General features: G+C 38.3%; 1 protein-coding gene across 1 annotated transcript; it reads right to left on the reverse strand.

Moving 5' to 3' along the window:
• Window positions 1-3,558: 3,558 nt before the first annotated feature.
• LOC135213344 (mucin-2-like) lies at window positions 3,559-14,949 on the reverse strand. The gene is made up of 8 exons (XM_064247321.1): window positions 14,905-14,949; window positions 11,663-13,037; window positions 10,704-10,754; window positions 7,586-7,642; window positions 6,166-6,567; window positions 5,454-5,506; window positions 5,116-5,226; window positions 3,559-4,892 (listed from the first exon to the last, which is right to left on the reverse strand). Exons 1-7 carry the CDS (start codon window positions 14,947-14,949, stop codon window positions 5,158-5,160), a joined length of 2,052 nt encoding a protein of 683 aa, XP_064103391.1. The 3' UTR covers window positions 3,559-4,892; window positions 5,116-5,157.
• Window positions 14,950-56,356: the final 41,407 nt, after the last annotated feature.

Here is a 56,356-nt window from a genome sequence, read left to right on the forward strand (position 1 = left end):
CGACTCGTGAACTACAAAAATACATTATTTAAGAGCAAGGCATAAACTAAATAACTCAGGTTCTTAACAAAATGATTAAATGAAAGATTGAACTCAGATAACCCACTCCATATTTCTCCTACATTAACCCACATTATTTTAGTCATAAAACTGGGCAAGTCATAATACAGTCTCCATAGTAACACCACGTAACATCACTTAAGTTCCCATATCAATTCCCCCTTGTCTCAGAACCGCCTATAAAAAGACAGGAGAAAATATCGATAAGCAAAAGATTACAAATCAAAATCAAAAGGTCAAAATAAAATAGAACATCTTTGAAACAATATTCAAAACTACAGCCAAACCACACTTTTGGCTAAATAAAGAATAAGTATGCTTACCTATTCAACACAATTTATACACACACTTCACACAAAAGACTGTGCAGAGGCCATCTTGTCTCTGCCGATTCTGTAGCGATCTCTCATCTTGGTTACCTTACTATCTCATTATATAGGGAAGAAGCTCGCACACACGCACAAACTAACACACATTGTTCACTCCCAAGAAACCACCTCCAACCAGTTTCAGAAGGCGCCTCTGCATCCGCCCGTGCAGAGAGACAGGACATTAGGCACTGATCTGCTTAGGCTAGGCAGCACTTCAACATCACGCCACCCGAACAAGATATGTCAGCGTTCCGAAGCTTGTCACTTCGGGCACTGTCTCCAAGGAGAAGCTAAACTGATTATTATTACATTCTAGGAATGTCACAGCACATCACCCTTACAACGGTGTCTTAAAACATATTGTCTTAATCATATTCCCTGTTGCATATTATATATATATATATATATATATATATATATATATTATATATATATATATGTGTGTGTGTGTGTGTGTGTGTGTGTGTGTGTGTGTGTGTTTATATATATACGTATATATATGCATGATTGTAAAACTGTCATAATTAGATCAAAGGAAATGGTGTTATGACTTGAAAAATCAAATAACAAAGTGGCGGTGAGTAATAGCATAATCCCTTTCTGTTGATAACGGCCTGATAATAAACGATGATTTTAAAAGCAATGTATCATGCTCTGTCACATATTGCACGTGACACATTAAATTCATATATTTAATTAGTTTACATTTGCTCATACATAGGCTTCCATTTAGATGTTTCACATATTTCCATTTTACTTGCAGGTGCAAGCTAAATCTACCAAGACAGATCTCAAGAAGACCAGGAGAGAGGATCCTCAGGCGGTTTAAAGATAAAAGAAATTAAGGTAACGTCAACACGAATTCAAGTTTGAATTGCTTTTATTCTATTGAAAGCAAGTTGGTGTGGACTGCGTTATAATCTTGACTGTTTTTTTTTCTGTTGAGATATTCGCAAGAGGGCTATAGCGGCATAAATGTGTAAAATATATGCATTTAAGTGCCACATGTTACAGTGAGATGTGTGTGTGCGTGTGTTTTCCCTACGATTTGTGACTCATTTGTGAATACTAGTTGGCTATAATTGAATTCAGCACTGAAGTCGGGGTTTTCCCAAGGTTTTTGACGCGATGTAAACAGTTTTGCCATATGTCTCTCCCCTACAATGGGTGACCTCAGTGGGAACCATTATTTTGGGCTGAAAATGCAAAAAAAGAAAGAAAGAAATTAAAAAATTAATGAAGCAGGGGATATATTATGAAAATTTCAAATTCTCTAATTATAATCGTTATTCTCCTGACAAGAGTGATACTAATAACGTTAGTGTCCTATGGTCTGCTACTTTAGTTAGGCTCGTTGAGCATACCATGTTTTGTAATTATTAATTTCCCTCCCTATCCCTCGAAACCCCTTCTCTTTCTCCTTTTTTTTTAAGTGTCCTTTGAATATGGGAGGGAATGTTACTCATGGATGGGGTTGGGGGGTGGGAAGTCGTGGAGGGACGGACCAACTCGAAGCATCGAATCGCGCAGCCCGCCCGGCTTCGAGTCACCTCAAGGCAAGCTTGGCTCGAACTCGAAGGAGGCCACACACTGAAGAGCCTTGTTTCAGTTAAGCACTTTTTCCGCACAGTGAGATGTCATCCTCAGACCTAGACACAGACGATTTTTTAAGCATTGCTGTTGCTCTCGAAGAAGATTTGTATGAGGGCCTGAACCTTTTAAATTCTTTTCTAAATGATGCACGTAGAGATTAATCTTACGTAAACATGATTCACGATCAGCATTAGGGTCACATTCTTTCATTTTTTCTACTAATTTGTGTTTGAGCAATTTGTTTTGCCGTGTTTGTTATAGTAATCTGCCGATTTAATTTTCCACAAACACGGGAAAGACTGGTATAGGTCTATAAGTCACTTAACACTTCTCTTGAATTGGCGCTATCCAACTTCAGTTTCACTCACATACAAAAATAATGAGCCTTCCTCGTGTACCAACAAATTATCACTTGGCTCGAAGCTCCGCCCACAAAATATCAGGAATGTCTTGATAGCGTCGAGCCAGCTGCGAGTGGCTCGTTGCACGATGCGCAAGCCCCCATACACTATGAAAACTCGAACGCGTTGCTACGAATGCGATTCGATGCTCGATAGTGTATGGGGTTAGAAGGGGGTGTGGTGATAAAACGGTTAATGAACACAGATCCAACCCGACCTGGACTTATAGCAGAAGTATACACAAAGATATATTCTGACGCAACTTGGAAACATAACATAGCCTCGGATGTCAGGTTCCACCTGGTACCCACTTTGAATTTTTTGGAATTTTGTAATCATCTTAGAAGGCGTCAGGGCCCGCATTTATCTCTGTTAGAAATTGTGGGTATGGATGAGGTTGGAACGTGGTGGGGAGTAAGTTAACAAAGCATTTTTGACAGAAAATAAAATCATGTGAAAAGAAGTCTTCAAATATTATAAGATGCACTGTATTGAAATTTGCTTTTTAAAATCCATTCTTCCTCTACTTCTTCTTCCCAGCTGGTTCCCATTTTTATATGGGGTCGCCGTTTCGGATGTGCCGTTTCCATCTATTTCTATCTTGCGTGTCTGCCTCATCAGTTCCCTTCTCATGTAAGTCTCCTCTCACACAGTCCTTCCATCTCTTTCTTGTTCTCCCTCTTCTTCTTCCTCCTTGAACCTCCATCCCCAGAGTATGTCTCCAAGCGTGGTCCTCATCTCTCGCCAACAGGTGTCCATACCATCTCAGCCTCCCCTCCTGCACTTTCTTTGATACTTCCACCACCTTAGTCGACCCCCTTATGTAGTCATTTCTGATCCTATCCTCTCTTGTCACCCCCATTAAAAGTTTAAAAATGTTAAAAATATTCTCTTGTTTCCAAGATGTTCAGCTACAGTTTGTACTGAACAGTTGCATGTTTGGTGTGCATTCATCAGCCATGAAAATCAGAAATCGATAAAAAAAAATGCCAAATCAAATAAACAAAATTATACACAGGACTGAAATGTACATTAAATATGCAGTAAAATCATGTAAAAACTTTAAATTATTGAAAATATCTTCATATTTAATGACCTGTGGAAACCATATGCACTGCATGTACTGTTGTAAACATGTAGTTCCAGCTTTCACCCATCAGTTATGAAAATACGAAACTCAGTTGTTTCTTACAGGATGATTATTTTTCATTACACTTTAAAATTAACGTGTACAAATTTACTGTATTATAAAGACAGCTACCTGTTTAACATACTAACGGCTTATTGTACATTAACAGTACTAGCAATGTTCAGTGATTGCTTATGCTGTATACAGTGTGACTTACATAAAAAAATTTTGTTACAATGTATAAAATTAATTTGTACAAATATATATTGTTTTCAAAACGAAGCAAAATACTTCACTATCAAACAACTTATTATACATGTACAGTATTAATGATGTTATAATGTTGCTAATATGAGTTTGTAGTGGGTCTTGGTAGTTTTTTAAAGGGTTTATTTAACCTATGCCATTTTTTAGACATGCATCTTGGAATGAATAAACAACTTAATATGAGGTATTATTGTACAGGGTATACACAATTGATTTATATACTTTTGGGCAACTTGTAAAATGATGCGTAGAAACTTCCTCTCATATAATTTATCTGCCAAAGTCTTTCTGGGCTTCAGAACCCATTATTGCAATGATTCTGTGTAGGGTTTAGGTTACAACCCCATCCCTTGTATGTAACAGTTATTCTACAGTTGACTTGATTGCAGGCAATAGGAGGTAAAAAAAAAGTGATCTAGTGTTGTTATTGTAATATAGCTGCTAATTTTGGCAGAAAGCGTTTAAATTACAGCAGAATCACAGAGAGCAACAGAAGTTTAACCCTTCTTTCTTACATCGTGGGATTTGTTGTTCATAGCATAAATTTGGTCTTGGACAATATGAAGCATGGCAGAATATGAATCACTCCTTGTCAGGGAAATAATGAATGCTATGATATTCTAGCCAATTTATTCGTAACTTGTTCCATGGATTTCACCATATTGTCGAAAAGTTTGAACTGAAGTTTCCAGTACTCCTTGTCGATGTGTAGATCACATGTTAAAATTTTACTAGATAAATTTTTTGTGATAAAGAATGTGAAAGCAGTTGAAGATTTCGTACCAACATCTAAGAAAAAATTGATTGGAAATGCTGAATTTACTTAAGAAAATTCTACTAAAAATCACTTAAGTTTTTCTTCTTTTTTAAATAAGGGTACTAAAAGTTACCAGAGTTTTTTCTAACAAGATAGAGAATGGAAAATGTTCAAAGTCACACAGGAAGCTGATAGGATTTGTTGAAAAGCACACATGGTGCTCAGTGGCTGCTGAAAAACGCGGTTTCCAATGCTCTCTGGTTTGTCCAAGTTCCCTAAGTCCCTTAAGATAATGCGGTCCATTCATTGTTTGCCTGAAATATAAATGACATACTGTACTGTATACGTTTGCTTTGATAACCTGGGTTAATACGCTGCAAGTTCCAGTAGCAAACAAGGAAACAAGTCAGTAACTAGAGCGTTCTGGTAATAAGCTGAGAGATTTATAGAAATGAAGAAAGCTGAGGGCACAAATGTGCAATTCACTATAGACTGTGGATATGTAAGATGAACTTTTAACTGCTAATGCAAATTTACCTGTTGCTCCGTCTGGATGGAAGGGAAAGTTTGTTTTCACTTCTATGGCAAAGCAACATTCTGTATGATATGTATAGACAGACGATTCGTTTTGCTCTTTGGTCTTCTTGCCTGTAATGGAGATGTCAATGTCAGCAAATGAATGCAATAGACAGCTTCTTTTTCTAGATGTTAGTCTTAGGGGGAGATGAGCAAAGTAGCTAAAGAGGCTTCGTTATGCACAAGACTTCATAAAAAAAAATTAAATTTTTAATATTTCACTTTAATGGAAAGCCTCTCGAGTAGACTGGACTAGTGAGTGTATACACACACGTGTAAGAAAGGATTTGGTATGGTACCTCAGGCGGCGGAGTCTCCTCGTCGGGTGTTACAGAAGTCTGCGTTCTTGTTGCTGAAAAAAGGGTTGAGAGTTACAGGATGTCCTCGTTATGAAATAATGATCCATTCATTACCCATAGGCAAACCTATTAGACACATGTAAAAGTAATTTTGGTGATCGAAAATCTAGAGTGCAGAACTGTAGTGGATCAGTAATTATTAAAGGATAAAGCTAATTAGTCATACTATTAAATGGGCAAAAGTAGATGATATGAATCTAAGTTAGATTATACTTCTAGCTAAAAACTAGACTTGACTGGACAGTCGAACTTTGCAAGTAAACTTGGCCATGCTTATATTTAAGATATGCGCATGGATTAACACATGTAACTTAACATAATTGACAACTGGGAGCAAAAACATGTACCTTTGCTTTACCACATAGTAGTTTCTGACTGGGTATGTTGGGTAATTTATGGAAGTTATGTGTGTGTGCTTGAAGACTTAAAACTCACTGTCCTTTTTACTGGACTAAACTACGTAAACATAGAGGCTCAGTGTTTGCAGCTGGTGGAAACTTATGCTTTGAATTATTCCTGAAATTGTACTGTTTCACCCCTGAACATCATGCGTAATACCATTGACTATATATAAGAAAAAGTGATAAAATAAATGTTCTTTCCATTACCGGAGAACAGGTAACAGCTACGCCACAAAGAGAGATCTCCTTACTTGTTGACAGAGATATATCCAATTCATCCAAGAGAATGCCTATCTGCTCGATAACGTTTTCGGTGTCATTTTGGAGAATAGGCATGTCGCTAGGGGGGAAGCTGACCGTCCCGTTCTCCACGAGAGCCACAAACTCGGCGAGCAATAAGGTCATACACAGGACCCCTGAATCACTGCTGGTGTTCAAAGATAAGTAGTAGTTCACCAGGTACGTGTAAATGGTTGTTGGAGTACCCATCATAGAGGTACCTAGTCCACAGTAAGACGAGAGGACTATCGTATTGTTGTCGGGCACAGTTATTGAGTATGAGGCAGGGCGTTTTCTTCTTATTCCTAGTGCTTCTCCCAACGTTTCGAAAAGGTCAGACGCATCTTGGAGAACTCTACGGAGCCAGTCGCCCACTGCAAGATGAAGGACATAAACAAATCTATATAATATTAAGGAAGAAGCTTAAGAGAGAACCAAACACTTGGATTAATATTGTTGAATTTTTTTGTTGAATTAATTTGAAGGTTACACTACTTTTTGTATCACTCTTGTTCTATTGCAGCTGTGGCAATCACTAGCAGACAAATGTGGATGCAAAGATTTAGGCAAACTAAATCTTTGTACAAATAATGGTAAATCACTTTTTAGTAACATGTTGAATGTTAGATGGCGGAATTCATCACACGGAAACATGTCTGGAGAATGCAATCTTTTCTAGTCAAGGCTAAGTCATCTGAAGCTTGTGTTTTTTTTGAAGGGTCATTTTATGCATTGCACAAGATAAAGCCTAAAAAAAAAGAAACGGTTAAAATGCTCTGGAAGCGTCAATATCTATAACAATTGATAGAAGCAGTCAGTTAACCTTTATGATGCGCTCATGGGCTTCAGTGATCCAGATAACTATCAGGTTAGGCAACATTCGTTAAGAAGATGAGAAACACGTTCTAGTTTTGATCACAAGCTGGTTTCGAATCATATCCTCCTCATAAAAATCATGAAGATTTTATGAAAACCATGTAGATCCACGTCAGAAGAGGTGCCAAACGTTTCCAGCCAACATGAAATAAAGTTGTAAGTTCTAAAGACAGTATGTGGTGACAACTTTGTCATCAAAGTGAAAAGGGCTTAAACGCAAAAATTTATTTCTAGCCGTTTGAAAAAATGAAGGTTGTTTGTCATTACTACAATGTTCAGATAATATCTGCGTTGAAAAAAAGAGAAAAAAATCACGAGCTCCTGTTACCTTCAGTAATTCCATCCCCAAGACACAGGTAATGCTGATCAAAATTTGGAAAAGTACACCTGTTTCAGAAAATGATTTTGCAAGTTTCAAGCATTAAGTCATCATATTTGAAATGATATGGAATTCAAAAGACAAAGAACTTGTTTTAAGCAATGTATAGAAATTTACATTTCTCAAGAGATACTTACAGCTTTTCATCCATCCTGATCTAGTGCAACTGAATCCTACTTCCAAGCGTCCTTTTTCTAAAGAAGATAATAAGGGAAATATGTGAGAAGTGGAAACAAACAACGAGTAGAAAATAAAAAAGACGAGAAAAACAGAAAATTTGTAATGAATATACTTTTCCATTTTCCTCACGTGCAACCTGTTCACTTTTGCAATTTTGCCATAAATATGTATTATATATATAATATATATATATATAGATATAATCATATATATATATATATATATATAATATATATATATATATATATATTCACTGTTCTGGTCGATATCATTTAAAAAAGAATGGGAAAATTCTGGTTTTGGAAAATTTCGGTCAGATTTGTCTTTGTGAGACTTTCCTTCGATGGGAAATACAAATTTCTTGTAAACTGTCAACCTTAACATCTGCGTGTTTCAGAAGCTGGTGCCAGAGCAGATAAAGCTAGATATATCTCCTTACCTGTTCGAACTGGTTAGTCTGATTGGGTTTCTTTATAACTATTATAAGCATTCGTTGGCTTCTAGAAAGAAATATGTTTTCCCTCAGGTTTATTTGAAATGAATATCGGTGCGCTCCGAGCAGCAGACACAATCTGGTGTAACATTGAATAAGGACTCCCTCAGATATTACACGCACTACCCATCGCAAGCCTATTTTTTATGCATTTTATTAAGAATCCCTTAATATAAAAACATTTACATGTTAAACAGTCAGGACTGCGTGGAATATTGCTAATCCTAATGATAAATTTTTTTTATTGATAAATCCTTACACTTACAAAAGAACTGCAGAGTGATTATACCATTATTACACTGTCAATATAATTTGCTTTGTATTCTGTCATCCTCGTCTATGTTCCATCGACTTAGGAAACTGCAACAACGCAGTGTTTTCCAAACACACCATTAGATGTTGCCTCATCTTGGTATTGTCAAATAGACATTGGATTCCCATCCTCCGATAGGAATTCTGTTACGTTTGCAATTGCATACAGTCCACAATCTTTCATATTTGTTTGTTGATCACTAATCTGTATATCAAAACACGAATGCAACACTTGAAGAATCTTTCTGTTTCGGCGGTTTTGCTTCAGTCCATTTCGAAAAATAGTCAATAGCAACAAGCAAGTATTTGTTGCCATTGATTTTTGGGAGTGATCAAATGTGTATTCTAGTCTGTTTCATGACCGTATCAGGAACAAGTACCCTGTGCAGCTTGCAGCTTTGGTGCTTCATTCTGTAGTTTGGGGTTTACTCTTTGACACCGAGCACAAGATTTTTTTTTTTTTTTTTTTTTTTTTTTTTTTTTTTTTTTTTTTTTTTTTTTTTTTTAAGAAACCACATCAGCTTCAACACAGCGCCAATAAAAGCGCTTACTGACTAAAGACATTGTAGCTGCAATTCCGTGATGTGCAGGGTTTCACCAAATCCTTCATGAATTTCCTGAAGCACAACTTCACTTTTTGATCTTTCCACAAAACTTGCACTTTTAGTGGGTCACCATTTTTCTGTTTTCCATGAGTTCTTCGTTGGACGAGTGGTTTATGTGTCGCTTACCGATTCGGTAGTCGCGAGTTCGACTCCCCTCTCTGCAAACGTTGAATCAGAGGAATTTATTTCTGGTGATTAGAAACTTATTTCTCGATATACTGTGGTTCGGATCCCATAATAAGCTGTAGGTCCCGTTGCTAGGTACCCTGTTGGTTCCTAGCCACGTAATAAATATCTAATCCTTCGGGCCAGCCCTAGGAGAGCTGTTAATCAGCTCAGTGGTCTGGTTAAACTAAGATATACTTAATACTGCTTTCTATTGTAGTATAATTTGCTATAGACAATGCAAAATGGTTTACAAGCACGTTGAAAATGAATTTTTTTTCTTTATTAAGTAAACCCTCAGGATATGCATGGTTGCTTATGAAGGTAAAAATATCTTGAAATGCAATAGTGCTTGCTGTAGTGTAAATCCATGGCAGCTGGGACTAGGCCAGAGTGAGAGGAGTGTGCACTCAGCGACATGGCCTGCTGGACTGACCACAGTTAGTGCTGGCAGGAGTCGACTTTTACTTAAAATCAAAATGAAAAAGTTTCATTCATAATAGCTATTTCGATCATCTCTGTTTGTCTGTATGCAGTTATTTAACTACCAAGCATTTTTTTAAACGATAATATGCAGTGAATTGGTTATATGATTATTTTCTTTTATGGTATGCCTCTTCAAAATATTCGAAATGAGGTCAAGGCAGGTAGGGGAGTGCATATTACACGTATAATATACACAGGGAGGGGAGTACATATTATTCAGAGGGAGTGTATATTACACATGTAATATATACTGGGGAGTGTTATTTTCATGTATGATAATGACTGGGGAGTGCAAATTATACGTATAGTATATGTAAACGATTGGGTGAGTGATAATTCAGGGGAGTGCATATTAGACGTGACACCGGTTCTGACTGAAATATCTTGAGACACCTTACGTGACTAAAGGGAAAGTCTTCCTACATACAAGTGAAGTTGTCTTCAGTCGATTCTTTGGTTCCTGAAAAATCTTAGAGAAATAATGTTGTTGGTCTCCCTTTTCCATTAAAAGTTTGTCATTATGTAAGTTAAAAAATTAATTTTTCTCACATGATGAATGAAGACCATGTTTTTAGGTCAAATAGGGTTTATTTTTAGTGTTTGAAATAATCCATTTAAAATGATCAAGAGCAAGTCTGAGTGAGCTTAGCAGCAGAGGTCAGCATATTGTCTCTAATATGCGCAGTAAGAGTTCTGACGCATCACATGCAGCAGTCCTTAAAAATGTTAGCACACTTAGGTTTTGGTTATAACTGGAGGCGGGTTGGGGGTGGGCGAGCGAACTGTAGTGATGTAGTGGCGCTCTGATACGTTTGTTTCCTTATCAGGGTGCTAATATATATATATATATATATATATATATATATATATATATATATATATGTGTGTGTGTGTGTATGTGTGTGTGTGTGTAGCTAACTTCCTAACGCTTGGAACTGTCTTAAAAATCTTGAAGTACATCCACGGAAAATTGCGTACGAACAGGAAGAAAATTAACTGTAAAGCTTTACTCACCTCCTATAATGATGCCTGCTCTGCACTTTATACAAATACTTTCCAAACAAGCTGAAAAAAAGAGAGAGGATTATATATATATATATATAGATATATATATATATATATATATATATATATATATATATATACGTATCCGCTCATACATGGTTAAAAGTGATTCTCTACATTATTCAGGGAAGCAGTTTTTCAGATTTTTTTTCCAATAAAAGCCACACTAAAAGCCACACAATATCTCTCTCTCTCTCTCTCTCTCTCTCTCTCTCTCTCTCTCTCTAGATTTATATTGGTTTGTATGTATACATAGCACCTTGTCTCAAACTGTCTATTGCCTCTAAAGTTTTCTGGCAGTAGTCTTTATTAGTCCAACTAGCAATGAATAAACAGCTGTTTTGGTCGCGTGATGCCTTTGATGCGTTCTTTCACATCAAATTATAACATAACAGCAGAACGATATAGAATCTTTTTATTCGTAGAACAATTTTTTTCCAGTTTCCATGTGTTCTGTATATAGAATTAATCCAAATTTTACTTAATAATTTTGAATGCTCTTATATTTTTAATGAATGCCACCTCTGCAAGACCGTTTGCTTTATACCCGTTGCTATCCATAGGCTGAGGTGTTGGTTGTCTGAATGCATCTCCTCCTTTTTCCTAACCCTTCCTCATATCCTTCTTATGCGTCATGGTTATTTAAGAGATCTAACTAATGGCATTTGTAGCTTAGACAAGGTATGTCGTAACTGTTCAATGTCGTGAATAACACTCTTCTCCATTATATGCTGTCTACACTTCTGCTTTATGTTGTTATATCAAGAATAAACAACCTCCTGGTTATAGAGAGAGAGCTAATGTATATACGTTGATCACAGATTTAGTAATACTGTTAGCTTATACAACTAATTTCTAACTTATGGTGATGAGCTCAAATACACAGAAGAGAATTAATTAGTGTTTACCTGGTGTTATTGTTGTTGTAGTGGAGGTTGAAGTTTGAGTTGTTGTAGTTGTTGTTGTGGTTGTGGATGTAGTTGTAGTTGAAGCTGTGGTTGTGTTTGGAGTTGTGGTTGGAGGTGGAGTTGTTGTTGTTGTTGTTGTTGGGGGTGGAGTTGTTGTTGTTGTTGTGGTTGGAGGTGGAGTTGTTGTTGTTGTTGTTGTTGTTGTAGTGGAGGTTGAAGTTGTTGTGTTTGGAGTTTGAGTTGTTGTTGTGGATGTGGATGTGGTTGGAGTTGGAGTCGTGGTCGTGGTTTGAGTTGAAGTTGTGGTTGGAGTTGGAGTTGTTGTAGTTGTTGCGGTTGTGAATGCGGTTGGTATTGGAGTTGTGGTCGTGGTTTGAGTTGAAGTTGTGGTTGTGTTTGGAGTTGTTGTTGTTGTGGTTGGAGTTGAAGTTGTTGTAGTGGTTGTGGTTAAGGATGTGGTTGGAATTGGAGTTATAGTTGTGGTTGGAGTTTGAGTTGTTGCAGTTGTTGTGGTTAAGGATGTGATTGAAATTGGAGTTGTGGTTGTGGTTGGAGTAGAAGTTGTGGTTATGGTTGGAGTGGTTGTTGTTGTTGCTGTGGTTGTAGTTGTTGTGGTTGTGGAAGTGGTTGAAATTGGAGTTGTAGTTGTGGTTGGAGTTTGAGTTGTTGCAGTTGTTGTGGTTAAGGATGTGGTTGAAATTGGAGTTGTGGTTGTCGTAGGCGTTTGAGTTACTGTTATTGGAGTTGTTGTGATAGGAGTTAGAGTAGATGGGTTGAGAGCTTCTGTGATTGGAGTTAGACTAGTTGTAGCTGTAGCTGTAGTTGATGTGACTGGAGCTGTAGTTGTGGTTGGAGTCAGAGTTGTGGGTAGAGCTGGAGTTGTGGTTGGAGCCTGAGTTGTGGGTAGAGCTGGAGTTGTGGTTGGAGCCGAGTTGTGGGTAGAGCTGGAGTTGTGGTTGGAGCCCGAGTTGTGGGTAGAGCTTGGGAGTTGTGGTTTGGAGCCCGAGTGGGTGGGTAGGAGAGGAGTTCTGGGTTGGAGCCCGGAGGTTGTGGGTAGAGCTTGAGTTGGGTTGTAGCCCGAGTTGTGGGTAGAGCTGGAGTTGTGGTTGGAGCCTGAGTTGTGGGTAGAGCTGGAGTTGTGGTTGGAGCCCAGTTGTGGGTAGAGCTGGAGTTGTGGTTGGAGCCCGAGTTGTGGGTAGAGCTGGAGTTGTGGTTGAGCCCTGAGTTGTTGTAGCCCAGGTTGGAGCTTGAGTTGTGGGTAGAGCTGGAGTTGTGGATGGAGCCTGAGTTGTGGGTAGAGCTGGAGTTGTGGTTGGAGCCCGAGTTGTGGGTAGAGGTGGAGTTGTGTTTGGAGCCGCTGTAGAGGTAAACTCTGCTGTGGACATAAACGAGAGATAAATACATTAGCAGTTTTATTTAGTATTCCCGTTTAGAAATAATTAATTTTTCCATTCTAGTTTTAATGACAAAGTATTCATAAACTAGAGAAAATTTTACAGTGACTTGAAACAGTTTTGACAACTTTTCAGCAGTGTAAAAATTTTGATTCATTATTTGAACTGTTAGATTTTTTCTTTAAAATGTAAAATGAAAAAGTATTTTTAATAATTTTAAATGAATGGTGGCGGCATATCAGGGATGGGTAATTATGTATTATATACTATATACTATATAGATATATATATATATATATAATATATATAATAATATATATATATATATATATATATATATGAATAACTTGATCACGAAGTATATAAAACGTGATGCTATGTATAAATAAGGTTTTTTTGCCACGAAGGAAAAAAATGAAAAAGCGAGATAGCCGAGTACTTCGGTCCTATTCGGACCCTTTACTGAGGCAAACTGATTTTACAAAGAACACATAGTCAAAAGAAGGCTTAATATACAAACTGACTACCAGATTAGCCATAAGGGCAATTTTCACTCTACAGAGAGGAGGAGTCGCCATAGGCTAGCCACACCTTGAAGGATACCCGCAGTAAACAAGTGATTCTTCCAGAAAACAGTACATTTTGAAAACAACACGGGAGCATATACAATTTAATTTCATGAATTTTACACAAATTTTCCCAACAAAAATTATTATTAATGAAAAGACGAAAGAAAATATAATATATATATATCGAGCAAGAGAAAGAGGGAGAGAGAATATCGAACCAGAGAGAGAGAGAGAGAGAGAGAGAGAGAGAGAGAAAGAAATAATAATTCTTTATATATGTGGGACTAATTTATTAGTTGTTCATTTATTTTGAGGTCCTTCATAAACATCTTACAAATATATGGGTCCAAATGGTACATTCCCAGACTAAGATTTAGGTTGTTTTTATTAGTGATTTGTATAATTGCTGATTCCAGTAAATTTCTTGAAACATAATCATTAGATCTAGCAATTACCGAGGTATCACCCCAATTAATACAATGAGATTTTTCACTCAGATGGATAAAACAGTGCATTTGAAGTCTGGGGCTGTTCTAACTGATTCCCACTGATTGGAAACCACACATTAAGGCAAGAAATATATGGAAAACTTCATAGAACTACAGACACTTTGATTAGAAAACTGGACAGAAAATTAAACAACCTTATCAACGACAGTGATTGGACCATAATGCTAGAAGTGATTGTGTGGTGAATTTATCGAGCAAACAAATAAGTGATAATGCAGTGCGCGCATTAGGCTTTGGGCTATCTTTTTTCATTTGTAACAAACCCTCAGCTTTATCAATAGCGACATCTCTATATAAGTTTGAAAAATACTGTGACCTACCACAAAATCATTTAGACATTATCAAAGGCATGACATATAGTGCTACGCATGCCTACCATGAAGATAACTTCCCCGCTCGCTACAGAAAAAGTTTAAAAGAATTGAAGAATGATAATAGCTTACACATTACCAAGGCTGATAAATCCAATAGTTTAGTGGTTCTTGACAAAACTGACTACATATCACGCATGCATACTTTACTAGAAAGGATGAATAACTTACAAAAAAACTCGCAAAAAATCCGTTGGACCAAGTAATAAAAAGCTTTAATATCAATATCAAACAAATTCTTAAAGATAAAAAAGGACTTTTGAGTCAGTTAACTGTAAAGTGTCCCTCATTACCTTCCTATTTTATATGGCCTAGTCAAAAATCATAAGGAAAACAAACCTATGCGCCTAATTATTAGTATGTAGGATCAATTGCTTATAAACTATCTAAATATCTTACTAAACTGTTTATCCCGTTATTAGGAACTGTATCTAATTCACACATCCGGAATTCTCTTGATCTTGTGGAAAAATTAAATAACAAAATTATACTAAACCCTAGCAATATTTTTGTCAGTTTTGATGTATGTTCTTTGTTTACAAAAGTCCCTATTGACTCTGTGCTAGAATATTTAAGTAATGAACTTGTACTGCATGAATTGCCTATGTCCGTTAGTCACATAATTTCCTTAATTAAGTTATGTATTTGTGATTGCAGATTTATTTTCTAATGGAGGAATATTACCAACAAAATATTTGGTATGGCCATGGGTAACCCTTTATCACCTCTCCTTTCAAACTTATATATGGAATTTTTTGAGAGACAACACCTCCCGAATATCACACTTATCCCCTTAAAATGGTACCGATATGTCGATGATATCTTAGTAGTCTTACCTGGTGGTATCGATGTAAATGATTTACTGTCTAAATTGAATCATTTAGTGCGCATCCATAAATTCAAAATAACAATGTCATCCCTTTCCTAGATGTATTAATACATAGAGAAATCTTTCCAATGCAAATTCAGTATTTTATAGAAAAACCCAACCCCAAATAATTTAACATATGTACATTTTTATTCTGGTCCCATCTTAATATTAAAAATTTCAACTTTTTTCTTCTATGTTCCTACGCGCTTTGCGTATCACGAGTCCACAATACCTGGACCAAGAAAATAGAATACATAAAAAAGATAGGAAACGATCTCTGCTACCCACCTCATTTAATTGATTTATGTTATCAAAAAGCTCATAAAAAGTTTTATAATGTGCTATTAATGAAAAAGAAATGCCTAAAAATGTACTTAGCTCACCTTATTTTCGTGGATTTGAAACCATAAAATCAATATTTAAATCGTTTAATGTTAATGTAGTGTTCTCTTATAACAATACCATTAAAGATATGCTAATTAAGAATAGTCCGGTAACAAATAACAACATCATTTACAAAATTCCTTGTAAGGATTGCCATCGTTTTACGTTTTGGTCAGTCTAGTAAAAAAGAAAAATTTATGTGTTTCGGATTAAGCAGCATATGTATTCAGTTAGAACAGCCCAGACTTCAAATGCACTGTTTATCCATCTGAGTGAAAAATCTCATTGTATTAATTGGGGTGATACCTCGGTAATTGCTAGATCTAATGATTGTTTCAAGAAATTTACTGGAATCGGCAATTATACAAATCACTAATAAAAACAACCTAAATCTTAGTCTGGGAATGTACCATTTGGACCCATATATTTGTAAGATGTTTATGAAGGACCTCAAAATAAATGAACAACTAATAAATTAGTCCCACATATATATAATTATTATTTCTTTCTCTCTCTCTCTCTCTCTCTCTCTCTCTCTCTCTCTCTCTCTCTCTCTCTCTCTCTCTCTCTCTCTCTCTCTCTCTCGTTCGAATTTCTCTCTTCCTCTCTTTCCCTTGCTCGATATATATATATTTATATTTTCTTTCGTCTTTCATTAATAATAATTTTTGTTGGGAAAATTTGTGTAAAATTCATATTAAATTGTATATGCTCCCGTGTTGTTTTCAAAATGTACTGTTTTCTAGAAGAATCACTTGTTTACTGCGGGTATCCTTCAAGGTGTGGCTAGCCTATGGCGACTCCTCCTCTCTGTAGAGTGAAAATCGCCCTTATGGCTAATTTGGTAGTGTCAGTTTGTATATTAAGCCTTCTTTTTGTTGACTATGGTGTTCTTTGTAAAATCAGTTTGCCTCAGTAAAGGGTCCGAATAGGACCGAAAGTACTTGGCTATCTCGCTTTTTTCATTTTTTTCCTTTGTGGCAAAAAACCTTTATATATATATATATATCAGCAAAAGCCACAGGGAAAATTTTTTAAAAAATTTTTTAAAAGACAGAGTGCCAAGTACTTTCGTGTATTTACCACATCTTCGGGCACAAAGTGCCCGAAGATGTGGTAAATACACGAAAGTACTTGGCACTCTGTCTTTTCTTTTTTAAAAATTTTCCCTGTGGCTTTTGCTGGTAAAACAAAATCACGTTGCTTCTTTTGTGATTTTATAGTATATAAATATATATATATATATATATAATATATATATATATATATATATATATATATATATATATATATTAATGTAGGTATAATATATATATATATTCCCCCTCTATTCCCTAAACTACACAAACTGGGAACTCTTACCTGTTGCCAACGGTGCCCTGTCTGTAAGATGTCACGAGGCTTATTAAGACTGCGTAAATATACAAAAATATCATTTATTTCCCAAAGCAATTGGTTATAACAAAGAACAAATGATTAACAAGTCATAATGGGCACAAATACCCAAATCTGCCCATAAAGAAAACCAGTAAGATAACATCTACCTTCCGGACTAAGGTTACACTCTCAAACCCCAAACAAGTCACACTGTCTAGTATTAGTCAATTAGAGAATCCCATTCCTAATCAACCATGGAATCGGACCCATCTGTAATAAAGATAATTAGTTAATATAGACACCCCCCCACGTCACTCTTTTCAAAGTATTTACGTAAAGAGAATATTTCCACACTTCTCTCTCTTTCTCAAAAGTAACAGATTTTCTAAGTTTTTAAAGAACGTGTCTTAACCTTTTCGATGGGCGTTTTCTCCCGACCACTTAGGGCAACCGCTTGTTCTCTTCTTTGCACAAAGAATGCGTCTTCCACAAGTACCTGGAACCAGTAGGCCTGTAATACGCGTACAAACGAATGCACATGCCTCGCAAACGGGGAACGACCTCTGAGACAAGTTGCTTGTTCAGCAAATACCATTCTCTCTCCGCGGTGAACTTTGCAGTGTACCACCCCTTGTCTCTAGGCAAGCAGAAGCTATGTGACTTTATTATTATATAAAACACTTTAAACATATTATTAGCCAGTTCCCCCTCTTTTCACCTCTTAAGAGGAGCTCGGCTACCCCATGCTAGCACCCGCCTAGCTCTAGACACACAAGCGTCTTACAATATATATAAAAACCAGAGGCTGGCTCAAAAAGAAAAAAAACAAAATAATGCACTCCCGTCTCACACCATATCGGCAACTAATGCCCAATGTATCACTGTACCACATGACTTAGAGCCACCTCCTGTTGCCGAGCACTTGTGCTTCGTCGAATGCATAAAAGTTTAAGGACTCCAAGTACACAAATGGCGATCAGTATAGCGGCTAACATGATCATTACTATTGGTATAGTATAGCGGTCATCGAAAAAAAAGGTTCATCTTCACCACTATCTTCGAGTGGCGGGACAGTAATGGACTCCACTGTAGGCGGGATTCGAACCGCCTTATGGCTTCCGTGAAGGTGTCTGTGAAACACCTTTATCGACGATTGTAGACACGCCGACTAAGTACCTATGAAAGAAGTCTGTAAGAATCCTGCAGGAACTGTCAAACAGCTGGGATCCCTGTAGAATGAGCGAATTGTTGTCTCCGTTGCACATAGTAGAAATCTTGCATCTGATGCAAGAAGACCGCTGTCGTCATCTCCGTCCGATATTATACTTGGTATGAATCGGGGAATTCTCTAAAGTCACAATGAGTCGGTAAGTCCTCGTGAGCTAATTCTAGTTCGCAACCTGACAGGTCAATACGTCGAAGAGTAAATATCCGACTTTCACACACATATCTATCGTAAACTAACACACATCCCAGTTCATAGTCAACTGCTGAGGACTGGAATTCCTCACCTAATATATACAATAACCTCTACCCCGTCCACTAACCGTCCCCTGGAAAGAACTAGGAAATGGCCTAAGTATATAAACTGTGAAATGGTTTTTTATCGCAACAGGTATGTCAACAAGTAACCCCTTATCAGATAACTGTACCTTTAAAACCCCATAGTATCTATGAGTAATTCCCCCGTAAAAATTATTTGATCCCATTCATATGCTGCGTCTTTTAAGGTTGACTCCAAAGTTCCCAACGGCAACATTTCCCTCGAAATTTTCCCGGGTGAAGCTGCTATAATTGCTTCTACTTGACTTTTGATCTCATTCAACAAAGATTCTGTTTCTTTTTCAATATTCAACAGTGTAGTGTGTATAGTGAAAAATGTTATGGTGACGTCTAGGTCTTCTCGGATCCCTTTTACTGTCGCGTGTAATATGTTACTTGATTTCCTCAACTCATTAAATCCGTTTTCTAATTTTCTCATTTCTCCCTCTTAGAGAATTCAGAGCTTTCCCATGTTCGGCGAGTTCCGCCTCTAATATTCCAACCTTCACCAAACTCGCTAACGCCACTCCTGCTATGGCTGCAATAGCTACACCCCCCGCCGCCAACAACTGCACTGCCCTTTCTGTCTTCTAGGCGGGTCCCTCCCCCCAACTGGTTTTGTCTCTGGGACCCAAGTGAGTGTTTCCCCGATCTTGCCTTGGACCCTGTTTGCAGTTATTTTAATTTCCGTTAAGAGACGTCCCATGATGCAGACAAGTTCTTGTAGTCTCAAGTTCGTCTAACGTGTTTATCAGTCCTTCGACTCTGCTTCGCGATCCTTCGAGTTCTAACCTGGCTGAACCCAAACTTTCGAACTCGATGCTCAGCGTAATTTTATCAGATGATAACCATACTAAGTGGTCTTCTTCAATTAGCACTCCGGGACCCAGGCGTACTTTCGTCTTTGCAAGCGCCACTAAACCCAGGGCGACGATTAAACAATATTTCAGCATCTGACAGAACGAGAAAGAAAAGCAAAGGAAAGCTGTCAGTGTTTAATCATCTCAGACGACGTTAAGAAAGAAAAAAAAAACATATATAATTCAACATCTTTTCCCAAAAAAGAATGTGTACCGTTACAGAATCTGCTAGCGCAGCAACCCTATCGACAAGAAAAAAAAAAAATCCCCTATATGACACGTTCTCGTGAAATGTCATAATCGGCATCTCCGAAAAAAAACCGTGCAAATCCCCGAGTCATCAATTCCAAAGGGAAAGGTTCGCAACCGGACTCCTTACAGCAACTTCAGCAAAAAGAAACCCACCTATGAACACGTCAGGTGCTGAGCATTGCAGCATAATCAGACTCGCGACGCTAGAAACTCATGATTCTCAAAAAAAAAAATGTTTAGTACTGATCTTCGTAAGCACACCCCCCCCAGAACCATCTACATTACATAAACCATCATCTTAATATAACACCACTCAGGTGACATAAATAATTCCTCTATTTAATTACTGACCCCACGCTAAAAAAAAACCATCTCGTTTCTCACGCTAAAGCAACATTTGCCGAAAATATTAACCCCGAAATCTTACGCCAAAACGCCGCAGACTTACATACAATAAGAAGAGAAAACATTCGAAGGAAACAAAGGAGAAGGAAAAAAAAAAATTTCAAAGCCATTCTGTCATCAAATTACAAAAACAGATAACAAGAAAAAAAAGGAAAAATGAATGCAATTGGTTGCGCGATCATATATTAATTGCCACAACCAATTCTTTTCAATTTCGAGATATGTGTTAGCTTCGACTGACCTGTTCGTTCATTTAAAACTACAAACCTATTTCCAATTTTCTCTTCAATGACTTTAAAAGGACCTTCAAACTTTGGGCCTAGTTTGTAATTTAACTCATTTCTCACGTTAAGTTTTAAAAATACCTTATCACCGACATTGATCTTGGGATCAGATGATTTACTAATACTCTTTTGAACCATATCTCTGGTTGTGGACTCGAGATTACGGCTAAGACATGCGTGTCTCTCTCTCGCTGTGGATATCAGCGCTTCAACTGTATCCTCCCCCTGGTGAGGCGTAGTTAACAAATCAAATGTGCCTCGCGCTGGATAACCAAACAAAGCTTCAAAAGGGGACATTTTAATTGAATCGCTAACCATGGTGTTAATGCTATGTCTAACAACGTTAATATATCTGTCCCAATTTCTATCATTACCACCTACCGTTTTTTCTGAGCGCTTCGAGCACTTTCCTGTTCGCTCGTTCGCACAACCCATTAGCCTCGGGTCTGTATGGAATAATTGTTACTTTCTGTATTCCCATGAATTCAGCTAAACACTCCAAGGTTTTGTTCACAAATTCCCTCCCATGTCGGTTAATAGAACTTCGGGTGAACCGTATCTGCAAACGATACCATTGAAAAATGCTATTGCTACTTCTTCGGCTGTTTTATGCTTAAGTGGGAAAATTTCTACTATCCTTGTAAGTTCATCTATTATCACTAGCAAGTACTTGTTCGCGTATCTAGACTCACAAAAATTCCCTAAGACGTCCATATGTATTCTCCTGAAAAGGTTTGGTTTTACTCGGGTAGTAGGAATTACGATCCTAACTTTTGCATGAACGTTTGTTCTAAGCGGAACAATATTACATAGCGTTGCCACACCGCACAATTCCTTACGAAATTTTCCACATCTTTACCCATATTTTTCAAATGTATTTAGCCCGAACCTCATCATAAGTTTAAAATTTTTTTCTATTCCCAAGTGAGGACTACCGAACCTGCAATGAACTATATCTAAAACCACTGGAATTAAGACTTTCGGAATTACGATCTGTGTCGTATCTCCTTTACTTTCACTGGTTCTCAACTTATATTTAATTTTCCTAACCAACAGATTTCCTTCTAACTCCAAACCCGAAAAAGGCAAGCTATAACGTTTCTGACTAATTCCCCTCTCAGAAATGGCGTTTCGCATCTGCTAACGACCGTCGTCTTCATTTTGCTTTAGCTCTATGAGGGGTATATCCCATTGTATGGCTTCGTTAGTGACCTGCGCGACTTGGAAACCTTCCACGTCATGAAAACTCCTGCTCAAAGCGTCCGCGACAACATTAAATTTGCCCTCTATATATTTGAGCTTTGCATCAAATCTCTGATAGTTAGAAACCATCGAGCTCTTTTGGGAGACAAATCGGGTTTATTAAAAAGATCAAGTAACGGTTTGTGGTCTGTAAGGACTTCTACTTTATTCCCCATCAGTAACATTTTAAAATGAACTAAGCTCGACACTATTGCAAAGGCTTCCTTATCTATGGTGGCCATGGACTTCTCGTTACTGCCTTTTGTCCTGAACTTCCTGCTATAAAAAGCATAGGATGAAATTTCCCATCAAACTTTTGCATAAGGCATGCACCTATGCCTTCCTGGCTTGCATCAGTCACTAATGTAAAAGGTTCCTTAAAATCTGGAAACTTCAAAACCGGGGGATTCATTAGCGCATCTTTAAGCTTTTGAAACTCTCCGCCTGGGATTCCTTCCATTGAAATTGAACGTCTTCCCGCAACACATCAGTTAGGGGAGCTGCTATGTTAGAAAACCCTTTACGAACCTCCTGAAGAAACCGGCGATACCCAGGAATGACTTAATCTCTTTCTTTGATCTGGGGATGCGAAAATTCGCTATTGCTTTGACTTTATCGTCATTTACTCTAACCCCTTCCTTAGATATGACGTGACCTAGATATGTGATCTGCTTTTTCAAGAACGAACACTTGGCTAACTTGATTTTCAACCCCGCTAATCTAAGCCTCCTAAGTACTTCTGTAAGCACTTCCAGGTGTTGCGCGATCGTGTCCGTTGCGATCAGGATGTCATCCATATACACAAAAACATTTTGCCCAATAACCCGTGCAAAACTGTGTTCACCAACCTGGTAAAAAGGTCATCGGGACTGCCGATAAACCGAAGGCATTCGCGTAAAATTCATAGTGTCCCTTGGGCACTGAAAAGGCGGTATATTCCTTGCTACTCTCGCTGAGAGGGACCTGTAAGAAACCTTGCGCCAAATCAATTGAGCTATAAATATTATGTCCCCCAATTTCGACAAAAAGATCTGGTATGCACGCAACTGGGTAGCGGTCAGGGATCGTTTTCTCATTTAAACGTCTAAAATCGACGCATACACGGACCGAACCGTTGTAAGGAGACACACTGGGTCTAATGATTCCTTCTTCTTCCCATCTATTAACTTCTTTCTCTACCGGTTCTCTGATTTTGAAAGGTATGCGATATGCAGGAATATAAATAGGTTTTGTGTTGCTCTCCAAATTTACCTTATGCTCTAAGACATTAGTCAACCCCAATTTATCACCTTGCAAGGCTACCGTATCCCCAAATTCCGCCAAGAGCCCGCTTATCGCTTCAACGTGTTCGCTATAATCCGCATTACACTAAATGTTTGTTTCCTTGATTGTATTTCTGCCTCCGAAAACTCAGGTTTCCCCTCTACGATAGCCACCAGAACCACTATCGCAGTTCCAATCATGGAAGTCTACTATATATGTATTTTTCTGGTATCTCCTAACTGTATCATTACAGTTTAATAGCTCCACCCACGTAACCCATTCTTGGATACACTGTTTCACCGATGCCGTGCTAACAACTCCCCTGAGCTTTTCACTGTTTTCAATAACACACACATCTGTGGGTTTTCTCATTTCCTTCAATTTAACTTTTACCATAACCTTTGAACCTGGTAGTAACATAATGTCTTCAAATAAAACACCTCTATATTTGTGGTTAGTATCTCCCCTTGCCACCGCCCCATACAAATTACCACCCTCAGTATTATCCCCAGCATTGTTAGTATCAGAAACAACATCCATATTAGTATCATCACCAGTATTGTTTAGTATCATTGTTACCCACGATGAACTCTGATAGAAACCCCCGTAATCATCTCCCAGATCACCAACGTGTGTTTTAACATTACCTTTCCCCATAACACTCGTATCACCGCAATTAATACCACCGAGCACCTCTCCTCTTTCAATAACCTCCATGTCCACCATTCTATTCACGTCCTCATATGGTATGAGGTAATTCATTTTCCCGATTGTTATCCCATTAGCACCCGCATGGATCGAATCTTGTGTCTTCTACAAGCAGGATGACCCAACAAGATTTTATTACCTAAGGCAATTCCTTTTATTACCAAAAAGGTTTCTGTTAACACTCTGTCACCGAGAGCAAACCTTATTTGTACACAACCCAGGGTGTTTAATCTATAGGCTTGCACATCACACACCGTCTCCGTAGAGGGCTGCAAAGGGTAATTGGAGAACATGGATTGATACAAATTATAGTCCATTAGATTTATTGATGCCCCAGTGTCTATGAAACCGGGATATCCACATCCCCTACTGTTCCATAGACTATGGGCTTGGGCTCTGGGGCGTCCCCCACGAGACCACAATGGCATATACCAATCACCTGTACCCTTTTTTGTTGATCGGGCTTCCAAAAATTTCGCCGATCCCTTTGCCCTCTGGTTTTGACCCGCCTGGGAAGTTCTCACATTATAATTACCAGAACCTTGCGGTGCAGGCCTCGCCTCTCTCCGTATCTGAGACGGACAAGACTGCCAATAATGCTCAGTACTTTTACACATTCCGCAATATTTAACCCTACACAATTTCTTTGGATGTCCTGGTTTATTGCAGTTGAAACAACGCAACTGCTGTTGCTTTTGATCGAACGATCTTTTGTTATACTCAACTTTTGCACACAGACGATGAGAAGAGAGTTCCGTGTCTCTCTGTACTCTATCCCTCGGGCCTGTCCCGTTAAAAATTGTGCTATCTACGGTGGGACATTTAGACCTGTGTTTATCTATTTGGGTATAAAGTAATTCTTCGTCTGAGGTAGGCTCAACCTTTTCATCAAAGCTATCCACTATTGCATCGGGTACCTCGTGTAAGAGCAGGGAAAAATAGATCAGTTTATGAACATTATTTAGAGGGAGATTATCCCCTGTAACCCATTTAGATGTTTTCAATTTTCCTACCCAATCTGCCACTGCGTCAAACAGCTTTGAACTATGTTCTACAAGGCTATTAGTGCCTTTCCGTAGTTTATAAAGACCTCGAAGGTCTCTCACCATATCTCCGTGTTCCTTTGAGCCATATGCTGTTTTCAAAAATGCTTGCAAGTCTGTCCAGGTACGACATTTCGTAATTGGAAACTCCTTGACCTATGACTGAGGTCTCCCTTATTGAAATCTACAAAGCTTTCGGCTCTCTGAATGCCTCTACATCGTCTACTATATTCTTTCCCGCTAAATAGTTATTAACTCCCTCTATGAAAATATGCAAAGGTTGTGACAAAGCGCCATCCACGATCCCTTTGAACGGGCTGACCCCGCAGAAATGTTCGTCACGTGATGTAGTAGCGTCGTCGGTTTGGTATCTGCCATTTTATCTTGTTTCCCAAGGCTGTTCCCCGATCTCAATAACATCAATGTACTTATATACACTAAACCCAATCAAGGAGAAAAAAATTTTTTCCCAACAACAGATAACAAAAGGTAAGCGTGCCCCGTCCCCAATCACAAAATCAACCCCACGAAAATGACAATAAAAAAAAAAAAAAAAATAATAATAAGAAAGGGATAGGAAAAGTAAGAACGTAAGGTGTTTCCGAGCTAACTCGCCTCTCTCTCTCTCTCTCTCTCTCTCTCTCTCTCTCTCTGGGACGACTTGCCGCAAAAATCCCACTCAGGCAAGTTCGCCACACACAAACACAAGGAACATGAACAAGAACAAAAAGTTAAAGAAAATCCACAAAACAAAAAGAGGGAAAAAATAAGAAAGAAAAAAAAACTCGAAAATACACTTACGTCTTCATATGACCGTAAACCGAATTCACATACACCGCAAACATGCGCGAACTGCGAAACACTTTAATATGTCGAAAACTAAACTTTTCCCCCCCCCCCCCCTCCTTTTCTCTCTTTTTAAACACCTTTATTCCGTAATCTCAAGAAATCAACTGGCTTGGCTTGGGAGAGGAAGACTGTCTGAGGAACAGCTTCTCTCTGTCGAATCAGCAGTAATGACCCTGAGTTGCCTGTGACATGATTAATAACCCCTTCTCCTATCAAAATAAAAAACGAAACCCCCCTATTTCTAACTGGTCACCAGTCCTTCGGAGCGTACCTACAGCTTGAAAAATATATAAAAAGCCTTTACCGCTGCCACCACTATTACCCCCCCTCTATTCCCTAAACTACACAAACTGGGAACTCTTACCTGTTGCCAACGGTGCCCTGTCTGTAAGATGTCACGAGGCTTATTAAGACTGCGTAAATATACAAAAATATCATTTATTTCCCAAAGCAATTGGTTATAACAAAGAACAAAATGATTAACAAGTCATAATGGCACAAATACCCAAATCTGCCCATAAAGAAAACCAATAAGATAACATTCTACCTTCCGGACTAAGGTTACACTCTCAAACCCCAAACAAGTCACACTGTCTAGTATTAGTCAATTAGAGAATCCCATTCCTAATCAACCATGGAATCGGACCCATCTGTAATAAAGATAATAGTTATATAGACACCCCACGTCACTCTTTTCAAAGTATTTACGTAAAGAGAATATTTCCACACTTCTCTCTCTTTCTCAAAAGGTAACAGATTTTCTAAGTTTTTAAAGAACGTGTCTTACCTTTTCGATGGGCGTTTTCTCCCGACACTTAGGGCAACCGCTTGTTCTCTCCTTTGCACAAAGAATGCGTCTTCCACAAGTACCCTGAACCAGTAGGCCTGTAATACGCGTACAAACGAATGCACATGCCTCGCAAACGGGGAACGACCTCTGAGACAAGTTGCTTGTTCAGCAAATACCATTCTCTCTCTCCGGTGAACTTTGCAGTGTACCACCCCTTGTCTCTAGGCAAGCAGAGCTATGTGACTTTATTATTATATAAAACACTTTAAACATATTATTAGCCATTCCCCCTCTTTTCACCTCTTAAGATATATATATATATATATATATATATATATATATATATATATATATATATATATATATATATATATATTGGAAAGTTGTAAACCCATGGTAAAAGGAAATAATCCATTTGATGAGTTTTTATACCTGAGGCCAACAATAGTCTGAGGACAATGAACTTATAATATTTGTGTTTTGAATTTATGTAGGTGTGAAGAAGAGTTATATTTTATAACAGATTTATCTGAGGAAAGAAAACTAGATGTTTCGTTGTTCAAGACAGGACACACAATGATAATGAGTATGGTAGCTTTAAGATGGAGAGCTCAAGAAGGGGTAATGCTTGCAAAAGGAAAAGTTTTGGGATTTGTGAAAGTTAGTCAAAGAACTCCTTGGATAAAAGTGAGGATGGAAATAGAACAAGTTATGGAAAAGGATGAGATTACAAGTTTCTAAGGGAATTTGTATCTGACGAGGTTTAGAAAATGAATAAGGATGGTTGAGCTTGGGGATTTGAGTGATGGAAATTTAATTGAAAATAAGAGATCGCATATGTGGAGGGGATAGAGTTTAGGCGTTGATTTTATGAACATATACAGGTTGCCAACAAAAACTTTCTTAATTAAGCTTAAGGAAAAACAAGTTGTTTTTGTTGGTGTTGTATTAGTTGTTTGAGCTGCAGGTGTTCCAGTTAGAACTGGAAATTTTGTAGATAGTATTGGGGTGGTTTGTACTACAGTTCTTTAGGTTTTTTTTTTAGTTTTTTTTTTTTAGGTAGAATTGTTGTTCTAGAGGTGAATTAATGTGAAGGTTACACGAATTTTGATATTTGTCTTTATATTTCAGCTTTGACAGTTACTAGCTGACAAATGTTTACTAGGATTTTGATGTAAAGAAAAGATGACCCTTCATAGTAATAATCACTGATTTACTCAGTTCGTAGTTTTAGTGCACAACAAATCGGCAAGAAAGTCAGACAAGTTCTTATTTAGATCACAAGCTGAACATTTCTATTTGATCTCATGAAATCCATTTTCGAATGATCATGCTTGTGGATGTACATCTCTGTTTTCATGATGGTGACAGTAACTGCTTGATTCGCATGCATCGAGTCTACCTAAAATATACATCTAACGTCACCATAGGCTGCGTGACTCACTTATAAAGGAAAGGGGCATAAAAGTCTTTCCTGCTCAACTTAGCTAACTGAATTTGCATGGTTGCCTTGCGAGGGGTTTTATTGCATTTCTTGGATCTGAATAATGTTCTCATTTCGAAAAGATGTTGACGCCGTTTTTATCATCATGAAAATAATGAAGGTTGTGGCCTCATATTGTGCTCATTAGAAGGCCTGCCAAACCACGTTTCATCCACTCAGGAAAGTAGATTGGGCGAGTTGAAAAATTCAAATCAATATATCATCATAATAAAAATTATGGAAATATTGTATATGCGAGTGATAAAACCGAATGAACAAAACTAAATTTTTCATGTTAACAAATGGTAATACTTAAACAATAAAGACAACAACGCACAATTAGCGAAGTGTTCTATAGCGTACAATCAAGCTATGATTAGCTGTACTGTAACTGTCTTGGGAAAGATCTTTTGAGTATTTAAAAGACTGCCTGTGTGACAGAAAATACTGTGTACAGATTGGAAACCCGTTTATCTTATGAAACACTAAAACCAGCCATACCCCAAGGAAATTATTTAAATCTAACCCTAATTTTCGTAGGCTATATACGACTGGATTGTCAGAGATCCTACAGAGTCATGGTGTCCAATTTTATTTCTTCATAAACAGTGTTGGGTTACAAATAAAAAGAAACTAAACGATTTTCTTACCAGTGTTATGGAATGGATGACATTTAAGCAGTTAGAACTAAATAAAAGTAGAGGGAATTTATACCGGGGGAAAGTTAAGTAACTTAAGTATCGTCTGTGATATTCGGCTAAATTTAGATAGTAATCTAGCTCTAATTGCTGACGAAATTGGTGACTTTAGTATGTTGCTGGATAATTTGTCCCTTAGTGCTTAAATCAGTAAGGGTTACTGGCCATCATCTTAGAAATATTGCTTGTTGTATTCTACCAAAGATACAACTTAGGAAACTGCAAAATACTTTAAATAAAGTGGCAAGAATACATGATTACCCCTGTATTGTTCGTGTTGCATTGGCCATCTATCAAAGCTAAAATAAGGATTAAAATATGTATAATGACCCATCAAGCTGCCAAGACTGGATTTCCCAAATGTTTCAGATTGGCTGTGCATACTGCAGCCAGTGGCTGAGATATATATCTCCAGCTCAGAGATTGTCCAATAAGCTACCTGCTTGACATCAAGAGGGCGGGAACTTTCAAATTCGAGAAAAAACTGGATTTTCTTGTCCTCTGAGTGTCATGATGGTGTGAATTTAACAATTAATGCAGAGTATGCTGTATAAATCCCAGAATAGTTCTGCACTATTATATCTATATATTATATATATACTAGATGTATATATATATATTATATATCTATAATATATAATATATATATAATTACATATATTAATATTATTATATATATATAATATATATAATACTATATATATATAATAATATATAATAGTATATAACCATACTTTACGAGTGCCAAGTATCTGGTTACCATTTATCAATTATTACCTCACCAAAAGCCAGACACCTGAACCCTCATAACACGTTTAAACGACTGAATACTCTAAAGGCAACAGTGATCCCTTAACACTTACCAGTATTGCAGAAAATCAGACTAAGTTCATCAAAACAGGTGTGGAGGTAATCCTTGTAAGTAATTAAATTAATTAAAGGGTATCACTCCATCAACAACTTTCAAAGTCTAAGTATTTCCCTGATTTGCAGAAGTCTAAGTACTTCCCTGGTTCTAAGTCACTTCAAGTAAATTGAAGGAAAGCAAATCAATTACCACTCTATGTTTCTACCTATCATCAATATAATCATAATCATATATACTGGTATAAAAATAAAAACACTTATAAAAATTTTAAATACAAAAATTTATTATTAAATTCAAAATTTATAAGTGAAATTCACAATATCAGGGAAAATTACTGTTACTTGAAAACAAAGTAAAGTTTAATTAATTCTTGAATCAAAATTAAGTAAAATTAAATCAAAATTAATTTATCACAAAATTCAAGAAAATTAATTCAATCAAATTCAAAAGTGTTAGGCAATAATTGAAAATTTGAAATTAATTCACAAGTGCTAAACAATAATAAAACTTGAAAAGAATTCTAAGTAAATGCAAATTAATTCACAAATGTTAAATTTAATTAAATGTGCAATGATTAAGCAATGAAAATAACTAAGTCAATTAAATTGTGAATGCAAATGAAAACAAAATAAAAAGACACACTCCAACAAGAAAATGAACAAGTGCACAAACAATGGAACAATCACAAACACAAAAATACGCAATGTGTAAAAGTGTAAATCTTTTTTCACTCAAAACACTGTAACCAACAGTTTTTACCAAGCCTTCACACCATCTGTTATTAGTTAACCACAGTTCCTATCAATTATTAGTTAACCACACTCCCTATCCATTATTAGTTAAACACAATTCCTATCCGTTATTAGTTGCAACTAATAAAATATAACACTACTTTTTGGTATACCAACTTCTTTTTCTCTCTTGCTGCAGCTTGTCTTACACAATTTCACAAAAACCAGGCGCCGTTACGAAATGATGTTTGTTCAGATTCCACAAAAGAAACTAAATAACACTAAATAAACTCTAAGAAATATCAAATATGAAATTCTAAAATGTTACGGTGACCAATTTACGTTACGTTAATATAATCTCAATGATGTCGAGGGAGAGAGAGAGAGAGAGAGAGATCTAACCGCCTCGAGGTTCTATGATCTAATAAAATCTTCCCTTGCGAAAACTGGACAGAGGTGACAAAAAACGTATTTGTCACGAATGCTTCCAGTAGCTTTGAAATCTGATGCAATCTTCATAAAGAAATGTGTAACATGCACGTGGTTTAGATCAAAGATATACGCATACGAGTCCAGTCTGTTAAAAAAAAGAAAGATGTACTCTACTCGATCGAAACGGAGGCTGAGCGACAATTAAGTTTGACATGTTTTGATAACAACGCAAGAGTCGAGCTTGCTATCGAAAGTGTTGATAGATTTAGGAAAGCAAACGGATCTCGCAGACCCTCTAATCTTACAGTGTTGACATAAAAGTTAAACATTCGTAGTTTCGAAAAGACAAAGTAAATCTCTCACTTATTACATTCTACATTATAATATATATTCTTTTACAACATGCAATGCGAAATCTGAACACACATTTAAAACATTCTATTCTAAGCTATCTAGGAATCTGAAAAAATGTTACACAATCTACATGACATTTCAAAGAGGGGAAACATGCATTTTGAAAGTAGCAATATAATAATTATATATATACATATATATATATATATATATATATATATATATATATATATATATATATATATATATATATATATTTGTGTGTGTATATATATATATATATATATATATATATATATATATATATATATATATATATATATATATATATATAAAATGAATCTGCGGGTCTCAGAAGAGAGTTTTTAGTGGAGTGGGGCAGGAAAAAAAGCAGCAGACTGTAACAGTAAAGTGTAGATGAAAAAAAAAAAAGTTTTATTCACTTACTGACATATTTCGGTTAACAAGCACCTAAAAAAAAAATTAGAGAAGTGTTTCTTTCTAACCTTCGCTCTGTGCAGTCACTAGATTGACGCAAAGCCAGAGGACGAACGGAAGGAGCCGAAGACGAGCCATGGTGTCCTAGTGGAAGTCGTTTACGTTCTGAGACTTAAGACGGCCACAGAACACTATTGCTGATTCTGGGAGTAGAACTGGATACCCAAGGTGGCCCCTTTATGCTCAGGTGATCATAACAGATGCGACGACAGGTGTTGCATGTTACTCTCAATTATAGTATAACCCTGATTGTGCATTATCTGCTGTTTTGTGTTTCAAATTATATGTTCCTCACAAATCCCCAAGTTACCATTGTTATAATGAGGTTCTTGTATCTACTTTTGCCGCCACTTCTTATTCATCAGTTCTAGGGATTACCTAGTTTCCATCAGGAATTCGTCATACGAACCGTCAATACCTAAAGGTGATAATACTGGGTTAATAAGAAGTGGCGACAAAAGTAGATGCAAGAATTTCATTATAACAAAGGTAACTTGAGGATTTGTGAGGAACATATAATTCAAATCTTCATTTATTATTTTTTATGGATGGTTTTCTAATTTCAAAACATTTTGTTCAGCAAACACATCTTACAAGTCTACATGATTTTGACGGTGACCACAACATTCAAATCTATTATTTTACAAAGAGCACAATATTTAAGCTGTATTATTTCTTAATTTATTGAACAGATCATTCGATTTTTTTTCTAAACGAACATATTAAAATCTCTCATGAACACTTCATACAGATCATTGTCTCATTTAACAACCACCTCTCTCAAATCTTGGCTGATTTTTAACAAGCACATCATTCTGATCTTTGATTATTTCTAAAGAACGTAGTTTTTTCTGGTTTTTAGTATATTTAATAAAGCATTCATGCCATTCCGAATGACTTTTTATTTAAAACCTTAGATGTTGCTTACTATTGTTTTTTTTTTTTGGGGGGGAGGGGGAGGTTTTATACCATACAGTTGATCGTATGCTTTATGTGTGGCTTTTACTATTGCACTGTTTGCTTCTATATTCTTTTCCTTGTAGATTATTGAATCTTTTTCTAACTGTCTCTTCCCATATCTTCTTCGCTTTCTTCTTTCTTATTGTTGCGATGGAACGTCCACAGAAAACCACCGAGTTTCTTTATTTTTTCATATTTTCCCTTTACTTTCTCCCACGATATCTTCATTCGTGTCTTGACATGATTTGCAAGTCCTGGTTCCAACTTTCGTTGATGTTATTCCACCGTTCACTGATGGTATTTGTCTCCTGAACGATCTCTTCACATACGCTTGCTTTCTTTCAATCTCGTTCGAGGGTCGAACTCAGTTGAAGCCCTTGATTTCTAAGTCCTTGCATTTTCCTCTTGGCGTTTTCTCTACATCTCGGATGCATGTCCTTAACTACTATAGTAGACTCACAGCAACCGTGCATCTGATGTCTAGACCAGTCTCTTACGACGCTCCTGATCGGCATTGATAAGCCAATCACAGGGCTGGACACTCACAGTCTCTCTCGAGAGTTCACATAGGCAGGATGTATGTTCCACGGCTCCGGGGGATACGTCTTTCAGAAGTATCCCTCAGGAGAGGTGGAGCATACATCCTGCCCATGTGAACTCTTGAGAGATACTGAGAGTTCCCAGCCCTGTGATTAGCTTATCAACGCCAATCAGGAGCGTCGTAAGAGACTTCCCTAGACATCAGATGCACTGGTGATGTGAATCTACTATAGCTGATGATGCGTGTCTGGGTCTTTGACATTCATCAGCTCCACCAAAATCTCTCCTTCCGTGCCAAACGTTATCACTCGGTGGCAAAGGCATCCGACATGATTTCTGGTAAGAAAAACAAATCAACCGCAGATTCGGGTAAAAGATTTGTTCTACAGATTCCATAACAAGGAGATGTTATATTGGCCAAGTGTATCTTCTCCACTGGCAGATGTTTGTGGCACAGATGAAATCATAAGAGATATCAAGCGAAACACTTGGTCAAGAGAAATTGAATTCCATTTCGATGTAGCAGAGTTGATTGCTCAACCAGAAATATTTTTGTCGACCGGGTTTCACCTGTTGCAGTGAAAACCCTCTAAATTCTCGCTCAAATTACTGAGTCTACATGAAGCAGGCGCATAATTGGCTTATATATACACAAACACATAATATATATATATATATATATATATATATATATATATATATATATATATATATATATATATATATATAATATATATATCTGTGTGAATATACCTCCAATTTCCGGAGTAAGAGCTCGAAGACCAATCCAAGGCGGGTCAGGGTGAAGTATTATCCATTTGCATTTATTTTATTATAAGATAATATATGCGGACGTTTCACAACTCATCATAATTGCATCATCTAGGGTGCAAACAGCGAGCATGGCAATCAGTCAACTCATAAAATTAGAATGGTAAATTAGAGTTACAATAAAAGATTCAGAATAAAATGACTGAAGCCTTTACTAAAAGAACAAGCAAAAGGGCTAAAAACAAACTACTGTGTTTCTGAAACTCTGTCTCTGTTTGTTTATTATTTTTGTCTTTTGCAATAGTGAATGCGAGCCCAGTTGTTTGTTTTTGTTAGCTTCCTTCTGGGTCGGTCGTTACCAGCTTTTTACTTGTTATTTTAGTAAAGGTTTTAGTAATTTTATTCTGAATGTTTTATTGTAATTCTGATTTATAATCTATCGGCTATATATATATATATATATATATAATATATATATATATATATATATATATAGATTATATATATATATATATATATAAAATATATATGTATATATATATATATATATAAAAAATTTTATTATAATGAAATGCAAATGATAGTGCCTTTTCCCTGACAAGCCTTGGATGATATCTATATGTATGTATATAATTATATTCATGTATTTGCGCGATGTGTATATATACGTACATATATATATATATATATATATATATATATATATATATATGTATATATATATATAATATATATATATATATATATATATATATATATGTGTGTGTGTGTGTGTGTGTGTGTGTGTGTGTGTGTGTAGTGGATGTGCATGAGTATGCATACGGTACATACGCATGGATATCTTTACAATCTTTATAGAAAAGGCAACAGTTAAATAAAAAAAACGCATTTGCTATAATGAAGTTCCTGAAACTGTGATGAAAAAAACGAAATGAGTAATAGAATTTTGTTTTTAAAGCGGAGTGGGTTACATGCAGACTCGTTTCTTTCCTAGTCTCAACTTGACTATAAAATGTGTATTCATATTTTTTGTTGATGTTTTTTATTATTATTAATATTATTATTATTTTTTATTTATTTTTTTCTTTTTTGCTCTATCAAATTCCTCCAATTCGACTGGGTGGTATTTATAGTGTGGGGTTCCGGGTTGCATCCTGCCTCCTTAGGAGTCCATCACTTCTCTTACTATGTGTGCCGTTTCTAGGATCACACTCTTCTGCATGAGTCCTGGAGCTACTTCAGCCTCTAGTTTTTCTAGATTCCTTTTCAAGGATCTTGGGATCGTGCCTAGTGCTCCTATGATTATGGGTACAATTTCCACTGGCATATCCCATATCCTTCTTATTTCTATTTTCAGATCTTGAAACTTATCCATTTTTTCCCTCGTTTTCTCTTCAACTCTGGTGTCCCATGGTATTGCGACGTCAATGAGTAATACTTTCTTCTTGACTTTGTCAATCAACGTCACATCTGGTCTATTTGCACGTATCACCCTATCCGTTCTGATACCATAGTCCCAGAGGATCTTTGCCTGATCGTTTTCTATCACTCTCGTGTTTGGTGCTCGTACCACTTATTACTGCAAGGTAGCTGATGTTTCTTGCACAGGCTCCAGTGGAGGGCTTTTGCTACTGAATCATGCCTCTTTTTGTACTGGTTCTGTGCAAGTGCCGGGCATTCACTTGCTATGTGGTTTATGGTTTCATTTTTCGTATTGCACTTCCTACATATGGGAGAGATGTTATTTCCGTCTATCGTTCTTTGAATATATCTGGTTCTTAGGGCCTGATCTTGTGCCGCTGTTATAATTCCTTCAGTTTCCTTCTTTAGCTCTCCCGTGGCAGAGTCGGTTAGGTCGTCAATGGACTGAATAAGTTAAGTTAAGCAACATTGGGGCTGGTCAGTCGTTGGATGGGTGACCGCTCTCCTCGCGTTGATTCCTTGGGAAAGGATCTTTACCATAATTTCCTCAATCTACTCAGCTGTAAATGAGTACCTATTCCTGATGGGGTAGACTCCAGCTATGGGTTAAATAGCAATGATGGAAATAAATGAAGGATTAAACGACAACGACGTAAATGGAACCTCTGGCAACAGAGGAGCTTCGTCCGGCAACCAGGTATTCAACCCAATTGAAGGGGAAGACGGTCAGGTACTTGGAGTTCGTCATCCAGCAACTGATCACCACAACGACAGTAATCAACAGCCTGAGATTGGAGCTACAGAGCAAAAAGGAAGAAATGGACAAGAGAAGAAAAATAAGGAAATATGGAGATGCTACATCCGGGAAGCACAACGCCCGACGGGATAGGAGGATATAGAAAAGAAGGTTGGTCAACATCTGGAATGAGAGGACAAACACCCCCCAAACAGAGCAGAGGCTGGCAGACCAATTAAGGAACATATTATTATTATTATTATTATCTTATTATTATTTTTTTTTTTTTTTGCTCTATCACAGTCCTCCAATTCGACTGGGTGGTATTTATAGTGTGGGGTTCCGGGTTGCATCCTGCCTCCTTAGGAGTCCATCACTTTTCTTACTATGTGCGCCGTTTCTAGGATCACACTCTTCTGCATGAGTCCTGGAGCTACTTCAGCATCTAGTTTTTCTAGATTCCTTTTCAGGGATCTTGGGATCGTGCCTAGTGCTCCTATGATTATGGGTACGATTTCCACTGGCATATCCCATATTCTTCTTATTTCTATTTTCAGATCTTGATATTACTTATCCATTTTTTCCCCTCTCTTTCTCTTCAACTCTGGTGTCCCATGGTATTGCGTCATCAATGAGTGATACTTTCTTCTTGACTTTGTCAATCAACGTCACGTCTGGTCTATTTGCACGTATCACCCTATCCGTTCTGATACCATAGTCCCAGAGGATCTTTGCCTGATCATTTTCTATCAATCCCTCTGGTTGGTGCTCGTACCACTTATTACTGCAAGGTAGCTGATGTTTCTTGCACAGGCTCCAGTGGAGGGCTTTTGCCACCTGAATCATGTCTCTTTTTGTACTGGTTCTGTGCAAGTGCCGGGCATTCGCTTGCTATGTGGTTTATGGTTTCATTTTTCGTATTGCACTTCCTACATATGGGAGAGATGTTATTTCCGTCTATCGTTCTTTGTAATATCTGGTTCTTAGGGCCTGATCTTGTGCCGCTGTTATTCATTCCTTCAGTTTCCTTCTTGAGCTCTCCCCTCTGTAGCCATTGCCATGTGTCATCGCTGGCTAGTTCTTTAGTCTGTCTCATGTATTGTCCGTGCATTGGTTTGTTGTGCCAGTCCTCTGTTCTGTCTGTCATTCTCCTGTCTCTGTATATTTCTGGTTCTTCGTCTACTTTTATTAGTCCTTCTTCCCATGCACTCTTTAGCTACTCGTCTTCACTGGTTTTCAGATAATGCCCCAGTGCTCTGTTTTCGATGTTGGCGCAGTCCTCTCCCTCCTTCCTTTCGTGTTATGTATAGTGTGTAGTGCTTTGTGTATTGTTATTATTATTATTATTATTATTATTATTATTATTGTTATTATTATGACCGTAACAGCTGTCTTTTCCTTTCGCACATTTAATATCTCTTCGGTTACGTTGAAACGTTCATCAATTTGCATTCTCAAGTTCATCATTGTCTTGCGTCTTTACGCCTGTGGATTTATTTTTACTGTTTCACTTGTAGTTTCTTTATCTAAGGAGGAGTAATCTGCGAGAGAGAGAGAGAGAGAGAGAGAGAGAGAGAGAGAGAGAGAGAGAGAGAGAGAGAGAGAGAACTTTTGGTCTTCAAGATTAGTCTTCGCTTGGTGATTTTCAAACTAAAATAAACATGACAATCCTTTGTTTTTTAGATGATGCTAGATGTGTATTCATGTGTTCTAAAAATTAATAATGATAATAAAAAGCTTATTTTCATAAAGAATTTTTGAGCGTTTAATGTCCATAAAATTGTTTGTGTAGTCATCATACCACATACTGATAAAACATATGCAGTTACGTGCTGATGTTTACATTTATTATTATAGCAAAGAAGGGCGGTGATCTGTAAAAGTGAGTCTCCCTTGAAATTTAGGTGAAAACATCCATTTTCTTTGGTCTGTTAGATATATATGCATAAAAGAAAACCACAGGAACATAACAATCGAAAAGTCCGTACCAAGTGCTTTCACGCATTGTCGGGGCACAACAATGAATGAATGAACGAATGAATGATTTAGAGGTTATCTGCAGTCTGTAATCCTGATCACTGGTGGATGCGGATATTTTGGCAAATGCTAAGTGCATCGATATGAAACACAAATGGAGGTTGTCCCGTGATGAAAGAGGTCAATCTGTTCTTTTAGTTTTCTATAAAAGAAAACTATTGAGATGGCGCTGTCTGTCCGTCCGCACTTTTTCTGTCCGCTTTCAAATCTTTTAAATAAACTACTGAGGCTAGAGGGCTGCATAATATGTTAATCATCCACCCTCCAGTCATCAAACATACCAAATTGCAGCCCTCTAGCCTGAATAGTTTTCATTTTATTCAAGCTTAACGTTAGCCATGACCGTGCGTTTGGCCAGGCTACAGCGCCAACAGCACATCTTGTTTATGTTTGTCCTTGCTGACTCACACATGTGTCAGGTTTGGTGGGCGTATGTGTTTTTTTAACACTTAATTTAGTAAGAGCCTCGTTATTGATTCGTCTTTGAAATCGGATTTTAATTATTCTCCGTGTGACTGATGGTGGCAGGCTCCAGACTCTCCATTTTGTAGGGCTAATTACTTTTGAAAGATCTACCAGGCGTAGGTTTCGTCATAGTTCCTGAATGGAATTTTATAAACGCCGGATTTTTTTTTCTTCATAAAAATATACATTATTTTTTTATGTTCTCGACATAAAGGTGTTTTTTTTTTCATGTCTGTTTGTTATTAGTGGGACATCTGTCTTTATCTGTTCGCTTTATTGTAAGTCTTCTCGTTACTATGTAATGTATAAATATCTTTAATGATGATATTCTGTTATTATTACTCATTTTTACTATACTGCATATGTATACAGTATTGATTTGTCAATTGTCCTAAAATGTATGGTAGCCTCCGAATGTTAAAGCCAGGACAATTGACAAATCAATACTGTATACATATGCAGTGTAGTAAAAAATGAGTAATAATAACAGAATATCGTCATTAAAGATATTTATACATTACATATGGTGACAGCGGTGTAGGATGTATTCAGCTGTTGTTGATAGGTATATCCAACCTCACGTCCTAAAGTTGGTCATTGTAACGGTCCTTTTTCGCCGTTACTAAAAATCAAATCACTTTCTTACCAAACTCTGTTCACAACCACATGCTAAGTCCACAATCAGTAGAATAGCTCTCAAATAATATCAAGAGTGCAAAATTAATTCATGGGGGAAAACGAAACACCACAAAAATACTTAAATTTAATCCAAAAATCTCAAGACAGAAGTTATTCCTGAATCTCGGAATACATATATTAATGAAAACCAATCACCCTGAACTATTTATACAAAAAAACACACTTACCCAGTAAGGCAAAGATACATCCAAAAGGGGAAGGGGGTTCAGACAGAAGGCATACGGAAAGCAAGAATAACCTATCAATTACAAACTAAACCCAACGGTGTTTTCCCTCCTCTGAAACACTGGAGCTGTTGCCGTGATCTCCTTAATTATATATTTCTGTCCGTAACAACTGGAGTTATAGCCGTGATCTTTTTAAATACTTGAATGTCTCTGCGTCCAGAGACAAAAGTGAGGGGGCGAAGTGGTGAAAGTACATATGGTACTCGACAGGACCCATACAACAGCAATCCTACGTCCACGAGGATGATCCTCCAGAAAACCCCGGACGTCCAAAAGAAACCAGTCAAAGATCGCCTAGATATTCCAAAAATATCAGTCACTTATACCTTGGCTAAGCGAGAGCCCCTCGACATTTACTGAGCCGAGGGTGAGGCAGGATGAAGAGTAATCCTTCAAGTAATAGTACGTCCAAGCAGGTGTTAAGTAGCAAATCCATCAGTCACCAGGAGTAATAAGGCTCAGAGATCAACTGACTCCTTCAGTCGAAAACATCTCCGACACAGCCACGGTGACAGCACCACTCACTCACAAATATATGAAAAGACAGAATGGTCATTAGTGGCAATTACCAAACAGACAAACCACTGGGGAGGAGGAAAACAAACTAAATTGATAATAATGTTTTTATACATAACAATAACTAGAATAATAAAATAACTAAGAATAAATATCACAACAAAGTGACACCTCCTCTCCCAAAGAAAAAAAAATATACATATATATTTTTACAGTAATAACTTTGTATACTTTAAAGAGGAAAAAAACTAAATAGTCGTTAAAAAGACCGACAAGCCAAACACAAGGTTTATGCAACCCTGCAAAGAAAAAACAAAGGTTTGAATTTGCAAAAATAATAAACTTACAAAACCTGATATCCAACAGGAGGGGTGGAAAAGGAATAAGGATGCAGCTCACAAAGGTATCAAAATTAACAAAATATCATTAATACGATGGATAATCTACAACACAGAAAACCTCAAAAACCATCGCCAAACACATTTTTAACCCAAGAGCTTCAAAGCTCTCACATACGTATATAATTAAGAGCTACACTGCCCTTATCCGGATTCCATATAACTGTTAATAAGCCATAATTAATTTACACACACTCAACGTTGTTTCACTTCGTTTCACATCGCTCATTGTAACAATGTTCAGCGAACAATAGTCCTCTCTATATCACAGTGACAACACACTAGATCACTATAAGTGTCCTATCGATTACATACACTAACACTGGACAACACAGAGAAAACCAACACAGTTTTCCCCTGCGCAACCCAACACACAAAATTTCGTGAAGCTTAATTATGCCTGAAAACCAAGAATGCCCGGATTAGTAGCTGTCCGCTAACAATGTAAACTCTCCGATTGATATCCTAATCACCAAATTAATCACCTCACCGTATTATACCATGCGCCAATGACTAACAAATACCAACATCATTGTATACCACACCTTGCAGTAACAGTTTTTACGATATTACCCATTTGTATCCTATATAACACTCCTTCCATAACGCATTATATAAGCACCTTTACCAACCTTCATTAAAATAAACATTGCCACAAAATATGAACACAGAGTAGCACCTTCTACCTTCACCTATGGCCTTAATATTAAACTATTCTTAATTTTATAGCCCAAGGCATTTACAGACTCCTGTAAAGGAAAATTAATTAATACATATTCGTTATACACCCATCTACTCCTTACAATACAAACCTTAGCACCTACTTCAACAATACACACACCGTAACCAGAACGATACAGATACTACCTTAATATCCGCATAGCCCTCTGCAAGAATCCTTCCCTACTCAACGCTGCGAGAGAGAGCATCGGCACAACGTTGCCTTTTCCTGGGACATGAGTGAATTCTAGATTCCACTCTTGCAACATGAGGCTCCAACGCATCAGACGTTTGGTTTTTATTTTTTGTATCAGTTGATGAAGGTCAAGGGGTTATGGTCAGTCATAATCTTTATAGTTCCTGTGGAAGAAAGATAGATGGAAAATTATTATAATAGCCAGAATGAGTGCGAGTGTCTCCTTCTCGACCGTTGAACAGAATTCAATTTCTTCGAAAAGAACGCAAGGGTGAGAAATGCCTTGCTCGTCGTTCTGTAATAAGACCGCTCCGACACCGACATCACTTGCGTCAGTGGCAAGCGAAAAAGGCAGGTCGAAATCCGGAGCCCTTAAAACGGGGAAACTAAGAAGCACACCTTTTAAGCTCTCAAATGCCCTTTGCGTTTCAGGAGTCCAATTAAAAGGAACAGTTTTCTTCAACAAATTGGTGAGCGGATCAGCGATATCAGAAAAATTCTTTACAAATTTACGATAATAACCAACTAGACCCAGGAATTTTCTGTCATCCTTTGGACACTGTGGATAGATATTTTCTCAATGGCCTCTACATTGACTTGTTTAGGCGCCACCTTACCGTCCCCAAACCTCATGACCTAAATAGATTACCTTCGCTTTGGCAAACTCACTTTTTTTTAAATTAATTACCAATCCGGCCTTTTTTAAGACCTCAAATAAAGCCCTAGTACGCTCAGATGAGTTTCCCAGTCATCGCTATAAATGGACGATATCATCAATATACACAACGCAACCTTTCAAACCATACACCAACATGTTCATTAAACGTTGAAACGTAGCCTGAGCGTTTTTCATACCGAACGGCATTACACGGCATTGAAATAACCCTTGTGGAGTCACAAAAGCAGACAAGGCCCTGGCCCGTTTTGATAAAGGAACTTGCCAATACACTTTTAGCAAGTCAAATTTACTGATAAACTTGGATTTCCCCATGCGATCGATACAATCTTCAATACGAGGCAAGGGATAACAATCTGTCTGCGTTACTTCGTTAACTTTCCTATAGTCGAAGCACAAACGAAAATCACCATCAGGCTTTTTCACTAACACTACCGGAGAGGACCATGGGCTTTTTACTGGGTTCTATTAAACCATGCTTTAAAATATAATCAATTTCTTTGGCTACTACCTTAGTTTTAAAGAGGTTTAACCTATAAGGGGACTGTTTTATTGGTGTGGCATTCCCAACGTCCACGTCATGTTCCAAAATAGACATATGACCCGGTACCTCTGAAAACAATTCTTTATTACCCATAATCAGTTTTCTTAAAGACCTTCGTTTCTCGCTACCGAGAGGGTTGACGAAACCATCAAAGTTCTCTAAATAATTCTTATTACTCGACATGCAAATTTCGTTATAATTATCATCAGTAAAACCCTCTGAAAAGGAATAAAGATTATTATTATTTGAAACATCGTCTGCAATAGTGGCTATCGGAATAATTTTACTTTTCCCTTATATGCTTTTAACATGTTCACATGACACAATTGGAAAAGCTTCCTTCTTTCCGAAGTTTCAACCAAATAATTTACCTCACTAACTTTTTAAAAAATTTTCCATGGTCCAGAGAATGAAGCTTTCAAAGAATTACCCGGCAACGGCAAAAGTACCAAAACCCTATCGCCTACTGCAAATGACGTACACACTTTAGCCTTTCTATCAAAAAAGTATTTCATCCTTCTTTGACTAGACAATAAAGTTTCTCGGGCAAATTTCCAAGCCTTCGACAATTTGTCACCCAAGTTTTGTCACATAATCTAACAAACTGATGTCGGGGATATCACCTTCCCACGATTCTCTTACCACATCAAGAGGACCACGCACACAATGTCCAAAGACCAAATCAAAAGGTGACAAACCCAAGGGCTGACCTGAAGCTGACCGAAAGGCAAATAATTAAAAAGGTAATTGTCCTTGTCCCAGTCGGATCCATGAGTTAAACAATATTTCTTTATCATTGACTTCAGGGTCTGATGGAACCTCTCAAGAGCACCCTGACTTTCTGGATGATATGGGGAAGAAGTCACATGTCTAATGCCCAATTCATTCATCTTACCTTTGAAATATTTGCTAACAAAATTAGCCCCACAGTCTGACTGAACGACCTTGGGCATCCCAAACCTAGTAAAAAAGTAGGTTAGTACTTCTACAATTTTTTCACTCTTAATTGTACGGAGGGGAATAGCTTCAGGATAGCGAGACATTTTATCCATTATAGTGAAAATATACTCATTCCCACTACGAGTCCTCAGTAACGGACCAACAACATCGAAAGGCTCGGAAACCACAGGGATGGGGCACAAAGGAGCTTTAGGAACTGGTTGATTCGGCTTACCGACTTTCTGGAACACATCGCAACTATTAACAAACTTCTTAACGTCTGCTTTCAACTTGGGCCAGAAAAATACGTTTCGGGGCGAAAAGAGTTTGCTAGTCGTCTTATAAACACCAAAATGCCCAGCCAAACCACTTTCATGAGGCCAACGACATCAAACTATTTCTGTAAATATAAGGAACCATTACTTGTCTTAATACTTCATGTTCCGAGTTACCAGCCTCCATCGGCCTACTCACCCTGTACAAAATATTCTTAATAATTCTAAATTTAGGTACAGTCAAGTCCGACTCTTCGCCTGACTCTATGGGTAGGTCGCGAAATTCCTTTTTCTGGGCTTTAACAAGCTCTTCCACAGTCCAATTCGGATGATCTCTCAAAATATTAATATCTCCTACAATATTACTACTACGTTCCAAACTACTCAAGTCTACATCAGTTGCAACGTCATCAACTATAGCACTAGAACGCGTAACTACTGCTACTTCTGGATTGATCAAAATTGGACAAGTCTTATTCTTAAAAACCACGCCGTTCCCCAAACAATATCAACCTCTTTGGCGGGAAACTTATTTACTACTGCCAATTTCAAAATTCCTGAAAAAGAAGGACATTTCAAATGAAAATTTCCGATGGGGTAAGACTCCACTGAATCAGGAAAACCAGACAGCAAAACAAACTCTTTATAATCAAAGTCAAAATCTTTAGGTAACACATCCCGCAAGATCAAGGACTGGGCTGCCCCAGTATCCCGTAAAATCCTTACTCCATTTTCAATGGGTGAATTACCGACGACTCTCCCACTAGATAAATATCTTTCAAAACAGTCTGGTAGTCATTGGTCACTTGTACTGGTCGGGACAGGATCTCTTTCTTTTCTACAGACTCCCCATCACCGGTCTCCCCTAGCGTGCAATGATTTATTGAAAGCAATGCAAGAACTCTCCAAATGCCCTTTCTTATTACAGTAAAACACGTAACCTTCTTTTTCCACTCTGGATCATGGGAATCATAACCTCTCTTATCATTATAAGCAAAGAAACGTCTAACACTATGTAAGCAGGTTGGGTATACTCAAACACGAGCAATATGCAATAGCTGTATTTTCACACAGTTCAATACATGATGAGCAGCAGTGCACGTGACAGTGTTGAGGCTACGCTTACCCAAGCGAGACTGCCCCAGACTCAATTTCTCCCGCCTTAAACACATTTTGGCGGGAATACAAGTAACTTACATATGCATCATATGGAAACATCCTACATCCCTTCTCTAAAATAAATGTATTACACTTTTCATGAAATTGAAGGTTTATCAAAGTAATTACACAGAAGAGAAGTGTAAGGCTACTGACGACAAAATTGGTGTTATATGAGAGAAAAAACAAATCATATAAGTGGAACGTTGATTACGTGCTCATTGCAAAGTAGGACGACATTTAGTTGCATGAAGTTGACAAGTTATTACAAAATGGCCACATATTCAGTGCAAAAGAAAATGCATAACTAAAGAGAAATCAAATTGTACATAATTGAAAAATCACAAAATGTAGTTTTTATGCCAACTCGGAGGATTATTTTCCTCGTCCCTCTTCTAGGTTGGCGGTCAGCACACGAGTCAGCGGGGGAAAGTGAACGAGTAGGTGGGAAAACCTGCACTCTTATTTCCCGCCCAAGATATTTTCTGTTTTCTCGTTTGATATTCTTCCACTACCATCTAATTTTATGACATATTGGCGGTCTCCTTTCATTTCAATGACTTTTGCCAATACGATCCCAGGCCTTAGAGACAACATTTTGCACTGCTACTGTGGTACCCGTTTCAGGGGCGGAGTCTCTTTGCACTAGAATCATGACGGAACTTGACATTTCTCAAGTGTCTACCCATCTTCTCCTCTCTGTCTATCATAATGTCTGCCCACTGCTCTGTTATCTTATGGTAGCTTTTAATCATGGGACTGAGTCTCTGAGTTGTTGTCCCATGGCTAATTGTGCCGGCGATTTATTGATGTCTCTTAGGGGCGTATTTCTATATTGCAAAATGGCTCTTGCAAAACTATCTGTGTCGAGGCTTCCGTCGCTTCTTGTGTTATCTTGAATGGTTCTTTTTGCTGTACGTACTGCTGCCTCTGCCCTCCCGTTGGATTGGGGGTATGGGCTGAGGATATTCTCATCCTAACCCCCCATTTTTCTGTAGGAAGCTAGCCATTTCAGTGCTTACCAAATTGGTGCCACCGTCGAGGGAGATTTCTTCCGGGGCAACCCACTGCATGAAGTATTGTCGGAAGAGTGGGATCAACTTAGCAGAAGTAGCACCACTTGGGAAGAAGGCAATTTCCAGCCAACCAGTAAGCCTATCTGCATATGCCAGATATTTTTTTGTTTTCCCCACATATTTGAAACATATCCGTGACCGTCTGTTGAAAAGGATATTCAGGGGGTGGGGTAGGCAATAGCGGTTCCTTTTGTTGGGATGGAGCGATGACGTCACATGTTCTGCACTGCATCCTCTTGAGATTCAGTTGACCCTCCATCCCAGGCCAATACACAGCCTGTCGTGCCCTACGAATCATTGAATCAGAGCTTTGGTGGCCTGAGTGTAGGTTAGAGATAACTCGGTCTCGTAGTGACACAGGTATTACTAGACGAATGTGCCCTTCATCATATGAATACACCACCAGTTCGTCCACGATGCCAAGTCGTCCCGTATGTTAAAATACGGCTTTATGCTGGAGTCGACTAGATTTCTTGATACCAGCCAAGAACCTGCGGCTACCATACTCTTTAGCAGCTGATATTCCACATCGCTTTCAGCAGCTTTTTTAACAGAATTCCAGTCGAGGGTTATGACGTCATCACTCAGCGACGTGATCAACGCTGCAACGCACAAACTCTCAACCTCCTCCCCCATCTCACTGTCACTCGCATTTATTGGGCTTCTGATTTTTGGGTATCTTGAAAGAGTATCAGCCATTGAGTTTTTCTTCCCAGGGATGGATTTCACTGTGAAACTGTATTGTAATGTTTTTCTAAGCAAACGAGGATTTGCAATGTCTTTCAATTCTCTATCACCAAACACTTTGACCAGCGGACGGTGGTCAGTAACAAGGATAATATTGGGACATCCCAGTAGGAATAATCTAGCTTTCTGAAAGCACCATACCATGGCAGCAGCCTCTCCTTCAACGACTGCATAATTGACTTCTGCCGAGGTTAAATGTCTACTTCCACAGAGGGCAAGCTTCCATCCCCCTTTGCAACAAAATGGGACTTTATCCTCTTCGCAACTGCAATGTTGTTGTAACACCAGAAATCCCATTCCATCACATGACCAGTCAGTGATTACCGCAGTTCGCCTAGATTTATCGTAATATAGCCAATCCATCCCCAATCAAATTGCATAAAATTTCTTTAGTCTTTTCGAATGCATTCTGTAACATTTCATCCCAGTATACCTTTCGACTGGTAGACTTTTTTAGGAGGTCTCGAAAGGGTTCCATTAGTTGAGAGGTAGCAACAAATGGTGCCAATTGGTTTACGAGGCCAAACCAAGACCTTATGTCAGTGATGGTTGGTTGATTTGGCATTGGGAAGCTCTTGATTGCAGACAACTTTTCCTCACCTGGCTTGAAATTGTCCCAACCTAATTCATAGCCTACAAAGTCTACCTCGCGTTGGCAAAATTGAAATTTATCAGGATTGAGGGTAACTCCGTTCTCTTCACATACTTGTAAAAAACTTATCGTGTGATAAAACGCTCTTTCCACAGTATCATCATATAGGAGAACATCATCGACACATTTAGATTTTCTCGGAATGTCCGCTATTACATCATCAAAGCGCTTTGAGTATGCATCCGAGGCAGAGACATGTCCCATTGGGGTCCTACAATACTGGTACCTACCCCATGGGGATATGAAGGTAGTCAGGTGCCGACTTTCCTCATCTAATTCCACTTGATGGAAACCAGAATAGGCATCTATTACAGTTTTGTATGAACGCACAGGTACACTGGATGCCATGTCGAACGGGGCAAAAGTGTGATGAGTTTCTCTTTTGCAATATTTGTTTAGCTTTTGGTAATCCACTGTTCTTCTTGGTTTCCATTCCTTTTAGCTACTACTACCATTCGCGCACACCAATAGGTTGCAGTTCCTGTAGGAATGGGGCGGATTATTCCCAGTTTTACATCGTCGTCCAGCTGTTTTTTTACCTCTTGCTCCCAATGTTTGGGAATTGGAATTGGCGTATGGCATGCGTATGGGACTGCATCAGGGAGAAGGTGGATATGGTGTGGCTTTCCCTTCATTACCGGTAATGGATTCCGTTTAGTATTGAATACCGTGCCAGAGAAACGCTCCAAAATCCACCTTTTGAGCTTAGGTATATTGGCCTCCTGAGGGGAGAACGGCAACTCTATGACGTCATGGGTGTTGCTCCCATTCATCCCTGGTGACGTCATTGGCATCCACACTATTGGGCCGTTCCCTACCAATATTATTTACTGATATTCCGTCTACCTTAACATGATGGGGAAAGTTTGCATCCACTAATCCTAAACCCTTACATACATCTATAGATAGGTATAGCCTAGAGACACCGCACACTACTAACACCTCTATGTTTTAGAGCGTTATTTCTACCCAATGTTATTGTACAACACACACTACCCAGTACTCTCATGGGTTTTTCGGTTGCATGATTAACCCTGGCGTTCGAACGATGCAACTGTTTCACGTTCAGTCCTAATTGATGCAAAACCTTTTCCCCTATAATACAAACTTCAGCCCCAGTATCGGCAATAGCATCAATAAATGCTTTATACATTGGTACATCACGTCTCATTTTATGTTCAACTTTTACGCACACATGCGGTAGCTTTCCCGCCAATGCTGTCACCTGCTGGACCCCACAGTGCTGCACTAATGTGCATGCCGTCACTGACATGGTGTCGTCATCATGGTCAACTTCAATGCCTGCTGCCTTGTTATTCGCACGTTTTTTCTGCAATATCTAGCTAAATGACCCTTTACACCACAGTTGTGGCAACACACTTCACTTGCATAGCAGCTAGATTTACTTTCCTCATGAATGCGTCCACAATTATTCACATCTCTTACCTGACATGAGTAGCTTACTATCCTTTTGTCGACGAAAGTTCGATTTTACTGCCGCAACATCACTATGTTCTGTTTCATTATTATTATAGGGCAGCAATTCTTTCCCCACCTTGGCAGTAATGAGTCTCTAGTTAATTTTGCTGTCCCCACTATCCCTTTCAGCTGCCTCATATATTTCACACTTCTGTAGTATTTTGGCGACACTGTTATATTTTTCGTAGTCTTGGAGTATTTCTTGTTTCAATCCGCAGTTATTTAAACCACTGGCTAACCTGTGAGTCAGCATATAGTCACTCATTGTTTCATTTTTTGGCACCGAGGGCAGCGGAAAGCACAATCTAAAGCCAATTCCTGACACCGATGTACATATGTCTTCGCGGGTTCCATAGGCCCTTGCTGTGCACTAAAAAATTTATCCCACAGAATTGCACGGTTCACAGACTTTTGAGTTACTTCTTGGACGGCATCCAATGCCTGATGTAGAGAAAGTAAGGGCTTTTCCATTCATCCTCGGACGTGTAACAAGCGTCCAATGCCCTTTGTAACTGATCATCGCAGTTCAAACGAATGCTTAGCACAGCATCTTCAGTTGAAACCCTGCCATTTGGAACCAATCTGTCATAGACCTACGCCACTTCCTAAATGCTCCTTGTGACATTTCGTACGAACATTTGTTGGGCATAATTGCTCTCATACCTGAGGGGGCACCACTGCTCTGTCGCTGCTGCAAGAAAAGGTTTGCCATGGCACTCAGAAGGTCCTCATTCCCACTACTACCATTTGGTGCGGCTACGTGCAGCCCGTCGAATGACCCCTCTTCTTGGGTGTTGTTGAAATATCTTGCACCCCGAACATCTTGAAGGCTTCCCAGGTCACTCCTTATATCACTGCGCCATGTAAGCAGGTTGGGTATACTCAAACACGAGCAATATGCAATAGCTGTATTTTCACACAGTTCAATACATGATGAGCAGCAGTGCACGTGACAGTGTTGAGGCTACGCGTACCCAAGCGAGACTGCCCCAGACTCAATTTCTCCCGCCTTAAACACATTTGGCGGGAATACACGTAACTTATGAATAGGCCGTATAAACGTCTTACTCTATTATAACCACCTCGACCTGTCCTATCCCATTTTGGTTCATTACTTGTCCCTGATGCTCCTAACTCACTCTTGTGTGACAAATAATATTCATCGCTAGCAATAGCGGCTTCCTGTAACTTGTCAATTTAAAGTTCTTCAAGGTGAACTTTTAACTTATCTGTAACTTATCTGATACACACCTCTTGAATTCTTCTACATATAACAATTCTTTTAATTTTTCCATGTCATCCACCTCTTTCGATTTAAACCAGTCTTCCGCTGTTACGGATCTGAAGATCTCAGAGACAATGTTACGGTGTCGAAATATCCAGGAAAGGGTCGACACAATGTTACGGCCTCTGAGGGAGGTCCGCTTTAGGTTCGATATGAAATAAATAAAAAAATTATCAACACAAACAGTTGAAACTGGGGATACGAATATAGAAAGAAACACTAACACAACAAAGGTTTATTTACAAGCTTACTAACAAAGGTAAATGCAGAATGGTATCTCCTATTTACATAAAAAGATAGAATCTTACACTGCATGAACTGGGGGAACAGCGAGGCAATTAAAATACTTGCTAATCGATTTGGCAATTCGACGTGCTGGCTTCATAAAAGTAGATCGGCGATTGAGGACGTCCTCTTGACTCCGTATTGCAGAAACTAATCATCTTGTAAGGCAGGAATTCCCCAACACCTGTAACAGGACCTTTTCTTCTCTGAAGTCTGCTCGACGTAGAGACAACTCGGCCGTCCGCACCGGAAGACAACTAGACCAATATCCAACCAACACTCGAACAACTCTTCTTTTGATTGATACTTCGTCGGTTCCTTTTTTCTCGTATCTCACGGAAGATCTCTGCTGCTGCTGATCTCTCACTGATAATCTGATCTGTGGCTCTGTGACTAACTGGTGATCTCTCTCTTTTACGATCTCTCTCTCTCTTTTACGATCACTGCTATCCAAAGTTCGTTCGTCGTATTTATACGGCACTCTGGGGGCGGAGCCTACGGCGAACGTCACCGACTCCCTCAGAGAATCTCGACGTTTCTCACGTAATATTGGCGCGTTTTTGCGCTCCACAACACGCCCGACGATTCTAGAACAACCACGAAGATAGGCGCCTCCAACACGGCGCGAAAGCTCCTTACTGCCGAACTTCTCAAAAATGCGTTCTACTTTCCTTTATCTTTCTTTGCTATGAAGCAATTACAATCACACGCCCCCCCACAAGAGAAAAAAAAAAAGAAATCAACTGATTTTATTTTTTCTAAAGAGAAGCAAGAATTAAACGGCGGGGAAACAATTCTGCATAAAGCTTTAATCCAGTCAAACACGCACACTTCCCCACTCAAACGCTCACTCGTGCGATAACAGAAAACGGCTATTAGGCTACTTATTCTGAGAAATCTCAAGAGAGGCTACTAACTATAACATTATCCTTCTCTCTTACTTTTTCCGTTTTCTGAACTCTGATTAAAATTATAATTCTGAAGCAAATTTATATTCATTGCCTCTGCTCTACTTTTACCCACATTAATTCTATAATGTGTATTTCCCCTCTTCTCTAAAATTGAAAAAGGTCCATCGAAATTATGAGATAAAGAGGAACCTTCTTTCTGGACTAGTACTAAAACTTTATCTCTTTCACACAAACTTCTCTCTTTTGCCCGAAGATGAGGGTTTCCTTCAGTTTCCCCTTTACTCCCGTTCTGGTTTTCTATCGTTAATTGCCAAGCGCTTCTGTTCTCCTCCGCAAGCTGCCAAACATCTCTTAGATTGTTTTTTATAATAAAGATTAGTCATGCAATCATCTCTACCCTTACTTCTAGACAAAGTTCCGAACATATTTATAAATACATTATCAAAAGATTCGCCTACTGAAGGAATATTACACAACTGAATTCTAGGAATTACTTGAATCGGTTTCCCGGCAATTTGATATTCATGACAGTTTAAAGCATATCTCTTAAAACACCCATCATTTTTCATCTTAGGCCAAAAGTACGCCCTACTAATACACTTGAAAGTTTCATTTACTCCCAAATGTCCTTGCTCATCATATGCTAACTTCAAAACTAATTCATGAAGCTTCCTAGAAACTACAAATTTTCCTGTGATTCCCCTTCACTACCTGGTTTACGACAAACATGACACAAAACCTTCGTCCTTTACACAAAAAGTTTCTTTACACACATCATCGAGATCATAATCATCCAGCTCACATTCAAAAATTCGGGTTAGTGTCTCATCCTCTCTCTGCAACTTGACTAGCTCATCCTTATCCAAAATGTTAGAGCCTAATTCATCACCGTAACTAGTACTAGATACTGGTACATTTACTACGTTACTCTCGACAGCTACGCCTTCCCCTTGGCTCTCACTGTCAACGATAGAGTTAGGTCTCTCAGCCACATTCATGCCAAGATCAACCTCGCTACCTCTATCACACTCGTTCGAATCCACGAACTCACTCACGTTCGAATCCACGAACTCACACTCGTTTGAATCCACGAACTTACTATCGTTGCGAATCCAAAAACAACCACACTCGTTCGAAATCCAACGAATAAAAGTTTAAATTATGATCGTAAGTCTATGTCTGTATCTAAACCCGACATAGTTACTACCATTTCAGTCACTGGAATATTCCTCACAACAGGATTCACATTCTTGGATAAAGCTAAGTCGTTACCGACAATAATGTCAACGCCTTCGATGGGCAAACTGTCCACAACTGCAAGTTTTACTTCTCCTGACACTACCTGACTTTCTAAATTCAACTTCAACAAAAGACAAAGAACACAAGTGTTAGGAAATCCACCTAACATGACTTTCTCTTCCATATTGATTTCTGCCCTGTTCGGCACACACTCTCTTCTTATCAGTGATACAGCGGCCCCTGTGTCTCGAAGCAAGACCACTTCTCTCGAATCTACTCCTCCAAGAGAGGAAACTACGCCTTCCGACAGAAATTCACCAAAACTTTCCTAGTTTTCTCTCATCACATCATCCCTATTTGATGAAAGGTTAACTAGCGATACTGGTTTCTTACCGTCCTTCTTTTCTAATGCACAATTTCTCGCTAAATGCCCTTTCCCATTACATCGGAAACAAGTTAATTCTGAGCCACTAGATGCCATTCTACTCTTACAAACCTTAGACGTATGACCAGATTTTCCGCATGTATAACAGGAATAGTCACTTTTACTCGCATTGCTATTACTAGGACTGAAACCTTTACTGCTTTGTACTCTACCAGACGAAGGATCATTTCGTTTCTTACTAACACTCAAATTATGAGTTAGACTATATTCGTCAGCTAGCCTAGTTGCTCCTGCAAAAGATACTTCTCGCCTATCCTCTATATAAAGTTTAATCTCAGGGGATACGTTATCTTTGAAGTTTTCTAACAACACTAAGTTCTTCAAACTATCAAAATCCTCAACCTTAGCAGAAGTTAACCAATAAAAAAACAGCCTATCTAACTTCTTACCGTATTCTACATACGTAATATTTTCATCCTTTCTCAAATTTCTAAATTTCTTACGGTATGCCTCCGGTACTAGCCTATACGCGCTAAGAACAGTTTCTTTCACGATATCGTAATGATCACATTCCTCATTAGACATGCACTATACACAGTAAGTGCCCTACCACTCAAAACTGACTGCAAAGATAAAGTCCACGTTTCTTTAGGAGAACCTACTCGTTCCATTAACTTCTCAAAACACGTGAAATATGTCGTAACATCTTCCTCATCGAACTTTGGTACTAATTTTAACACTGCACTCATACCTAACCTATCAGTTTCGTTTTCGTTCTGGCCTGACTGACTGTTAAGAGTGCTTTGTCTTAACCGAGCGATTTCCAACTCATGCATACGCTCTTTCTCTCTCTCTTCCTGCTCATGCATGCGTTCTTTCTCTCTCTCCTCCTGCTCATGCATACGTACTTTTTCTCTTTCTTCCTGCTGCATTAACAACATTTCTCTCTCTTGCTGCATTTTCATTACTTCTCTCTCTCTCTCTCATACTTTTCTCTTTCTTTCTTTTCAACATACTCACGGAGATCATTCCCCTCTAGACCTAGTAGCTTACCCGACTCAATAAACTCTTTCACCATCTCACTCATCCTTGTTCTTTCTATATTTTCCCTGTTTCAATCTGTTATGGTGTTGATAGCCTAGGCAAGGTCGCCACAAATGTTACAGATCTGAAGATCTCAGAGACAATGTTACGGTGTCGAAATATCCAGGAAAGGGTCGACACAATGTTACGGCCTCTGAGGGAGGTCCGCTTCAGGTTCGATATGAAATTAAAAAAAAAAAAATTATCAACACAAACAGTTGAAACTGGGGATACGAATATAGAAAGAAACACTAACACAACAAAGGTTTATTTACAAGCTTACTAACAAAGGTAAATGCAGAATGGTATCTCCTATTTACATAAAAAGATAGAATCTTACACTGCATGAACTGGGGGAACAGCGAGGCAATTAAAATACTTGCTAATCGATTTGGCAATTCGACGCGCTGGCTTCATAAAAGTAGATCGGCGATTGAGGACGTCCTCTTGACTCCGTATTGCAGAAAACTAATCATCTTGTAAGGAAGGAATTCCCCAACACTTGTAACAAGACCTTTTCTTCTCTGAAGTCTGCTCGACGTAGAGACAACTCAGCCGTCCACACCGGAAGACGACTAGACCAATATCCAACCAACACTCGAACAACTCTTCTTTTGATTGATACTTCGTCGGTTCCTTTTTTCTCGTATCTCACGGAAGATCTCTGCTGCTGCTGATCTCTCACTGATATCTGATCTGTGACTCTGTGACTAACTGGTGATCTCTCTCTTTACGATCTCTCTCTCTCTTCTACGATCACTGCTCTCCAAAGTTCGTTGTCGTCGTATTTATACGGCACTCTGGGGGCGGAGCCTACGGCGAACGTCACTGACTCCCGAGGTTTCTAGACATTCTTAAATGAATCTAGACGAGGTATTGCATCAGAGAATCGCGGCGTTTCTCACGTAATATTGGCGCGTTTTTGCGCTCCACAACACGCCCGACGATTCTAGAACAACCACGAAGATAGGCGCCTCCAACACGGGCGCGAAAGCCTCCTTACTGCCGAACTTCTCGAAAATGTGTTCTCCTTTCCTTTATCTTTCTTTGCTGTGAAGCAATTACCATCACATCCGCAAATTGTCTTTTTCCCCTCGCGAACTCTACAAGGGTTTGATCACTACACTTCTGCAAATTTCTGAACCTTTGCCTGTAGGCTTCCGGAACCAGCTCGTATGCTTTCAACACAATAGCCTTAACAATTTCGTAATCTGACGACAAAGTTTCGTCCAAAGTTACATAAACATTTTTAGCCCTTCCTACAAGCTTACTCTGTATGAGAGTGGTCCAGTATTCCAGGGGCCACTGCAATTTGGCCACAATCCTCTCAAATGAGACAAAAATTCCACAACATTGTTCTCTTGGAAATATGGCACAAACTTAAGGGCCTGCCCTAAGTTAATGGCAGGCGTTACTAAACTACTTGGGGAAGGAGGGGAAAGGGAGCTGCATTTCGCATCTCTCACAGACATTCTCTCTCTCTCTCTCTCTCTCTCTCCTCAGCCTTAAATTTCTCTAAATTAAATTCTGAAGTTTTCAATTCTATCTGTTTAGATAATACCTCCCCAGACCCCTCAGTCTCATTTGTTATTTTACCTCACCCTTTTTAACCATACTGACATAATCATAAGCCTGGATTAACAATAGGCCTTTCCTAATGGACACATCATACTCCAACTCCAAATGTTGAGCAACTTGCTCCAATTCACTTCTATCAAGCTCCGCAAGCCTTGCTTGCCACCCCTCTCCAGACAGAATATCTAAAACATTAACTGTTGACAGTTTTTTTTAAAAACAAACTATATAACTAAATATCAACAAACACCAACAAACCCAACACGAAGAGGTGTAAAAATGTTGTTCAAAGAACACCAAGCCCCCAGAATTAACTTTGTTCTGAGTGAACAGACAGGAATGTAAAATCCTGTTCAAACAGTCGCCAATTTGTAATGGTCCTTTTTCACGTTACTAAAAATCAATCACTTTCTTACCAAACTCTCTTCACAACCACAAGCTAAGTCCACAATCAGTGGAATAGCTCTCAAATGATATCAAGAGTGCAAAAATTTATTCATGGGGGAAAACGAAACACCACAAAAATACTTAAATTTAATCCAAAAATCTCAAGACAGAATTTATTCCTGAATCTCGGAATACATATATTAATGAAAACCAGTCACCCTGAACTATTTATGCAAAACAACACCCTTACCCAATGAAGATAGTAAGGCAAAGATACATCCAAAAGCGGAAGGGGGTTCAGACAGAAGGCATACGGAAAGCAAGAATAACCTATCAATGACAAACTAAACCCTAACGGTGTTTTCCCTCCTCTGAAACACTGGAGCTGTTGCCGTGATCTCCTTAATTATATATTTCTGTCCTCCGTAACATTGGAGTTATAGCCGTGATCTTTTTAAATACTTAAATGTCTCTGCGTCCAGAGACAAAAGTGAGGGGGCGAAGTGGTGAAAGTACATATGGTACTCGACAGGA

This window comes from Macrobrachium nipponense, chromosome 42 (genome assembly GCF_015104395.2).
Source record: "Macrobrachium nipponense isolate FS-2020 chromosome 42, ASM1510439v2, whole genome shotgun sequence".
NCBI lineage: Eukaryota > Metazoa > Arthropoda > Malacostraca > Decapoda > Palaemonidae > Macrobrachium > Macrobrachium nipponense.

Coding starts and splice junctions, on each gene's coding strand:
- LOC135213344 (XM_064247321.1), bottom strand. CDS start 14,949: ATGTGTGAATTAGATACAGTTCCTAATAACGGGATAAACAGTTTA. Junction 10,755..11,662: donor TACAACAACAATAACACCAG/GTAAACACTAAT, acceptor TCTTTTTTTCAG/CTTGTTTGGAAAGTATTTGT. Junction 5,227..5,453: donor AGGAGACTCCGCCGCCTGAG/GTACCATACCAA, acceptor TCTCCATTACAG/GCAAGAAGACCAAAGAGCAA.